The following is a 72,089-nucleotide window of genomic DNA, read 5'->3' as shown; positions in this document are numbered from 1 at the left end:
TGGATTCGGTTTATTTTCCCAGCTCTAAGATAAATAAAACATTATCACATTCATAACGTACTAAAGCCATCAAGAGAGAAAGAGAGAGAGATTTTTTAACCGTTTAAAGCTGATGGGCAGAGGCTTCTATTGCTCTGACATCGGCTTGTTTGATTTGTTTTTTGTTTCTTTGGTTTGCTTCACTTCCAGTCAGTTGGTTTGTTTTATTGCTAACTTGTTTCAAATCTAGCAAAGTTTTTTATTGTTCTTCTGTATGTTTCTTCCAATGGATTTGGTAAGACAAAACTTCGGTTTAATTGAACTGTTTAGAAAAGGTAATTGATAAATCTATTGCAGATGGTGGTGAAGGGTTTACCCGCTTCAATCGTTGATGGTTTTTCATTTAATGGTGATGGAGTTCTTGACGCAAACTATGGTTACTTTTAAAGGCAGCATGAAATTCTACGGAACGGTAATTTCTTTGACTATGTTATTATCAATATAGTAATATAAAGAGTTGTCTTGTCTCGGTGAATCCTACTGAAATATTAAAAAGAGAGTGGAAATCGTTCTCAATTCAATCTGAAGCGTGGTGTTTTAAGATTAATACGAAGATTATCTCATTTGAGATTCAACTATTCGAGAAGCAAATATGGAGTTTTTATATGAAAAATCTTTAGTCATCCATACGCAAAACAAATGTGTGTTAGTTTATTTTGGATCCCTATTGGTGTATCTTTTTCTAACCAACTAGGGGGCATCAGCGCTTCGCGCAGAATATTATTTTATTATGGTTAACTATGACGTGTTTTGGATGATGTAATTATTTGGTCGGTATTTATTTGTGAAGAGCATGATTTAGTATTTTATTGTGTTATGTAATATTAGGTTATAGGTTAATATATTATGTGTTCGTCTTTTCAATAATGTGTTGCGTATAGTAGTATTTGTTAGTGGTGAACTGAGCTTCTGATGTAAAGCATATTGAATTTCAATAACTTTGAATTTAATAATTTGTTGATTCTAACATTAATTGTTTCAGCGTTAAAATTGTATTTCATATTTACATATTTTTGAACATTATTCTTTTTTTTAACGACATTGAACATTATTCTCCTAAGATGTTTTTTCGTCTCCGCATATTTTGACTTGAGTCGTCACCATCTATGTATTTTGTTTACGTTTCCGGTATGCGGTATTTCTTACCATCACCAGAAAAACTCACCTTTGTTGCTCTTGTTTTTCATTGTCTTCTTCTCTTGTGAGATTTGATATTTGTTGTAGATCAGTTTTATGAGTTCCCAGTTGTGCGCTTGTTTCTCATGATGTTGTACGTTGTTCTGGTCAATATTTTTCCTTTTCTTCCTTAGATTTGGCTAATGTTAGGAACTACATCTCTTTGGGTTTGGTCAGAGTTAAGTTGTCTTCCTTGTAGTTGGCTTGCAGTTGATAGTCCCTGCTCGTCTTTGTTTCAAGATCTGGTTTTTGTAGATCTGACTTTTATGTTTTCTTCGTAGCTCGAGGATGGTTCCACAGTTTTCTGATTTTGTGTACTCTATTTTTCTTTCTTTGTTCTCTCATCTCGTTGCACTTTTCATAGCTGGTTGCGTCTCTGGTGGCTCTCCATTTCACCATGTTTGCCACTCAAGGTTTGGATAGTGTTTTCCTTCTTGTATGTTTTGTGGACTTGGAAGATTATTTCTTGTCTCAAACTTGAGCTCTGGTTTCTCCGTGGTTGGCTTCCACTCTCCTTCCCTTATGTTGCTTTTCTTCTTCCCCTGCTTCCCTTGGTATATGTGTGTGGAGTTAGTATCTTGGAGCTTTGATCTCTTCTATTCAGAGCTTTGTGTTTCTTCGTTGGCATGGGCTCCATGTATGTGGTTGTTTTGTTTGTGCGGTGATTCTTACCTCTTAGCTGGTGGTTGCGCTTTAGGCATGTGTTTTCCTGCTTCGTGATGACTTTGGTCTTCCCGTGATTATTCTTCCTATGATTCCTTTTTAGTGTTTTGGGTTGGTGCTTGATCGCGTTCATTTGTGTATTGGATACATATTAAGGACTGGGATCGGGTCTTGTACAATTTTTTTTTTGGAACTTTGAATTTTTAGGGTTTCCGGATATCCAGTTGGGTTTAGATTCTGTTCAGTAATACTCATAAATCGAAATACCGTAAAATAAGATCCATTCAATATTTATTTCTAGTTCAGATAGGTTAGAATTCATTTTTATCGGATCGGGTTCGGTTTAGATTTTTGGATTCGGTTTATTTTCCTAGCTCTAAGATAAATAAAACATTATCACATTCATAAACTCTCGTACTAGAGCCATCAAGAGAGAAAGAGAGAGATTTTTTCATAGTTTAAAGCCGATGGCCAGAGGCTTCTATTGCTCCGACATCGGCTTGTTTGATTTGTTGTTTTTTCTTTGGTTTGCTTCACTTCCGGTCACTTGGTTTGTTTTATTGCCAACTTGTTTTAAATCTGGCAAAGTTTTTTATTGTTCTTTTGTATGTTTCTTCCAATGGATTTGGTAAGACAAAAACTTCGGTTCAATTGAACCGTTTAGAAAAGGTAATTGATAAATCTATTGCAGATGGTGGTGAAGGGTCTTACCCGCTTCAATTGTTGATAGTTTTTCATTTAATGGTGATGGAATTCTTGATGCAAACTATGGTTACTTCGAAAAGCAGCATGAAATTCTACGGAACGGTAATCTCTTTGACTATGCTATTATCAATATAGTAATATAAAGAGTTGTCTTGTTTCGGGGACTCCTACTGAAATATTAAAAAGAGAGTGGAAATCGTTCTGAATTCAATCTGAAGCGTGGTGTTTTTGGATTAATACGAAGATTATCTCATTTGAGATTCAACTATTCGAGAAGCAAATATGGAGTTTTTAGATGCGGTGGGTGGAAGATAGGTGGAGGAAGAGGCACGTGAGGCGGTGGCCTTGGTGTCCGTGTCCGTGGAGAGTAGGAACGTGAAGGAGGGCGAGGACCAGGATGACCAGGAGAAGACATTTTGATTTTGAGCTTTGTTAATTATTGATACATATATGCTGTCTACTTATTTAGTTTATATAATATAAAGATTATATATGGTTGTTACCCACGAGTATTTGAAGTGTTAGAGAGTCCTACTGGTAATTAGTAAGATGTTTGGTACAATGGAATGGTAGTTATCTACCTAATCTTCATAATACACATGCTGTTTCTAATCTTTTCAAATTATGTTTTTAAAAATCTAGAGAGAGAGTTGTGCTAAAAAAAAAATCTAGAGAGATATGTAATGCTTGTGGGGTCTTTTGTGTGCTATAATAATTGTAGAGATATGTTGTTCAAAGCTACCTTAAAAAAAAATCTAGAGAGATATGTAAGACCATCATTAACCCAAATCTCTTAACTGGGGTTCTTAGCTTTTTTTAGAGTTTAACGAAGAAAAGTTAAGAACCGTCTTTTAAATAAGAGATATAAGGGTATGATTAACCCCGGTCTCTTAGCCGGGGTTCTTAAGTTATGATTTGACACTTTTTTTTACACTTTTCGGCTAAGAGACGGTTCTTATATCTCTTATTTAAGAGACGGTTCTTAGCTTTTCTTAGTTAAAATCTAAAAAAAACTAAGAACCGTCTCTTGGCAGAAGTTAAAGAACTTCAGTTAAGAGTATGGGGTTAATGATGGTCTAAGAGCCGTCTCTTAGCTGAAAAGTGTAAAAAAAGAAAAAAAAATGTCAAATCATAAGTAAAAACCCCGACTAAGAAACCGGGGTTAATCATACCCTTAAAGATGCAAAGAATACAAGTCAAAATGTGGCCATGGTACGAGAGTTTTTTTTAACGTTGAATTGTATTATAAAGCTTTCTAGAAAAATAGTTATAAACAATAAGAACTAGCAAAACAAATGTAGAAAAAGATACACCAATATGGATCCAAAGTAAACTAACACACATTTGTTTTGCATATGGATGACTAAAGATTTTTTTATATAAAAGCTCCATATTTGCTTCTCGAGTAGTTGAATCTCAAAGGAGATAATCTTCATATTAATCCAAAAACACCACGCTTCAAACTGAATTGAGAACGATTTCTACTCTTTTTAAAATATTTCAGTAGGAGTCACCGAGACAAGACAACTCTTTATATTGCTATACTGATAATAACATAGTCAAAGAGATTACCGTTCCGTAGAATTTCATGTTGCCTTTCGAAGTAACCATAGTTTGCATCAAGAACTCCATCACCATCAAATGAAAAACCATCAAACAATTGAAACGGGTAAGACCCTTCACCACCATCCACAATAGATTTGTCAATTACCTTTTCTAAACGGTTCAATTGAATCGAAGTTTTTATCTTACCAAATCTATTGGAAGAAACATATAGAAGAACAATAAAAAATTTTGCCAGATTTAAAATAAGTTGGCAATAAAACAAACCAAGTGACCGGAAGTAAATCAAACCAAAGAAAAAACAACAAATCAAACAAGCCGATGTCGGAGCAATAGAAACCTCCGGCCATTGGCTTTAAACGATTAAAAAATCTCTCTCTTTCTCTCTTGATGGCTCTAGTACGAGAGTTTATGAATGTAATAATATTTTATTTATCTTAGAGCTGGGAAAATAAACCGAATCCAAAAATTCGAACCAAACCCGATCCGACAAAAATGAATTCAAACATATCTGAACTCGAAATAAATATCGAATGGATCTTGTTTTATGGTATTTCGAGTTATGAGTATTACCGAACAGATTCTAAACCCAACTGAATATCCGAAAACCCTAAAAATTCAAAGTTCCAAAAAAGAATTGTACAAGACGCGATCCCAGTCCTTAATATGTATCCAAAACACAAATGAACGCGATCAAGCACCAACCCAAAACACTAAAAAAAGGGATCAGAGGAAGAATAATCACCGAAAGACCAAAGTCATCACGAAGCAGGAAAACACATGCCTAAAGCACAACCACCAACTAAGAGGTAAGAATCACCGCACAAACAAAAAACCACATACAAGGAGTACATGCCAACGAAGAAACACAAAGCTCTGAATAGAAGAGATCAAAACTCCAAGAGACTAACTCCACAAACCTATAACAAGGGAAATAGGGGAAGAAGAAAAGCAACATAAGGGAAGGAGAATGAAAGCCAACCACAGAGAAACCATAGCTCAAGTTTGAGACAAGAAATAATCTTCCAAGCCCACAAAACATACACGAAGGAAAACACTATCCAAACCTGGAGTGGCAAACATGGTGAAATGGAGAGTCACCAGAGACGCAACCAGCTATGAAAAGTGCAACGAGATGAGAGAACAAAGAAAGAAAAAGAGAGTACACAAAATCAGAACACTGTGGAACCATCCTCGAGCTATGAAGAAAACATAAAAGTCATATCATCAAAAACCAGATCTTGAAAACCAAGACAAGCAGGAACGATCAACTGCAAGCCAACTACGAGGAAGACAACTAAACTTTGACCCAACCCAAAGAGATGTAGTTCCTAACATTAGCCAAATCTAAGGAAGAAGAGGAAAAACATTGACCAGAACAACGTACAACATCATGAGAAACAACCACACAACTGGGAATGTAAGACCCGATCCCGGCTCTTAAGCCCAAACTGATCCGCGGCCTTAACATTCAATCTAAGTCCAAGTATTCTGGTTTTAAGTCTTATCATTTCTAAGTTCAATTCCATTCAGTTGAGGTTCAAGACAATCAATCTAACCAAAAGAACATAAGGGGCAAATCGATTGTATAAATATAAACTGAGATCCATACATCATCCTGAGGTTCGTCCTAATAAGTTATACATATTTAGTCTATCATAAGTTCACAAGTTGCACAATAGGTTATCAATACTTCACATCTATCTACAATGACCCATTCACCATACATCTTTCCATGGCCTGAGTCTTCACGGTGCCTTTCCTTTACCACGGTCCATGTCCGATCCTGAAACCACACAAGACATATTACATACTCATAAGGCCGATATCCTAAAATCAAGTCTAGATAAGCATGGTTCGGATACTTAGAATCTATGTTCTGTCCAAAACCAACATAATTAAATAAATTCCCAGAAACTAATTAAAATTCATGATAATCCCTGATAAATCCCAATTAAGAGATTCCCATAATCAGATTCCAATAAATCACTCTAGAGATGTCAGATCCGACCATGAACAGCCCAGCCAAAGGCCAAGGGCTTGGTTACTGAACCGGCCAAGGCCTTGGTTCAGTGTTCCCTGTCTAAACAAACTAATCCAACACCATAAACTGATAGAACAGGAAAATCGAGAGAGATAGAGAGAGTAGATGTGGGCGCATAGCAAACCGGCCACAAGCCCGATCTGATCATCAGCCGGCTAGGGCCGATGGCTTGCCGTCCACACCACTGACCTTAGGCATTCTCTCCCTAGGCGCCATCTCCTTCTCCTTGTCCTTCTCTCTGTCTCTTTGTCTAGTATCCATCTCTTTAGGCCTTGCCTCCCATGATCAAGTCTCTCCTGGAACAGCCAAGCCTCTTGCCGGTTCTCTCTTTTCTTTTAGGGTTTGTCTCTCACGATTTTGGCAGAGGTTCCCCTCAGAAATTCTCTGTGCAAATCTGATCCTAAGGCTCTGTATTTATAGAGAGAGGGAGTCGGAACTGCCATGGGGCTGAAGGGGTGGGAGTTGTAACCGAAAAGGTGTGTCTCTCTCCCTTGCAACCGTTCGACAATAACTGCCCCCAACCGGTCCCCAACTGCCTCCAACTGCTCCTGATCCTGTCGGTTCTCTATCCTGGTGCCAAGGCCAAGCCCTTTGACTGACCGTCCATGCCGTGGCCTCACCATCTAACCGGACCACCATAACCGCCCATGTAACCACCCCAACCGTCTCGGACATGAACACTTAGCCCAATTGAGTTGAGCTGATTGCTAGCTGGCCCCAGCTGAATGAGCTAGTCCTTCCAGATTCACCAGCTGATGCATACTGACTGAGCTCCCATTGAGGTTCCCTGAGCTGCTCGAGCTCGGCCATTGTCTCGTCCAGCTCCCACATTACTCTTCCAGCTCCATTAAACCCATCCCTTCTTCATTCTGGTTAAGTCTCAACACCTTGATGCCCTTAACCTTATACCTAAGCCATGGTACGCTTGTCTCTTGGTCTAATGATCTGACTGGTGGGTCTCCCCGCATCATGGATCGTCCCAAACGATCCTATCTCGGATCGGGGACATGACATGGAACTCATAAAACTGATCTACAACAAATATCAAATCTCACAAGAGATGAAGACAAGAAAAAACAAGAGCAACAAAGGTGAGTTTTTCTGGTGATGATAAGAAACACCGCATACCGGAAATGTAAACAAAATACATAGATGGTGACGACTCTAGTCAAAATATGCAGAGATGAAAAAAACATCTTAGATGTTCAATATAAGAAATACCGCATACCGGAAATGTAAACAAAATACATAGATGGTGACGACTCTAGTCAAAATATGCAGAGACGAAAAAACATCTTAGATGTTCAATTTGTTAAAAAAAGAATAATGTTCCAAAATATGAAAATATGAAATACAATTTTAACTCTGAAACCGTTAATGTTAGAATCAACAAATGCTTAAATTCAAAGTTATTGAAATTAAATATGCTTTACATTAGAAGCTCAGTTCACCTCTAACAAATACTACTATACACAACACATTATTGAAAACACGAACACATAATATATTAACCTATAACCTAATACTACATAACACAATAAAATACTAAATCATGCTCTTCACAAATAAATACTGACCAAATAATTACATCATCCAAAAACATCATACTTAACCATAATAAAATAATCGCGCGGATACCCCCTTAGTTGGTTAGAAAAAGATACACCAATAGGGCTCCAAAGTAAACTAATACAAATTTGTTTTGCGTATGGATGACTAAAGATTTTTCATATAAGTATGCGTGTAGAAAATATCTATTGTTGGTTTATGAGAGACGTCATCTTTACAGAGTTAGTCGTAGTTGTCGCAATAAGCTAGTATTGTATATAAGTAGTGCGATTTAGCTAGTCAAGAGTTTGTTTCAAGTTGTTAGAGTCCACCGAGAAAGTAGGAGGCAGTTGTTTTTATGTTAAAGGCTATTTAAGAACCAGCTAGCTAGTCAATAAGAATAGGCTATGCTTTTTGTTCTCATCATCTCATTCTTAGCTTTGTTAAACATATTTGACCTTGAAGATTATTTCATATGCGTGTAGAAATTATCTTTCCGTTTCTGTAACATTGCTACGGAGCCGGTCCTGGGCAAAGCCTAATAAAACATTTGTCTTGGGTCCCTAAACTTTTTGAAAATTTTTATACATAAATAGGCCCCCAAATTTTAAGAAAAAAATTTTATGCTCCCAAAATTTTCAAATCTTTACTAAATGGTCTAGGGCCCTCAAATTTTCAAGGCCGTAGCTATGCACAGGGGCGAAGGGCTAGTAGCTATCTGTATCACCAAGGGTGCAAGTGCACCCAGTAAAAAAAAATGCACCCAATATTTTCTTTAAAAAAATTGTTTTATAAAGAAATATATTTTGCCATAATTTAACCCAAAACATATGTGTGCACCCTCTGTTTTTTGTAATATGCCCCCTTAATTTCATAAATTGATAATTTTATCTATACTATGTGATATTTATGAAATTGTGCACCCACTAATATTATGTTCTACATTCGCCCCTGGCTATGCATGCGATATTTAATAAGAAGAAAACTCTAATAAGAATGATGAGTTTTTCTTTTGAAAGTATTACATAATAGATCACTTTTACACATTAGTTACACCATGAGACACTTTTAACTCCACACACATTTTTCTCTTCTTCCAACCCATTTTTCTCTTGAGTTTATAACATCACTTTTTGTGTTTTTGTTACACGGAAGAGCACTTAGTGCTACTAGCTCATTTTTTATGGTGAAAGTCAGGTTTGTCCTCCATAAAGTAAAATCAGCTAGGGGCATGTGGGTAAAAGACCAAATTCTTCTGGTTACTCTGGTTTGTGATTTTAAATTTTTTTAAAAAATAGTACATGATTGGTGGATTTTTTGGAAAAGTGTAGTTTGGTTAATAAACGAGTTTGGGCCCGTGAAAAGTTAAAACCGTAATCTTACACTTTCCCCCCATTGATAGACCTAATTTTCCAATCACCGACGGTGGACCCGATGGCGGAGGAGAGACGACGGTGATACTTGGCGAAGATGAAAGACAATGATGGCAAAGCGAAAGCAACCGGGAAAAGTTGTAGACGATGGTGAGTGAGGTTTTATGTTTTTTTTTCTGGTCGGTTTAGTTCGCTTCGAGAAGCGGGTGGTCGTGTTGCAGAGGCGGCGCCATGACCTTTACACGGTGGAGACTGACAAAAAACACCATGACATCGAGTAAGAAGCGAGCAGCAAAGGAGAATGCAAAAGGTGATTTCTTTTTTTCTTGGTTTCTCCATCTGTGTAGATTTAGGGCTTGGATTTAGGGAACAATTTAAACTTGTTTTCGATTTTTCTAAGTTTGTTGTTGTCTTACAGAGGCCGCGAAACCGGAGGAGGAAGCAGTTAATGAGAGGAAGGAGGATTTTGTGTCATTGGACGACATGTTAGATCCTGAGCATGATCCTCAGATTAGTAGGTGAACATGTGTACACATGATTTTAGGTTGTACACTTGAATATGTGGTATACATGTGTATAATGGTTAACGTAGTTGTACTTGTGGACGAGTTTCTGAAATGTAGGTATTTTTATAAATGAACACGAGCGTAAATGATGTTTGTGTTGTACTTGTGTACACAAACTCAGATGCTTATTGATTTTGCTTTTTGGTTGTGTATTTTAGGTAGAGATGAGTTTTAGATCTAGAGGTTGTTTGGAGACTAGGGATTTAATTTTATTTGTTTGGATCTGATTTACATGATAGGGGTATGTGAGTCACCCTTCTACTGCTTAGTGTGTCAATAATGAATCTCTGTGACTTTGGTTCTGGGTTTATTTAGATTGCACAGTCAGTAGAGTTTCTAAGTGGCATGACTTCAAAGGTGTGATCTAGCTTCTGTCTTAATGTCGCATAGTTATGGATACTGAGCATGTTGTCATATTTGAAGTCGTCCAGGTATGCTAGGGATCTCGTGGAGCATGTTTTGTGTGGAGACTATAGAATGGAGCATCGTAGATGTGGAGAATAAATCCATGTGTACACCATTGTAATGATATCTTTGTGTACACCATTGAAATAATATCTATGTGTACACCGATGTAATGATATTCATATGTACAAAGAAATGTAAACCTTCCGACATATAGCAGTACCGATCTACTCCTTTGCAAATTTATTTATTATTATTTTATTCAAATACTTTATACATTAAGAACCGTAGAAAGAGTGTGTACATATGGACAATATGAATATATATCATTGATGGGGTGGATGAATATTGTTTAAACCAACTATATATATAGTGAGTGAAATAAGTATACACAAGAGAATGTGTATATATAGACATTAGAGAGAGTGTGTACATATGGACAATAGCATTAAAATTGAGAATTTGTGTACATTTGGATACATCGTGTACACTTTGATGTAAATATCATGTACACTCGGATATTGTTCTCCACATGAAATTGTTTATGGTAGACTTATTTTAGAAATGTGGCTCTACAATGTAGAAAGCCTTTTTAAATTTCATTACATCTCAAAAAATCACAAATAGTTCAATAAAGAACATATCAACATGTACACTTGTTTATCAATATCCACATGTACACTTTACCATAGTGTAAATTTCAATTAGATATTTACAAATTTATAACATCCATTTACAACATTGTAGGATCAAAGTAAGCATCTTGTATGTAGTATGAATATAGATAAGTGCTTTAAGAACATAGGACATCAAGCCAAAAGCATAAATCTTACCTCTTTGTTGTAACATAGAAATCCACAAGTAATAGATGGACATGTATAGCATTAAAATCAAAAATTTGCTGAAGCAATGAGATGTGTAACAACTGCAAATTAAAAAAAAACTATAAAAATGAAGAAGATGAATCACAGTCATCATCTTTCCACACACAAACAGGGAAAAAAAACGTGAATAGAAATATTTGTTTCCAAGTCATCATCTTTCCACACACAAACAGGAAATAAAAGGTTGATCTAACGGTTGATGTGCAAAGTAAGGTAAGTGTCTTGTCTAGATCTATGATATTACATCTCAGCCTTTGACAATATAAGGAGATCGACGGCTAAGGATAAATCCCGCCAGAAGGGACATTGGGAAGAAGCTTTGTACTTCATATGTAACGAAAAGAGGGAAACATTAGTTAGGAAAGTAACTAGATCCAACACTAGTTGTTAGGTGTGGAAACCTCACTCACCGTCGTCTACAGCTTTTCCCGGTCGCTTTCGCTTCGTCATCATTGGCTTTCGTCTTCGCCAAGTATCACCGTCATCTCTCATCCGCCATCGGGTCCACCGTCAGTGATTGGGAAATTAGGTCTATCAATGGGGGAAAGTGAAAGATTACGGTTTTAACTTTTCACGGGCCAAAACTCGTTTATTAACCAAACCACACTTTTCTAAAAAAATCCATCAACCATGAACTAGTTTTTTTTTAATTTAAAATCACAAATTATAGTAACCAGAAGAATTTGGTTTTTTTACCCACATGCCCCCAGCTGATTTTACTTTATGGAGGACAAACCTGACTTTCACCATCAAAAAGTGTGCCAGTAACACTAAGTGCTCTTCCGTGTAATAAAAACACAAAAAGTACTTATTTATGTTATAAACTCTTTTTTTTTTTGGAATACCTAGTTTAACAGAGTACGCATGCACTTTATTTAGTTATGCACTTGCAAAATTGTAATGTTCTGTTGAGCAGATAAGTGGGGTTGTTTTTTAGCCTTTTCGTTTGTGAACTATGAATTTTGTTTACCTCACAAAATTAAATATATTTATTTTATAATGTTGAGCTTCAAACTTGTAGTGTATCAGATCCATTTCGTTGAAAAAGAATAAAATAAATGTATGTGAAATAGAAGTAAACAAAATGTTTGTGAAATAATGAGTGTGATTGGTTTTGGTTGTGAGTGCTCTACACAGCCATAATTTTCTCTAGAGCAATAAAATCAAGAGAAAATTGCCAAAACAAAACAAAAAACAACATAGTTGTTGTCCTTATGGTATAAATCAAACCTTCAGTTGTCCCTATAGTATATTTTTTCCATAATACCAAAAGTAACATTTGATTAATCCCATTAAACATAATTAATTGTATTTAAAAAAAAAATGAAAAAAGGTTGGTTTAATATACTTGCCAAAAGGGGAAATTTTTTTTTTTTAAAAAAGGGATCTAAACATTTAATTTCCCTAACTCCTGTAACCCTAACATCGATCTCTCCGCCTCTCTCTTTCACGGCGAACAAGATGGCGATTGTGTCTTCTCCGTTGTGTTTTCTCTGGTGAAATCAACGACGAGTGCAGCCACCAGTGGAACCTTTCTTTTCTCCTACATACCGAAGGTAAACACCAAAGTTCTCCATCCAATTTTAGTCATAAAGTTTGTTCATTTCTCCTTCTTGTTCTAATACTTTTCTCTGGATCTCTCTCTCTAGACAAACGCAAAGGAGATTTGAGAGCTTCTCTCTCCACCTCTCCGTCTCTCCGCTTCTCTCCGCCTCTCTGCTTCTCGCCGCCTCTCCCCTTCTCTCCGCCTCTCCGCCTCTCCGCTACTCTCTGCATCTCCGCATCTGTCCGCCTCTCCGCCTCTCCGCTTCTCTCCACCTCTCTGCCACTCTCTTTCTCTGAAATCGCGTTGAGCTAAGGTATTATGTCCGAACTTTATCTTTCTTCATTTCATGTTCCTCGCTCCAGTTATTGTTTGATGTGTGTATGTGTTTGTGAATTGATTTCGTTTGATATGGTTTGGTTAATTGATTTCGTTTCTAAACAAAAATATATATTGTCTTTGTGTTTTTGAATTTGGTTTTGTTCTTGTGTTTGTCTCTGTTTCACTGCAAAGTTTGTTTCTTTGACTTGAAACAATATGTTCTGTAAAACTGAAGGAGAAGAGCTTACCTGATTTGTGAATTGTCTTAGTTTGCTTAACTAATTATATGAACCGATTATGTTTTTGACTTATGGTTTTTGTTCATTTCATGATTCGTTTCACTAAAATCATTTTTTTTGTCTTTTGTAGATATGGAATTAGTGCTACCTAAGCGACTGTATGCAGAGGGTTTGGAACCTCAGGTCAAGAAGATCAACAATTGCTGCCGCATGGAACTTATCAGGGATCTGAAGAAAGCCATGTCTGCAGAGTACAATGATGTGAAGATAGATCCTGTTTTCAAACATTTTATGGCTATTGCGGATAACAAGCTCGGGTTTTCAGGGAAAATGGTGGATAGTTTCTTGTGCAAGCAGCTAATTACCTCGAAGATGCATGAGAAGTGGTTTGTCTTTGCGAGGACGCCTCTCCGGTTTTCGCTTCAGGAGTACCATGCTATGACAGGCCTCAAAGTTTCTCGGGAAAGCAGCAGTGACGTAGTAACATGGAAAATGACGGGGGGGATTCAGAGTAACCTACTAAGGACTGGTGATACAATCACCTTGAAGTTGATCCGAAAGGTGCATTTAAAATAAGTTGACAAGTGGACTCGGATTGATAGGATGAGGTTAATCTACATGTGTGTGATAATGGGTGTGGTGATGGGGAGAGATGAGAAGGTGAACATCCCTAATATGTACATCATGTTGGTGATGGATCTTGACAAGCTCCGGAAGTTCCATTGGGATCTTCATTCGTATGACTTCCTGCTAAGTTCCATTGAGAAGGCTAGGAAGAAGTTGGGTAAGAAGGACAACTAAATTTTTGAGCGTTTCTCATATGCTCTCCAGATTTGGATTATGGAAGCAATTCCTGATTTTGGAGAAATATGTGGGAGACAAGTCTCTGGTAGCTTCGTCGGTCCAAGGTATGGCAATTGGAAAGGAGTTGCAAACGTTTATTATGAAGACATCATTGAGCTTGAGGACTCCTTAACTAAGAAGGTAACTATCTCACATTGTTTTATTATATATATATATGGTTATTGTATATAATTTGTATAGCTTTTAATGTTTTAACTGTTTTATAGGGTGACTTGTTCTCGGTTATTTCAGTGACTGGTAATGGTGATATGTTTCTGCATGTTGAGAATACAAGGAAGGGTGAGATGGAAGATGAACGAGTGGACCTTCTTCTAAAATAGGATCAGACAGAAGTTTGATTGGAGTAACACAGAATGGCCAGTTTTTGAGCCTGGAGAGACTGAAATGGAGGAAGCCGACAGCCAGGATAGAAGGTCAGAAGCTGATAAGACTGTGGTTGATACTGATGTCTTAGCAGACGAGGAGACCTCTTCGGTCACAGTTGCAAGAAAAGGCAAGAGAAAGGTTCTTGATGAAGGAGCAGAGACAAGAAAGAAGAAGTTGTTGTGTAAACGATCTGCAGAAAACAAAATCTTACTTTTGGTCCTGAAACTAAAAGTTTCATTGAGTGTCTCATACAGACATCTGTCACTTCCTTGGGGGATATGCTCAGTACACAAATGGCTAATATGGAGAGGATGTTTAAAGAGAGGATGGGGAAGATGGAGATTGAGGTTTCACAGCTCAGGGACGCAATCAGTTTGACTGGTGAAGGAAGCTATCCTAGCAAATAAGCAGCTGAAGAAGCTCCACTAAACAGCAAAGCCATGCAAGCTCCACCTAAGGGGATATCCAATCAAGCTCCACCTAAGAGCAAAGCCAATCAAGATCCACCTAAGAGCAAAGGCGCTCAAGCTCCATCTAAGCGCAAAGGTGATCAACCTACACCAACAAAAAAGGTACTACCTAAGAGAAAGTGTAGAACTTGATGAACTTGGAACTAGGATGCTTGAGTTAGGGTGCTGGAGCTAGTCTTTTGGAGCTAGGTTGTACTTGGAACTTCATTTTCACTATGTAATATTATGTAACAATTTAGTACTTTGTAATATAGAATGAGAAACTTTGTGTAATAGGTTTCTAATGGGTAATATGTTTGAATGTTTGTGTATGAAACTCTATGAATGTACTGCTTTGTTTGTGTTATGAATGTAATGCTTTGTTTGTGTTATGAATAAATGTCTTCTTGTATGCATTGTTTTTGGTTTTAATGAATAGGATGGGAAAAAAATTGCTACAGAAACTAATGATTTTGATTTTGGATTGAGTACACAAGACTTGAGGGACCTGTCCCAAGATAAAGTTGAGACCTCAAGAAAATTGAATAGGACAGTTCTATTAGCAATCTCAGTGTTCTGTTCTTACAATCCACCTTTCTTATCGAAAAAACGAACGCACTTGTGCATCAGCTGCAGAAAAAACTCGGACATCAGCTATTGTCAAGCAAACTCAAACTCAAACTCAATTGACTTCGAAAGCATAGCTGAACAAAACATAACTAATACAGAACAAAAAAAACAGGGAGATAGAGAAGAGAGGGGAAAATAATGCCAATGTATAACAATAAAACTGAGAAAATAACCAAACGAAAATTATCCAAAGTATAACAATCAAAATGAAAACAAAGTTGATAGTTTTTAGAAGAAAAAACCATACGAGACAATGTAATACTGCACTTCAAACACCACAACTTGCATACTTCAACAGACCAACTTGTAACACAAAGAAACATACATGAAACACAATTAAATCGAGCTTGAAACACATTAAACGAACTGGCTATATAAGATGACCCTTACCATATGTGACTGGCTATATTGGTATTTTACAAGTTGCTATGTTGTGCCCACTAATACCACATCTACTACACTTGCGATGCTGCCTCTTTTGTGATGTTTGCGATGACTGAATTTTATCTTCAACAGTTCCGTATCTGCGTTTTCTATTCCTTCCAACTGATCTTCTTGTGTCTGGTGGTAGCACATTGACTTCGACAACATCTTCTGGTATGGACCAAGCATCCTCAGGAACATCAATAGGATTTATGCTTTCATGATAAGCTTATCGCCAAGCTTCTGTAGTGTACATCAAATCAGTCAATGTGTGTGGCTGTCTGCCAACATGAAAACCGGTTTTAATTGTGTGCCGACAAGGTATCTTCATCAGGTTGTATTTCCCACATGAGCAAGTCCGTCTATCCAAATCAACTAAGCAGTCAATTTTATCACCTCTAACAAGCAATCGACCATCGCTAACAGGGTAAACTACAAATGTTTTGCCTTTCTCGGTTCTCCTTTCAATCTTTTTCTCCACATCTTTGGGGAGAGGATGTTTACGCAGCAATATCTTTTTCTTACGGTTATAAAACCACCGAGTCAACATTTCCATGATACTATCCAACAAGGGAATGATTGGATACTCTCTCGGTGAATGCAAAGCAGAGTTGATGGATTCGGCAGGGTGGTTGTCCTTATATCATATCTATATCCAGAGAATTAACATCTAGCCCATTTTTGTACATCAGCATCCCTTTGGTATTTTCCAATTGTCAGACTGATATTACACACATTAGCAATGTCTTTTCAAACTCAGCAATTCTATAAACCTTGGACGCCTTTGCAACCATCCCAACAAGTCATTTCCCATGGTAATATGTTACCACATTATTCAACAAATGATGAATGAAAATACCATGTTTAGCTGTTTGATACACAGTCTCAAGCGCCTTAGCAATGGCCGCATTTATGTCTGAAATAAAAGCCAAATGATGATCATCAGCAATGACTTTCAACCCAAAACAATTATGTGTTTGTGTAAATGGGTGTTTTATTAATTGTTTATATTTTTAATAATTTTTTTGATTCCTAAACTATTTATTTCATTAATTTTAACATATGAAATGGTAAAAATGAGAAAATGGTAAAAAATGGATTATACCATAGGGACAACTATGTTGTTTTTTTGTTCTCTTTTGGCATTTTTTCCTAAAATCAAAGCAATCAAGCTTTATTAATAAAAACTAAAGCTAGAGACCAAAATCTTTGAAAATAAATATAATGGCTCTAGAAATCAATTTTTCTACAGCTTTAGGTTTAGTGCTTTTAAAACTTTGAAGTAAACCTACAACAATAAAATTTAAAGCTAAAGCCACAAAATCTACAGCTTAAATCTTAAAGCAAAAAATTCAAAGCTACAGCCTCTACCAATCAGCCCCAAAATACACAACTAGGTGGTGACATGCACTCTATGCGGAGTAAATAAACAAAAAAGATTATAAATTATAATCAATAAATATTAAAATTTAAAAGCTATAGTCACATATCATACATGTTATAGAATAAAAGATGTAAAGTTTGATAAAAATAATAGTGAAAAAACACAATTTGGTTTTAGAAATTTAGTGAAATATCTGGGGACCAACAATCTAGTTATGGACAACAAACAATAATAATCTTATTTATACATTTGATTTGTTATATTTTTATTAAATTTTAATTGTTTCCGAGATACGTCAAAATTGTAGACAAAACGAATATTCCATCACATAAAATTAGTCCTAATAGTCGCTATCTTTTAGTTTATAATTTAAAAAATTTGGAAAGTATTACAATTAAGGAATCAACAAATAGGACACAATATTAAATATGAGAATCAAATATTATATATTGAATAACAACTCCCTGTCACCATTTATATTGATTGTTTAAACACAAAGTCTTGGTGCTTAAGTTAAGGGATTGCGACAATATAATTAAATATCGTACAATCAGTCAAGAGATCGACCCTATTAGCTAATTAGACTTGGCTTTGAATTATAAGAAACATAAACTAACGGTTTAACAGTCAACATATGCAGTAGTGGATAGTAACAAAACTCTTCGTTAACAAATTTTTTTTATTGCATTCATCAAAAACTACTAATCGTCTCTTCAAAACAAAATGTTTGACTTACTATATAACAAAACCAACTTCAATTTTTTTTTTAAATAATAACAAAATACGAAGAAAATATATTTTTTTCAATACTGATTCATCAAAACCATTGAATTTTTTTTTGAAACAAATCAAATTAATTTCCAATAAACAATCCAATTCACCCTTACCGAGAACTCTCATATTAACCCGACTAGTTTGACTGGACAAATTAGTAAGACATATATTTTTAACCTTTCTGTTATTATTTTGTTTAAACGTCTGAACTCAATTAAGAAGGAATAACCAATGTTTGTACGGAAACAATGAGATAAGAGAAAACGGAAACAAGGCTAAAGCGCAAAAACCAACAGAATGATCTTAAGGGAAAGATTTAGCAAACGTTGGAGATGGCTTCTTCTTGAATCCTGTTGTGGAGCCAGGCTGGGCCTCCAAGGGGAAGGTAAGAGTGGAACCTTCCATCCTGAGTTACACTTCTTGCAATGTCTCGTGCAATGGAATTTGAAAATGTTGATTCCTGTTCAAAAGTCACCGACTCAAAAACAGAGCGCACATCCTTGATCTTGTCGAGTAAATGACGATATCTTGGCCATGTTATAGCGTTAGAGATCGATTTATGGGCATCATGGGAGTCGATTCCAAAAACCACGTCTCTAAAACCCATATCATGTATACTATGAAGCGCCCAGCTGATACATTTAAGCTCTGCAGATAATCTATTCCCAGAGGGAGTGAAAGCATCTCTTGAGTGGAACAGAACATTACCCTGGTGGTCTCTCAGAATCCATGCAGCGCCTATCATAGCAGTCGCATTCCTCCAACGTGCATTCACGGTGCATTTGATCAGATTGAAATTAGGAGGCTGCCAAGAATTCGAGGTCCTCAATGTTGATGTTACAGGCTCAGCTGATGGAGCTCTCTTGTTTACAGAGAACCGGAGCTTTGCTTCCTCTAACGCTTGGCTTCTCAATGTTTCAACCGTTGTTTGAATCTCTGCATATAAAATAGAGTTGTGATTCTTCCATATAATCCAGAGTAACCAGGGAATCGCATTTCTGCGACTTTCCTCCATATTCATATCTGATATCATCTGCATGATCACTGTAAAGTTTTCTGTCAGATTGCGAGGTGGCGTAGAATCAACTGGGAAGTGTACTGTCTGTAACATTTCTTGAGCAGGATGACACTGAAACAGTACGTGGTTGATAGAAAAAATATTTGATTTACTATATAATAAAACCATAGAAAATTTTCTTTTAAAACTAATCAAATTAATTTTCAATAAAGTCTGGTTCACCCTAACTGAGAAACAATTATATTAACTCAACCGGTTTGACTGGTCAAACCAATAAGTTATATATTATTTACCTTTCTATTATTTACATGTGAACTTGTAAATGACTCAGACTTCACTTTCATATATAACATGTATAATTATGACTGATTAATTTAGATATACATAGCAGAGCACATATATAGCTCATATATTATGTTGGTAATTAACGAAACATATATTTCCTATATATTAAAAGAGAAGCATTACAACATTAGAAGCATGATATGTGTCATCATGAGAATGATTTTCAAGAGTCTTTAGAAAAGTAGGTTGGTCCATCTAAATATAAACTATAGTTTTTATTAAACTCATCATAAAATAATTTATTAGTATTAAAAGTTATTTTTCATTTTTTCCTTAAATAAAAGCTACGGAATTATCTAATGTTATTAAAATATATATGTGTAATTAATGATTTCCAATAACAAAAATTTGCTAACAATTTGTAAACACTCAATCATTTTCGTTTAAATCTTTGTTATTAAAATAAATTACACAATTGCATTAACCATATAATCAAAAATTAGATTTTTTCGTATATGTTGTATTTTGAATTTTTAAAAACGAGTATAAATTACTAAATTGTTAAAAGTCTCAAACAAATTTTTTTTATCAATGGTTTAAATTTTTTATTATAATAAGATATAAATAGTTATAAACCACATACGTAAGAAGTCTTATTTAATAAGTGTTTATATTAATATATATATATATATATATATATATAATATATATATATATATCATTTAATTAAACTACATATCATATAAAATACGAACTATATATTGATATTTACATTTAGGCCTGGGCATTTCAGGTTTCGATTTGGTTCGGTTAGGGTATTTCGGGTAGGGGGTTAGATGATTCATTTATTACTTGACATATTTTTGGTTTGGTTCGGTTAGTCTCGAGTTCGGTTCGGATAGTAAAACTAGAAACCGGGAAATACCCGAAAAAAAATCGGTTCTCATTTGGTTTCGGTTCCAGTTCGGGTAGTTAAGGTAAAATATCGGTAATTTAGGGTAAAATATTTAAAAAAAATTAGGATGATTTAGATAAAAAAAAATTAGATATATCAGATTACTTTGGATATTTTGGATAATAGTATCTGGATAGTTTTGGATTTCGGATATTTTTGGGCAGTTGAGATACTTTATAATAATTTAGTTATTTTCAAATATTTTTTGCTACTTTTAATAAATTTTTAAATTATAAATATATATTTAACTATGTTATATGTATATATAACTATTAGTGTTATATACCCCGGTACCCGTTTGGTCCTCGGTTCGGTTCCGGTTTGGTTTGAATGTAGAAATATAGAAGCAGTTCGGATATTTGAGGGTCTCGGTCCGGTTTTTTAGGTAATTTTCTGTTTTTTGTCCAGACCTATTTGCATTGAACAAATATTGAGAACTTAACTAATATTTTAATTTTTAAATTTGCATTCAGTTAAAAATGATTAAAATTACTAAAACTATTAGAAATCTCAAATTAATTTTTTTATTAATGGTTTAAATTTTTGTTATAAGATAACAATAATCATAAAACCATATGATTAAAAATTTCATCTAATAAACAGCTTTACTAAAAATATATTGTATATCTATGTTTATCATTTAAATTTAATTATATAATATAAAATGGATAAAATTGATTACCATAAAATGACCGTTAATAAACAAGAGTGAATGTTTGATTTATATCCGCAAGCCAATTTAAATTATATGCGTAATATTACTGATTTCTCAATATTTCAATATATATTTATTATTTTATTATTTCATAATATGTAGAAAATATAAAATAAATAATACCATTATAAATATAGTTTGTATATAAAATATTTACTCGGCACAAGGCGCGGGTCTTAACCTAGTTAGAAGTTAAGTACCAAGATAGAAGTCATATATGACTTAATGATATACATATATATAATACGTAGAATATTCTATTATATAACCATACTAGGGCAAGTCCGCGCTTCGCGCGGGATTTTATATTTGTTAATTTAGTTGTGTTGATATTTTTTGTGTTAAAAATTTGGTTATACATTCTTTGTTACTCGTTATTTATGTGAAATATATGTTTATGTAAGATGTTAGAATATTAAATGTCAAATTTATTGTTAATTAACTTTCTATATAAATAGTTACGGTTGTATAAAAGGAGCAATGTAAATCATTGTTATTTAAGATATTAGGAGATTAAGTGCTAAAGTATACGATAGTTGTGATTATTTGAATGAAGCAATGTTATTTTGTTTCTTTTTTTTCCAAACTATTTTTTGAAAAATATTTGTTTTAACTATTTCCTAAAACGAAATCTGTGATTTACTCTTTTTCTCGGCATAATTTTTAGTTATATATTTTTATTAAATTATTATTTTTGACTAAATTTTCACTCTTCTTAATTTATATTCTATATTCCAACTAATAATGTATTGTTTACTATTTTTTTTTCAAACTGCTTTTTTAATTTTTAATTATTTATTAGTTTTTGGTTATATTTTTTTCAGATGAATTTTTTTTGATGAGATAATACTTTTTATTTTTATTTGCATAGGTTTGATAAAACATTAACGATAACATAGATCTTTTTTGTTCTTGTTAACTTGCTCTTTTTATTCCTACATTTTATGTGTTTTGGATTATTTTATGTATTGACATTAACCTTATTTGATAATTAAATTTTTAATTAAATTCAAGTTATTTCTCTTTATCCATCAGATAGAAAACTTGGTGGGCTATTCGGTTTCGGTCCGGATGATTCAGATTTTTGGATTTTCGGTGTTATGCTCATAAGTACCATTCAGTTTTTACTAATTATCGGATCAAGTTCGGTTCGGTTTTTTTCGGGTTTGGTTCGGATCGGATTTAACCAATGTTAAAATCATACAAAAATATATTTTAAAAAACCTCGAAAATTGACCAAAATTCTTTCAAAATATAGAAATTATTTACAATCTAATTAAAAATTAGTTAAGCTATCTAAATTAACTAAAAAAGTATTCAAAATAACAAATAAAACAATACTCTAAATTATCTAAATCACCTTAATATATATATAAATATTAACATATTTATTTAATTTTGGATATCTTCAGATCCTAATTCAGATTTCGGTTTTGTGGTTTAATTTTATTTTAAACACAATTTTTTTTTTCATTTGTTTCTATAGTAGCATATGACAGTTTTGTGTTTAAATTTTATTTTAAACACAATTCTATACTTTTTATTTAATCAACTCAAATCTAATCTAAATAAGTAGTAAAATTACAAACACAATTCCATAGAAAACATTTCTGAGAATTAAATTCTACTAACATCTTCATGGGAATAGGAAAACAATTTCTGGGAAAACAAAATGTTTATTTTCTTTCTATGTCCATTCTTCAAATCTTAATTTGTACTTTCTAATATCTTCATCATTACCAAAAAACTCCAAAATTTTCTTCACCTGGTAGCTGAAACTATCTCCTTGTACACCTCAGATTCCTTTGTCTCTTATACTCATATTAGATTCTCTGTCAGAGACCGTATATGTGTAAAAGCTAGCTTAACGTATACATACATTTGAAAAAGCGAGCTTAGCTAATACGTCCAAATCATCCTTTGCTCCTATTGTGAGAAGATTACTCATAAAAGAAAACTTTTTTTTTTTTAATTAAAATTTATGAATAGGACACGAAACGTAATGAATTTATCATTGGTGAAAAAGTTTGAAAGTCATGATTTGTTCAAAAATGCTTAGTAAATAGAAAGAAAAAAAAGAACAAATTAAATTGCAGATTTAAAGAACTCGGCTTCATAAGATGCTTAAGGACTTTACTCAGGATTAGCTCAGATCATACCAGTGTTGCCCGCTATATCAAGAAGGACTGTTTTGATTTCAAGCAATATCTCATGTCCTTGATATTGCTGATATTCACAAACAAAGAAAACATGTAACTACAAAATTCATGTAAGAATCTCAACTGTTTTAAGTGAAAGGTAAATGATGTTATTGTTCTCACCTCAGCGTGGAAAACACTCACGGCAACCCCGTTGAAACAGCTAATCACCGCTTAATGTTCACTGCAATTCCTTCCCTTAGTCTAACCTCAACCTGTGAATAACATAAACGCAGACTAAATGTCTTAACATAGAATCGAAAAATTTTCCATGAAGCTTTGTTTAAGACTTACTCTTGCTTGTTGGCCTTTAAAGCTTGGCAAAGATGAAGGACATAATTCTTCCTTTACACAGAAAGAAATAATATCAGGTGTAGGAGCTAATGGATGGAAGATTGGTGGAGTTGGAGGCAAAGATCCAGGTGGAGTTGACTCAAGTTTGTTGTTTACTTTGCTGATCTAAGCATATAAAGCCTATCATTTTGCTTCTTCCTCCTCCCCTTCACAGCCATCAGATTCTTAGCAGGCATTCCCTTCTTCTTACACTTTCCTCCTCCATTTTGAACACTCTTAGTCGCTTACTGCTCTCGTTCAACTCACCAGACTCATAATTCCACCCTGAAACCTAAATTCCAATCTCATCCATCTATCCATTATCGATCAGCTTCATCATTCATGAGCTCCCCGAGTACCCTATCTTGTTTTTTTTTAATCTACGATCTAAGTAATCAATATGAAGCAAGAAATATGATAATTCAATCCAATTTTCAAACAACTCACATTTCAAACAGAAAATTAATATGAAAATTCGGTAGAAACGTGTCAAGCTCAAGTATTTACCTAAGAAAGTTATCATTCCTGGCTTGTTCTCGTGGGAAACCCATCGGAATAAACTGCGCAAAGAATTACTGTAAGCAATTAAAATTAACACACTTAAGGACAACCTTAGGGAATTGTATATGAGCTTACCAGTTTATAGTGTTCAACAGCTTGCGGTGTAAAAGTTATTATCACAAATCGATGTATTTGTAAGCATTGGACAACCTCTCTTTCTAGTGTAACCGAGACCTTTGAACTGGATACTGGAAATCAAAACAGCTTCGTCAGTCTCAATAATCTAGACTCAAGAAGCAATAAACGAAACCAAAATAATCTTACACTAACAAACAAAACCAAAATTTAATAAACCAAACGAAAATCATCTAAACTCATGCTTTCTATTTAAAAAAAAAATAACCAAGATCATCTAAACTCAAACTTTATAAATAAATAAACAATACCCAAATCATCTTACATCAACAAACAAAAACCAAATCAATAAGCAAACCCAAAATCATTTAAACTCAAGCCCTTTTTTTTCTCAAGCTTCCTAAAGCTGATGATGTTCACGGGATGAAAGCTGAATTTTTTATAGTTAGAGATTCACCGTCGTGTAGAGAGTGAGATTGCATTGAATGAGGAATCATGGTTCTAGTGGTCGAAGATTTAAGACGGTCGTTAATGATGATAAATGCATTTCGTAACGATTCAGAAAAGAAGAAGACGAAACGGAACGAACCGAGCTTGATCAAGAGATTCGCCGTGAAGTCGTCGAGAGAAACCTATTTTAGAAATTCAACCTGTTGTAAATCCATCGTTGGTTTCAAATAATGTATAAGAACACCGGCGTCGTCAGAGATCAAAGAGGAGTATGAACCCTAAAATTGGGTGTGAAACTGACGAAGACAATATAAGTGTTTCTAGCTTCTGGCTCAAAAGTCTGAGTTAAACAGAAAGCCCATTTAAGTGTAGCCCACAAAATGTTAAACATATCTCGTAAATGAAAAGCATAGTTTTGCAGAGTGTGACACGTGTCAGCGTCATGTTTCTCGACATTCCAGGCTGGATCCGACGTGGACGACGCACAGGAGTTGAAGCAAACATCTTTATATATATATATATTGATAGATATATAAGATCTTCTATTATAATGCATAGAATATACATATCTACTATGTATTCTACAGTTATTCATATATAAAGTTATAAACCAAACTTCTATTATATTTATGTATGTATCGTCATGTTTATATATTCATATACAAAGGGCCTTTCATAGTATAAAGTAAAATACATATATAGTTTTAGTGAGCAATGGCATTACATCAATAGAGGGTTTTAAAAAAAAAAATATGTAAGAAGGGCTCTCATGATGAACCTAAGTAATAATATTTTGTTAATTACACATGAAGGTAAAGATTACTTATTACTTTATTAGTAAAAATGCTCCTCAAATAATAAAAAGAGATTTTTTTTGTATGGGAATGGGACTCTAATAAATCAAGCAAGAGCAATGTTTTTATAACGGGATGGTCTTAACCGTCAATGGGATTCTTACAATATGATTTAAGCTTCCGGTAAGAACAATTTCACCAAACGTAAACTGGTTTAGGACTTCTGTAACATTGAACTCAATGTCAACATCTTGGATTCTCTGTGCCCGTATCGTAAACCAAGATGGGCTTAATCGTACGATTGTACCATTGGGAGGTACAACTGAACCAAGATATCTCTCGGTTTTGTTGGAGACATTTTGGAAACTTCTTCTCACTACAAGTGGCCCTTTAAGAGCAGATATAGTCACTGATGGATGGTTAAGATTCGCAGGGTGGCTAAGCTTGGTGGTGCACCAGGCTCCGGTTGCGGATCGAACTGCGTCCGGGTTAATGTTTGGCAGTGAACACAAGAAACTGATGTAGTCTTCAAAACCTGGTCCAATATGCCGAACAGTATTATGAAAACTACCCCCAAGGTTTTAACTATCAATTTTCTCCGACATGATAAATAGAAATATTTACCTGTGGGTAAAACCAGCCCAGGATCTAAGGCTCTAGCGGGATTAACATGGCCAGCGCCATGATCAAAATGATTAGATGGAAACAGTTCACCGATTCCATAAGACTCCGCTGACATAACTTCGCCTGAACTGTCGTATCCTGTGGCCGTGGTGGAAATTGCCGAGGCAATCATGGCCGGGGTCCAAGAAGGATTAAGCTGCTTTATCAGTGCAGAGATCCCCGCTATATGAGGAGCCGCCATGCTCGTTCCGGACAATATTGCAAACCTCCGTCCTGCTCACGAAAAAAAATTAAGTGGTAAATTTGATAGGATACACAACACCAACATGAAGGGTGTAAAAGTAAAAACCTGTGAAATTAGGATCAAAGGCACTAGTAAGGCTCCAGGCTCCCCATATTTGATGACCAGGTGCAAGAATATCTGGCTTAAGGACGTCCAAAGGATTCTGATTTGCATCTATAAAAGCCGGGCCCCTCGACGAGAATCTGCTCACAACCGGTGCTTCTCCAGCGAACACCGAGTTCCGGCCTTCGTTGATCCTGGCTCGTGCCCCAAATTGTGTTACTACCCCTCCTCTGTCTCTGTAAGTTTTCTCTTCGTAGTACCTCATAATAAGCTAACATGAATAAAATCTTAATATTTGTAGTGAAACTTCATGGAAACATGTTCATGCCAAGTCAAATGGTCCCTATGTGATCACTGAATTTTATTTCTACAATGTTGTACCCGTTAACTGTTATATACTAAAAATACATTTATATACTAATATAATATATAGTCAGTCATCCACACAAAGATCACAAATGGATGTTATATATTTGCTAAACTATATACTCTGACAAGTCAGTTACCTAAACTTATGTGTAATCCGATTAATTGGCCGAGTTTAAAAACTATTTATGTCTACAATTTTTCATAGATATGTTACGCAGAGTTATTTTCCTATGGTAGCGCTCTGATCCAAATATATAACGAAATATTGTCATTTCTTCAGTTATTTGATGGAATTAGAGATAAAAGTTACCTGGGAATCTAATACTTTAGGGATTAGAATACCAGGTGAGGAAAATATCGTAGGTTCTGCAACATAGTCCCCGAAATTAGGGTTGGCCATGAGTATGAAACCCATGAAATCAAGGGTCGTGGCGGTTTGGGTGATGGCTCGAATTGTCGAGATTTGATTGAAGAAGCCCTCCGAAAATGTACAAATCACAATACTTCCAAGAACCTTCGCCGGATCAAAGTTATCCGGTCGCTGACATTCTTCCACGTCTCCGGTTATGGTTCGTGGAACGGAGCCGTTGGTTCTAACTGCGTCTCTGGCTAAGACTAGCCTGTGTCGAAGGAAAGGAGCTCCGAGAGTTGGGCCTTTAATTTCAAAATGAAAAAAAAAGTAATTATCCTTTTTGTTCCATCATAAAATATTAGAACTAGGTTAAACATAGATCCACTAGGTTCACTTAGTATTTTGTTATTTCATATTTCATATCTTAAAAAAATAACAAGTATTTGTCAAATTATATTATGTTTTAAATAAATAAAAATAATACTAGTTATAATTTTTTTTTTAATATTTATAACGCTGTCAGCAAAATATTAAACCTTAAATCCTAAATACTAAACTCTAAACCCTTGGATAAATCTTAAATCCTAAATCATAAACATTAAACACTAAATTTTAAAAATACTAAACCCTTAATCCTAAACCCTCGGGTAAACTATACCAACCCTTGGGTAAACCATAAAACCTTATGGTTTAGGGTTTATCCAAGGGTTTAGGATTTACCCAAAGGTTTAAGATTTACCCAAGAATTTAAGGTTTAACCAAGAGTTTAGTATTTAGGGTTTAAAGTTTAATGCTTTGCTGAAAGTGTTATAAATATTTTTAAAAATATTTTTTTTTGCAGCTACTACTATTTTTTATTTTTTTATTTTTAAAACCTAATATAATTAACTTGAAAAACTATTATTATTTTTTTTTTTTGAAAACAACATTTAGAACTATTGAACCAATTCAGCAAGCCAAACCGGTGGGATAGAATCAACATAAAGCATAGCTGAAGGAGAACTCCTCGCACCACGTGCAAGTTTGTCCGTCAATGTGTTTTGTGCAGCTATTATTTTATTTCATTTTTAAAAGATATAGAATATGAAATAACAATATATTATGGGTTGGTATATCTACAGGTTCACTCTATGGGGTGAAAAAAAAACTCTAGATCCAAAATGTTATGAGTATGTAAGAACATATGGATTAGAAATTCAATAAAAATATGGTTATATTATAATTAGGAATTAAATGTTGAAAATGACTTATCTCAGTAATGTTTTAGAAATCTTGCAAAAAATGGCATTTTACTATCAAATATATCAATTAATACCATAATGTATTTCTTATAAATTAAAAATGTATTCAAACAAAAAAAATATATATATATATATATATATATGCAAACAGATAATCTCAAAAGTAAATAAATGAACGTGTGGTGTCAATAGTTTTGATAAAACTAATTTGTTGTCTTTAGTGTTGCAACTTAAGCATTTAATCAGAAAAGAAATTAGCTGTGATGACCCAAATCCTAACCCAAAGAATTCAGGTCGAAGCCCAAATCCATTCCTAGAGGCCCAAGGTATTTTTTTTATAAAAACCCACATTTATCCACTTTAGTTCCTCACAAACTTTATGCAAAAGAAGAAGAAGAGTTAGAGAGAGAGTGAGCTAAGAGAAGAGGTGTGATCTTTTACAGTGAGTGGGTCGCCGGAGCTCGTCGCCGGAGCAACCGTGTGCCGTGATCACGTTCAGCTCGACACCACCGTTCGCAACCCTAGGTAACCACCGCAAAACCGCCATGCATTTAGTTCAGTTTCGGCCGTTTTAGTAAATCGCCCATAACTTCCTAACCACTGCGAATTTCGTGCATGCAAGACCACCATCGTGTTCCTCTCGTCGAGACGAAGCCGTAGACACCAACCACGCCGCAATCGGAGCCCGGACGAAACCGCTAGAGCCTCCCGAAGTTTCGCCTCTGCACGAGCGTGAAACGCACGCGCCATCGCCGTCCGCCGGAGCCACCGCGCATCCCGGCCACTCGCCGCCGTCTCCGACCAACGTTCGCCGGAGCCGCCGTGACCGGCCACCGTCCGTTCGCCGCCGAGAAGCTGCCGCCGCGTCGCCGTCTCGCCGCCGTCGCCGCCGTTGATTTTCCGGTAAGCCGCCGCCACCCTCCGCCGTCGCCGCCGGTGACTCGCCGACGACTCGCCAACTCGGCTGATTCGACCCGGTGAGTCAACTCGGTGACTCGGTTAACCGATTGGATTGACTGGTTTAAATTGATTTAGGGTTGGTTAGGTTAAACCGCCGGTTAAAATCAATTGGATTACGGTTAAGATAAACCGGTTAGATAGATTAATTAATTAATTAATCAATTGATGGTTAAGGTAAACCGGATGGTCCAATTGGAATCGATTTCGGGTGAGTTAAACCGGTTGGTTTAAATCAATTCCAATCTGGTCAAGGGTTGACCGGTTTGGGTCAGAGTTGACCGGGTTGACCTTTGACCAGCGTGTTGACTTTTCCGTAAACCTTGACTAAACCCGTTTTAAACCGTTCGAAAGCCGTTCCGACTCAGAATTTCGCCCTGATTTCAGATTTGGAATCTATTTGAGCAGCTGGAGTTCATAGATACCACGTCTTCTTGTTGCTAAGGTGAGGGCTTCTCCGTTTAAATCCCGAACTAGTTTAGTACTACCATTATGGAAAGTTTAGTTTCGAAACATGATCCGTCTTTGTGAATCGAGTCTGTTTGAGAGTCTTGCTTGTTCATTATTGATATTGATTGTTAAACCGGAAATAGGATAATAGAGGATTCAACGGTTGATTGAAATGATTGATGTTAAGAACTGTTAAATATATATATATTTATATATGCTAGTCCATGTGTTGAGATTGCGGGGTGCAGAGGTGATTGCACTAGGCCGCATGTTTGAGAGATCACGGGGTACGGAGATATCTGTACTAGGCCGTGTGTTTAGCGGGGTACAGAGACGTTTGTACTAGGCCGTTTTGTTTGAGAGATCGCGGGGTACGGAGATATCTGTACTAGGCCGTGTGTTTAGCGGGGTACAGAGACGTTTGTACTAGGCCGCTTTGTTTGTGGAGATTGCGGGGGTACAGAGTGGACTACTGTACTTACGACGCTTGTAGAGTCATATATAATTATATCCTTATAAGGAAATGCGGTATACTATTATCGCATTGGTTGTAGCATGTCTAGTCCACTAGACATATGTTGATTGTTTTGTGTGGTGTAATAGACGCCGTGTTTGTTTCATGCTAGAGCTAGGCCTACATTTTAGTAGTGCTATGAACTCAGTCAGTGGTTTGCGGTTTAGCATCCCCATACCTCACTGGGCGATTCCCCTGTCGCTCACCCCTCCTTCTTTCCCCTTTCAGGTGAGACCGATGAGCAGGAGTGATTATACCGGACCGGTGCTTTTGGGCTTTTACTACTATCGAGCTTTGGACTTCTATCCATTTTATCGTTTTATCGCTTTTGGGCCTTGGGCTCCTATCTATCGTTTATGTTATCTCGTATTTCGAACTTTCGGTTTATGTCATACTTTATATTTCGGATGTTATCGTTATTGGGCCTTTAAGCCTTGTGATACTATATTGACTTTTATATTTATAAATGGAGATTTCATAAACTATTATTTATCGAATTGTTTTTATTATTTCGAAAGTGACGGGTGTCACAGTTTTGGTATCAGAGCGGGGTTCCGTCCCGGCTCCGACCCGGGATGGCGATTTTGGAGACTTGGTTTTATTTGGTTTTATTCGATTTTAACGGTTTTAGACGATTTCAAAATATTTTCGGGGATTTGGGAATTTTGAAAACAAAAATAAATAGCACCTTTTCGTTCGGTATCTCTCCTCTTTAAATGTTGTATCAAGAATTCAACAGAAGCTTACTTTTTCGCTTTCCCTTTCAGATGCCGCCTAGGAAGAGAGTTGTTCGTACTCAGACCGTCAGAGACGCTAGAGAGGTTGAGGCTGAGGACGAGCATGTCCAGCCTGCAGTTCCGCAGCAGGCGGCTCCGCCTATTGATCAGGATGCTTTGAGACAGATGGTTCAGGATGCGGCTAGGCAGGCTGCACAGGAGGCAGTCCAGCAAGCTGCCCAGGAGGCTGCCCGAGTAGCTGCTCAGGAGGTTGCTAGACAGATGGCTGCAGTTCAGCAGGGTCAGCAGATTCCGCATGGTCCTCAGGTTCAGGTGCAGCAGGGTCCGCAGATTCACATGCAGCAGGCCCCACCTGTTCAGGTTCAGCATGATCATCAGGTTCCACATCAGCCGGCTCCAGCTCCGCAGTATCCTCAGGTTCCCGTTCAGCCTGTTCCAGGAGTTTTTCAGGTTCCACCGCCACCACCTGCTTTCCCAGTTCAGGTGCCCGAGGTTGATGAGACATTTATCAGGGTGTTGGGACAGATGAAGTATGTGAGTTTGGAGCATTTCAGTGGGACGACGGAACCTACAGTTGCTCACGATTGGAAGCACAGTTTGGATAAGTGTTTGAAGACCATCTCGTGCCCGCCAAGGCTCAAGCTTAACATCGCTGAGCTTTATTTGCGTGGAGATGCATCAATCTGGTGGGATGGAGTGAGATTGATGCACCGTGGTGAGCTGACATATGATGATTTTCTGTACGCGTTCAACAAGAAGTATTTTCCGAGAGAAGCTTTGCATGAGAAGAAGAATGACTTCGAGCATTTGAGGCAAGGAGCAAAGTCTGTGAGGGAGTATGAGCGGGAGTTTAACCAACTCCGCAGATTTGTGGGTAACACCATTGATGAGGAGGATCTGATCAGGAGGTTCTTAGATGGGATGCGAGTAGAGCTTCGTGGTAGATGCAGTGTGGTTACCTACACCAGTTTGGAGGATCTGGTAGAGAAGGCGGCTGTGCAAGAGAAATGCATGGTAGAGGAACAGAAGTTCTCCAAAGGAGTTCAGCCTAAGGCCGGAGGGACTTCGGGATCACAGAAGAGGACTTGGGAACAGACTGGAGTACCCCATTGTGGGCGTTGTCGTCGCCAGCATTTTGGGGAATGTCTCCAGTGCTTTAACTGTGGTCTGTTTGGGCATATCTCGAAGAATTGTAGGAAGCCGCCACGTACTCAGGTTGCAGTGCCAGCAGCGGCAGTAGCACCAGCAGTGGCAGCGAGGAACTGTTACGGATGCAACCAGCCTGGTCACATTTACAGAGATTGTCCGAGGAGGGGCAATGCAGCGCTTCCACCACCACCGAAGCGTCCAGCCATCGCTCCACGCGTGTTTGCGGTTGGAGATCCCCAGGGAGCTGAGCCGATAGCGGGTATGTGACTTTTCCATACTTATTGTCTTTGAATATTTTTGGTGTGTGGTTATCATGTGTAGTTAGTAAAAACCTCGTGTAGGATCGATTTCGGTTGGAGGAGAGTCAGCTTATACCTTATTCGACACGGGAGCATCTCATAGTTTTGTGAGTCCGCGCTTAGTCAAGTCTTGGTCTTTTCGGAGTGACTTCGAACCGAAGGCTAAGCAGATTCAGACTGCCGGCACGGAGAAGTTGGGAGCAGTTGGCATTCATCACAATGTACCAGTTATTCTGGGAGGAGTTGAGCTGCTCGGAGATTTGACGGAGTTGGAGATGAGCTTATACGATGTTATACTTGGGATGGATTGGTTGTCGCGACATCGAGTAGTCTTGGATTGTCCGAAGGCAAGAGTTAATATCCCTAAAGAAGAAGGAAAGATCATTTACGAGGGCATTCAGACACACCGGGAAATTCCTATCGTCTCCATGTTGCGTGCAGAAGAATTATTGGAGGGTGGAGCAGAGGGATTTTTGGCAACTATTTCGATGGTTAAGGAGGACGGTAAGCAGAAGCTGCATGATATTCCAGTGGTCGCCGAATACGAGGACGTTTTTGAGGCTTTAAAAGGGCCACCACCAGCTAGAGCGGACGTTCTTACGATAGAAGTAGAGCCAGGAGCAACGCCAGTTTCACGAGCTCCATACCGTCTCGCACCAACTGAGATGGCAGAGTTAAAAAAACAGTTGGAGGAGCTATCTGATAAGGGGTTTATCAGACCGAGTACTTCACCGTGGGGAGCACCAGTGTTGTTTGTGAAGAAGAAAGATGGGACTTTTAGACTCTGTATCGACTATAGAGGTCTGAACAAAGTAACCATCAAGAATAAGTACCCGCTCCCGCGTATCGACGAGTTGTTGGATCAGTTGCAGGGAGCTTCATGGTTTTCTAAAATTGACTTGGCTTCGGGATACCACCAGATTGCGATAGCTGAGGGAGATGTGCGGAAGACGGCATTCCGTACACGTTATGGACATTACGAGTTTGTGGTGATGCCATTTGGGTTGACGAACGCACCGGCAGCATTCATGAAGCTCATGAATGATGTGTTTCGAGAGCACTTGGATAAGTGTGTGATCGTCTTCATCGACGACATCTTGGTTTATTCTCGGAGTAGAGAAGAGCATGCTGAACATTTGCGGATTGTGTTGGGTAAGCTTCGGGAACATCAGTTGTTTGCCAAGCTGAGTAAGTGTAGCTTTTGGCAGAGGAAGATTGGATTTTTGGGTCACGTGGTTTCAGAAGCAGGAGTTGCCGTAGATCAGGAGAAGATTACCGCCATTTCAGAGTGGCCGACACCTAAGAGTGCAACGGAGATCCGGAGTTTTTCTTGGTTTGGCAGGATACTACAGAAAGTATGTCAACAGTTTTGCTAGCATTGCAAAGCCAATGACGCGGCTAACAGGAAAAGACGCCGAGTTTGATTGGACAGAGGAATGTTCGGGGAGTTTCAGTGAGTTGAAGCGACAGCTGACCCATGCGCCAGTTTTGGTACTCCCGAGGCCAGGGATACCATATGATGTTTACACTGATGCGTCAGGCACCGGATTAGGATGTGTACTGATGCAGGAGGGTCAGGTCATTGCCTATGCATCACGACAGTTGAGGCCTCACGAGGCCAATTATCCTACGCATGATTTGGAGTTGGCAGCAGTTGTATTTGCATTGAAGATCTGGAGGTCATACTTATATGGAGAGAAGGTGAAGATTTTCACGGATCACCAGAGTCTGAAGTACATATTTACGCAGGCGGACTTGAATTTGAGGCAGCGTAGATGGATGGAGTTGTTAGCAGACTACAACTTGGAGATCGCATATCATCCGGGAAAAGCCAATCATGTGGCGGATGCCTTGAGTAGGCGCAGAAGCGATGTATCGGGAACCAAAGAGGTTCAAGAGCTTGCTGGGACACTTGCTAGCCTCAGATTGTTTGCAGTTACCGTGGAGGGAGAGACAGTTGGCGTTGAGGCTGCGGAGCAGGCAGATTTACTGTGGAGGATACGCAAAGCCCAAGATAATGATGAAGCTTTGTGTAAGCAGATCGAGATGGAGAGTATTGGTTATCATACAGCCTCCAGCGGGATGTTCATGTATCGGAAGCGGGTTTGTGTGCCAGATAATGAGCCGATAAGGAAGGAGATCTTACGGCAAGCACACCACTCGAATTTTTCTATCCACCCAGGGAATACGAAGATGTACAGGGATTTGAAGCGATATTACCATTGGCCGGGTATGAAGAGGGATGTTGCTTCATTTGTATCACAGTGTCAAACATGTCAGATGGTTAAGGCCGAGCATCAGGTGCCTAGCGGGTTATTACAGAATCTGCCTTTGCCAGAGTGGAAATGGGACATGGTAACTATGGATTTTGTGACGGGTTTGCCGACCACGTCAGGAGGGAAAAATGCCATATGGGTGATCGTGGATAGACTTACCAAGTCAGCCCATTTCCTAGCGATTAAAAAGACAGACAGAGCTGATCAGTTGGCACAGATCTACATTAGCGAGATTGTGAGATTGCACGGAGTTCCCGTGAGCATTGTATCGGATCGGGATGTAAAGTTCACATCTGAGTTTTGGAGAGCCTTTCAGAAGGCACTTGGGACAAAAGTTCATATGAGTACCGCGTATCACCCGCAGACAGATGGTCAGTCAGAGAGGACTATTCAGACTTTGGAAGATATGCTCAGAGCTTGTGTCTTAGATTGGGAAGGTAGTTGGGTGAAGTACCTACCTCTAGCCGAGTTTGCCTACAACAACAGCTATCATTCGAGTATTGGGATGGCACCATATGAGGCTCTATATGGTAGACCTTGTCGCACACCACTTTGTTGGACAGAAGTGGGGGAGCGACGTGAGATAGAACCAGCCATGGTTCAAGAGACGGTAGAGCAAGTTGAGATGCTCAAGGTTCGACTTAAGGAAGCCCATGACCGTCAGAAGAGTTATGCAGATAAGCGGCGCAAGGATTTGGAGTTCCAGGTTGGCGACCTGGTATACCTGAAAATGAGGACATTTCAGGGAGGATCTAAGACTCGAAAGCTAAAGAAGCTTAAGCCGAGATATATGGGACCATATCCTATTTTGGAGCGGATTGGAGCAGTTGCCTACCGATTGGACTTATCAGAAGAGTTATCAGACTTCCATGACGTGTTTCATGTTTCGGTTTTGAGGAAAGTCGTGAGAGAACCGGAGCTCATTTTGCAGCAACCGCCCAGTGATCTTGATAGAAATTTGCATGCGCCGTGTCAGCCAGTAGAGATATTGGATCGCCAAGTGAAAGCAGATCATGGTATGATGACCATGTTGGTCAAAGTTCGTTGGGAAAGAGACGGTATTCAGGAGGAGACTTGGGAGTCAGAAGCCCAGATGAGGATTGATTATCCAGAGCTATTCTCGGACGTCGTTGGAGAACCAGTTCGTGATTCGAATTCGGGGTCGAATTCCTTATTAGTTGGGGAGAGTTGTGATGACCCAAATCCTAACCCAAAGAATTCAGGTCGAAGCCCAAATCCATTCCTAGAGGCCCAAGGTATTTTTTTTATAAAAACCCACATTTATCCACTTTAGTTCCTCACAAACTTTATGCAAAAGAAGAAGAAGAGTTAGAGAGAGAGTGAGCTAAGAGAAGAGGTGTGATCTTTTACAGTGAGTGGGTCGCCGGAGCTCGTCGCCGGAGCAACCGTGTGCCGTGATCACGTTCAGCTCGACACCACCGTTCGCAACCCTAGGTAACCACCGCAAAACCGCCATGCATTTAGTTCAGTTTCGGCCGTTTTAGTAAATCGCCCATAACTTCCTAACCACTGCGAATTTCGTGCATGCAAGACCACCATCGTGTTCCTCTCGTCGAGACGAAGCCGTAGACACCAACCACGCCGCAATCGGAGCCCGGACGAAACCGCTAGAGCCTCCCGAAGTTTCGCCTCTGCACGAGCGTGAAACGCACGCGCCATCGCCGTCCGCCGGAGCCACCGCGCATCCCGGCCACTCGCCGCCGTCTCCGACCAACGTTCGCCGGAGCCGCCGTGACCGGCCACCGTCCGTTCGCCGCCGAGAAGCTGCCGCCGCGTCGCCGTCTCGCCGCCGTCGCCGCCGTTGATTTTCCGGTAAGCCGCCGCCACCCTCCGCCGTCGCTGCCGGTGACTCGCCGACGACTCGCCAACTCGGCTGATTCGACCCGGTGAGTCAACTCGGTGACTCGGTTAACCGATTGGATTGACTGGTTTAAATTGATTTAGGGTTGGTTAGGTTAAACCGCCGGTTAAAATCAATTGGATTACGGTTAAGATAAACCGGTTAGATAGATTAATTAATTAATTAATCAATTGATGGTTAAGGTAAACCGGATGGTCCAATTGGAATCGATTTCGGGTGAGTTAAACCGGTTGGTTTAAATCAATTCCAATCTGGTCAAGGGTTGACCGGTTTGGGTCAGAGTTGACCGGGTTGACCTTTGACCAGCGTGTTGACTTTTCCGTAAACCTTGACTAAACCCGTTTTAAACCGTTCGAAAGCCGTTCCGACTCAGAATTTCGCCCTGATTTCAGATTTGGAATCTATTTGAGCAGCTGGAGTTCATAGATACCACGTCTTCTTGTTGCTAAGGTGAGGGCTTCTCCGTTTAAATCCCGAACTAGTTTAGTACTACCATTATGGAAAGTTTAGTTTCGAAACATGATCCGTCTTTGTGAATCGAGTCTGTTTGAGAGTCTTGCTTGTTCATTATTGATATTGATTGTTAAACCGGAAATAGGATAATAGAGGATTCAACGGTTGATTGAAATGATTGATGTTAAGAACTGTTAAATATATATATATTTATATATGCTAGTCCATGTGTTGAGATTGCGGGGTGCAGAGGTGATTGCACTAGGCCGCATGTTTGAGAGATCACGGGGTACGGAGATATCTGTACTAGGCCGTGTGTTTAGCGGGGTACAGAGACGTTTGTACTAGGCCGTTTTGTTTGAGAGATCGCGGGGTACGGAGATATCTGTACTAGGCCGTGTGTTTAGCGGGGTACAGAGACGTTTGTACTAGGCCGCTTTGTTTGTGGAGATTGCGGGGGTACAGAGTGGACTACTGTACTTACGACGCTTGTAGAGTCATATATAATTATATCCTTATAAGGAAATGCGGTATACTATTATCGCATTGGTTGTAGCATGTCTAGTCCACTAGACATATGTTGATTGTTTTGTGTGGTGTAATAGACGCCGTGTTTGTTTCATGCTAGAGCTAGGCCTACATTTTAGTAGTGCTATGAACTCAGTCAGTGGTTTGCGGTTTAGCATCCCCATACCTCACTGGGCGATTCCCCTGTCGCTCACCCCTCCTTCTTTCCCCTTTCAGGTGAGACCGATGAGCAGGAGTGATTATACCGGACCGGTGCTTTTGGGCTTTTACTACTATCGAGCTTTGGACTTCTATCCATTTTATCGTTTTATCGCTTTTGGGCCTTGGGCTCCTATCTATCGTTTATGTTATCTCGTATTTCGAACTTTCGGTTTATGTCATACTTTATATTTCGGATGTTATCGTTATTGGGCCTTTAAGCCTTGTGATACTATATTGACTTTTATATTTATAAATGGAGATTTCATAAACTATTATTTATCGAATTGTTTTTATTATTTCGAAAGTGACGGGTGTCACATTAGCTTTGCCAAATAATTTTTTTGAATGAAGTTTTTTTCCTTGGATTTTATATATATGGAATGCAAGTAATTTTTATTTGAAGAAGTTAGTTAGATATATACCTGAAAGTCCGACGCCCTGAACGGTCTGGCCACCGTCGAGGATGAGAGAGGCCGGATAAGACCGGTCCGTACTTCCTGCGGCGACGCCGACGACCCACGGACTATAAGACAGTACGGAAGACGGAAAGGGACCATGATTCCCTGCTGCCTGCACCACAATGACTCCTGCTTTTCTAGCCAATAGCATCGCCAGGTCAAAAATCCCGAGTACTGTAGGCTTATCTACCGGTGGTTTGTCCGGTCCTACGGACAGTGTCAGCACATCTACACCATCTATTATTGCCTGTGACAAATTAAGTTCGAAAGTAAAGAAATTTGTTTAATGCTTTTAAGTAAAAAAGAAACAGTATTGTGTATCTTTTACTTGGTCGATGGCAGCAATTACATCAACAAGAGTTCCAATTGATGGGTAAACTGCCTTGTAAACGGCTATTCTGTCACTCGGAATAATAATATCATTTGTAAATAATTTCAAAAAGAAGTATTATTCAGTCAATTCATAAAAACTAACAGTATTTATAATGGTTTTATGACTTACCGTGCTCTTGGAGCCATTCCGCTGGCTCGGCCGTAGGAGAATCCCTCGACGATCACCGGAACTCCTGAATTTCCGGCCGCGATGGAGGCTACGTGACTAAAACCAAACCGTCCAAGTTAAAATCTCATATACATAATTTATTCATCACTTAATAAACATGATTTATTCATCACACATATATGTATTATGTGTATTTCTTTTTGTCGGCAATACTAATGTATACATATTGTTTTCTTATAAATAATACTAATGTATATTGATAATCACATATTGCATATAGTTAAGAAAAACAGAATCATATATTTATAGTCGACCAAAGGGTAAGGACAAGACAATATTAGGAGAATAACAATAATAGAATCATGGTTATACCTTCCATGGCCGGACGCATCGAAAGGAGAGAGTATATCCAAGGAGCCGTTGAAAGCGACGGAAGCTCGAGCTCCAGCGGAAAAGAATCTTGCGGAGATGATTTTTCCATTACAAGAACCGGCGGGGAAGAGAGGACCGGTCTCACAGTCGCCGGAGAAATTTAAACGTGAGAGATTCGTTGAGTAAGGGTTGGTGAGATCGTGTGCGGCAAAGCTAGGGTGAGTAGGGTTAATTCCTGTATCCACGAAACCGATTACGATGTCTTCTCCGGCAAGTCTGTCACCTTGGTTGGATATCTTAGGCCAGACTTGTCGAGGAAGTTCCAAGAAATCGGGAGTGTAAGTTGTCATTAGTTTCACTCCTTTGTCTTCTTCCACTGCCTTCACTCCTTTTGCCTTCTTCAGTTTCTGGGCCTGCATGATTAGTGTTTCCGGTTTAGCAAACCAAATTAGCCAAATGTTACAAGATTTATGTTACTGATTTAGTTGAAAAGATTTTATGCAAAAGAGTTGTACAAAAAGAAAAAAATCAAACGTTGGTTCAAATTATTAGATATTAATGACGTTTTGTTTTCCATTTAAATTTGTAATACGTTCATAGTATATAAATAACATCATTGTTTGGCTCCCGAATTGCACTAAACCGGTCAACACTAAACCAAACCGGCAAAAGTAAATTTATTTCTTTCATTTTTGTGGGTAAGAGGAGGACCTGGGAAGGAGTAGTACGGACTGCGAGAGCATTGATGATATGTTTGAAGCTATAAAGTTTTGTATAACTTCCTTTTTCAAGTGTACTTCCAAGTATTTCTTCATGAGTCTCTTCTATCTTATTTGCTTCATATGCCATAGCTTTGCTGGTTTCCGTCATCAAATGTGATCAATCTCAACATATACAGTTATAAGATAATTCTCTCAAACTTCTTTTGGAAGAAACTAAATCGAATTTTGATTTTATTTATGTACTTTAGTTTGTAAATATGAATACTAAAGAACATGGAAGATGGGAAAATAGGTACTTATAGATGAATTAAACCAAGTAGATTCACAAATTGATCTGAACCTGTTGATGTTAGTTGCCGCATGAAAGGCCAATGGTTCACCTTCAACCAGAACAGAGTAAATCCTTGGTACATGATCATCATTGTTTCCGTCTTTTTCTTCTGCTCTGGATAATATTACACAAACAATTAATACAAGTACACATAATATGAGCCATATGAAACAATAGGCTCTTAGTTTTCTTGGATTGGTATCCATTAGATCTTTATTAAGATTCTCATTCTCCATTTGTGTAAGATGCATTTATATATTTTCGAGGGTAATGAGAGTCATGTTCTTGGACGATACACAATATCAACGTGAACATTTTATATTAGAGGCTGTGTGCGTTAAAATCATTATCACTACCACTTTCCTATTTGGTAAGGTGTGAATCTTGCTTATAAGGAAGTTTCTTTAAAATAGTTTTGACCAAAATAGAGGGAAAAGAAGCCTTTTTGTTTTTTTGTCAAGAAAATTAAACCTTTTCCTTTGCTTTTAGTTTTTCCTTGAATAAATTAAAATTAGGCTTTTCGCATTAATCCTTGAGGGGGGGGGGGGGGGGGGGGGGGTGGGGGGTCATGTTTTTTTGTTTTGTTTTGTAAAAGTGGGGGTGGTGAAGTCTGGGTGAAGTGGATGGTTTATGTTGACCCAATATTATGCTTCTTCATTAATGTTTATGACACCATGTCATATTTCGAGTTTTGGAAAATGCAACTTAGAATTTATTTTTTTAATACTGGTCAAATTAATTACTTGAGCATATCTCCTATATATTATTTGAGAAGCATTGCAACATTTTTTTTTGTAACCACCTGTCATCACTAGAATGATTCTTAGAATCCTTAGAGAAATATGTTGGTACGTCTAAATATATAATAGGTTTTTTTATTAAACCACAATAAATACATTATTAATGTGTTTCATTATTTCCTTAAATAAGATTACGGAATTGTCTAATGTGACTAAAATATATATGACAATTAATGATTTTGAATAATAAAAATTTGATAAAAATAAGTGTGTATTATAATTATATTTGTTTAATTTTAAGCTATTAAAATAAATTAAACAATCATAGTAACCATATAATAAAAATTAAAAAAATTATTCATATATTATATTTTGAATTTTTAAAAATGAGTATAAATTACTAAAACTGTTAAAAGTTTCACATTCAAATTTTGTGATCTATAATTTAAAATTTTTGTTATGACATGATACAAATAATTAAAAATAATAATATAAGTTGAAAGTTTCATTTAATAAGTATCAAAAATAAAAGATATATAAATATATGTATCATTTTAAATTAAACTATATGTCATATGAAAATACATAAATATCTTAATTTTGAAATTTACTTTAAACAATTTTTTGATAAAAAGTTTGAAAAAATATTGACAACTTCATTTTTTAAAATATTATATATTACTTAAACCATTAATCCCACAGTGAAAATTTTGGTATCACTAATTTAGACATTTTGCTATAACAGATACAAATGATAAAAAAAATATGAGCAAAAAGTATCATCTAATAAATATTAATATTAAAATATACCATATATATATGTTACTATCATTTAAATTTAATTATATATCATATCAAATAGAAAAAATATTTTTTCGATCTATAAAATTTATTTATATGTTCGCACTAATTTAATTATATAAGTAGTAGATAATGACTTTTTAATTATTCAATATATATATATATTATTTCATAATATGTTATAAACCTATAATATATAAAATAATTTATACTCCCTATTTATTAAAAGAGAAGTCACTTTAGTGAGGTTTGGTGACGTGTCGCTCATAGTTGAAGTTTCAAAAAAATTATTATAATTTGATTGGTCGATTGTTTTTAATTTTTATTTATTTAAATTATATCTAAAAATTTAAGGTAAGTCTAAAAACATTTAATATCACTTGCCATATAATCTAAATAATATTACAAATAACAATTTATGGCAACTAATTCTCGAAATTATAGAAAGATTAATAATGTTATATTTATTACTTTTAATATTTATAAACTATAAAATATAATGAAGTATTTTTAATTAAGATAATTATAATAGTTTTATACTCTACTTTATGAATTGTATTCGAATATAATTATATAATAAGTATTTTAAATATTACAAAATCCAAACATGTTTATTAATACGATTTTTAAATTATTTATCGTTGCTTATAGAATAAATTTATCAGAATTTTAAAATTAATTATATAGTGTTATAAATTATTTATAAAAATAGAAATCCGACCATATATTGATTGAAATGTCACATAAGTGACTTTTTATTACGTGTTGATCATAAATGAACTCTTCAAATTGTTATAATTTGATTGACCGATGATTTTTAATTTATTTATTATAATTATATCTAAAAGGAAAGGATAATTCAATTATCACTTTCCAAATAATCTACATAATATTAGAAATAATTATTTATGGTAACTAATTGTTGAAACTTTGAAAGAGTAATAATGCGATCATTTTTTTATATATTTATAAATTACATAAAATAATAAACAAAAGTGTTTATTTGAATTGATATAATGATTTTATATCGTAAAGAAAGAATTATATTTGTATATAAAGTATCATAATAACTATTAATGTCTAATAATTCAATGCATGTTTTATAAATCATTTATAAAATTATAAATACATATATAAAAATCATACGTTTTAAATTATTATAAGAGGTTCTAAGTCATTTATAGAAGCTTATACATTAATTTATAAAATGTATTTTGAAAATTTATCCTCCTATTACAATTTTTTGAATTTTTTTTCATTTTCAATGGTAAAATTCCTCAACTATGTTTACTTAGTGTAGAAATCCCTAAACTAAAGATTTACTGGTAGTAATAGTAATTATGACCTGTTAGAGTTTAATTCATCAAATAAAGTTAGTTTAGGGGGTTTTTCGTTAAATACTTAGTTTGGAGGTTTTTACCCAAAACAAACTTTTTGAGGGATTTTAACGTTAAAATTCCTTATTCTTTCATTATTATCTATTATTTAAATCCTTACAGTGGAATTTGTTTTATCAAAAACGAGTTGCAATCAACTAACGAGATATCTTCTTTCCTAATATCATGCATTTGATATTTAAATATATATATATAACAAAATTTGAGTTACCAAAATTATGTATATATTATAACCAGAATATCTTTAAAAATTTATTTGAAGATATTCTATCTCATGGCTGAATTAAAATTTATTAGAGGATATTCTATCTCATAACTTCTCTTGAAAACTGAGTCATTTAGAAACTTAAACTAATTTGCTATATAAATATCACGCCACCCCCATTAGTTTCACGCATCTATCTTTTAAGTTTTCATATGTTTTTGATCGTTCTAATTTAAATTCTACTTTTGTGATCTTGCGCAAGTGTATGATAATCAATAAGTAACTCATAAACGGAAACACAATTACTGGGAATTTTATAGGGGATTCTTCTTCTCCGTTTATTTTTATTCTCTTCCTCTCCATGTTGTATCTCTATCTATATTTTTGCATCAGTAGTGATTCAACTAACAAAAAGAAACGACTCTGTTTATCCAGGAACTCATCATCCCTTTCGAAAAAGGTAATTCTTTTTTTTCTATAAAGTTAAACCACTTATCAAGAATAGAATATAAGATGTGTATGCTAATCAAGTGCTATTTATTTATTGTGCGTGATCCTCTTCGGTACGTCTGAGAGCTAAAGGTAATCTCAAAGCTTTTTAAAAACTTTGAAACTCATTGACGTTGTCCTATCATTTATATAATTTGTTATCTTTTGGGGATTGTTTACATCTTTAAATATTTTTGTTAGAATTACATATTTTCTGACTCAAGGCTTAGAGAAGGAAACTGTAAATCATCTCTGCTGTTACAATGAAACCAATGATAATAAATCTCAGGTAATTCAAATCTCTCTTTTATATTTTATGGCTGATTTTTTTTATTGGGGTTATGCGTGAAATATTTGTTTTTTCTCAATTATATTTTTCTGATGTTTTAATATTAGTGTTAAATGTGATCGTTTTCTAAACGTTCTAATGTATTCTTTGTTCATATGAACATAGTATAAATATCAATATGTAACATCAAATCTTTCATATCAACCATATACATGTAACATAAGTATTATATAGTTGTAAATATGTAATTATCAATTTAATATTAATGTTAATGCCTTCACATACGTACGGGCGGTCCACCTTGTTTATTAGTAAAGGTCATAGATGCAGTTCTTTTTTCAAGGGTATTCTGTAACAAGCAATCAAGGTTTAATCTTTCCAGAAATGCGTCTAGATCTACCTAACATTTCTGGTTATCATCTGCAAAGCTTTAAAGCAGTGTAAGCAGGAGCAAATATAGTAGTAAGTTTCATAGTGTCTCTTCGAAGATTTGTGAATCTTTGAAAATTTGCAAGAATCACGGTCAGTGAACACACTTTTGAGTAGGGCTGGACATGATTACTTTGTACTTGGCTTATACTAGTTACTTGCATTGTACCCGTCTTGAAAAATCAAGTTTTTGGTGTTATCAAGCTAAATAATAAGTCAACAAATTTTATTACTTGTAATTCCGGGTCGAGAATCAATCATTTTTTTTCATACTTGCTTTGCTACTTGGCCCGTTACTCATTATTTGTTTTTAAAGATACTACTTGTTATCTACTAGATATACATATTACTCATTAAAATGCTCGTTACTCGTTAAAATAATGGTTACTCGTTAAAAAAACTTCTTTCTAGTTAAAAAGTCTTTGTTTCATGTATTTTTAATTCAAATACTTGCAAGTAATCAAGTATTTTATAGACAAGTATTTGATTTGACAAATAACAAGTCAAGTTAAGTAATTTCCATGTATTAATTTTTTCTTCGAGTACTTGATTCGAACAACCTAGTACAAATACTAAATCAAACTACTTGAATGAGCCAAGCCAAGTAGCAAATACCTGGAAATTAGTGAGTACTTAACTTGTGCCCATCCTTACTTTTGAGACTATCGATTGTGTGGGTGATGAAGTCATCAGAAGACTTAGGGGCGGCATTCGGATACACATTCATGTTTGATTCGGATCTATTCAGGTTTTGGGTTTTTGAAATTGATGATATAAGCTCCATTCATGTATTTATAAATCTGGTTCGGGTTTGTTTCAAATCTTTGCGGGTTTGGTTTGGGTTTTGATAACCCATTTAAATCATTTTTAAAACTTTAAAATTCAAATATACTTAAAATTTCTCAAAATTGAAACATTAAAATCATATACAACATATAAATTTGAATAATGTATTCCAAAATACCTAAAATTAAGATAAAATTTATTTTAATTGAAAATTTGGATGGATATTTATAAATATTTCAAGTATTTTTGGTGTTGTGAGTATTGTTTGGATATTTTAGATATTTACTTTTTACTATTTTTATATATCTCTACAATACTATTTGAGAAGTCAGTTTCTTACGTGTCACACTCACGTTAATTCTTACGACGGCTATTTACATAGGTAACCTTAATGAATTAAACTATTATTTCAAATTGCCATTATTAAAAATACTTAATAATCTATTCCATTTAGATTTTAGTTTCCTTTTTATATTTTGGTAAATAACATATATAATAAAAAGAAATATTCATATAATAAAAACGAAAATAATATTTACAAAAACGAAAATATTTTATTCCAATTTACTTTTAAATTTTATTTTTCTTTTTTATATTTTTCTAAATAACATTTATAATAAAAAGAAAATTTTCATATATCAAAAAAACGAAAATACTATTTAAAAAAGGAAAGAAAAGATATTTTATGAAAAAAATATTTATATAATATGATTTCATAAAAACTAAAATTCACAAAAAACAGTTTTGATGTTAAAAAGATAACCTCTCTTTAAAACATAATATTAAACAACATAATATATATTAATTAATAAAAATATTTTATTTTTGTCAGTCATTTTTTTAGATTTTTACAAAAGGTAATTTAAATAACATATAATAAAATATCATTGATGAACTAAAAATATTTTATAATTGATACGATGGAGATGTTTATTCAATTTTACATAATTTATGTTTGTTAAGCATTTAACTATGAGTTTTCAAAATTTTACAAATCTACAAATATTAAATTATACAAAAGAATTTACAGAATTATATATATATATATATATATATTTATATTTAGGATAAAAATCTGAACTAATGAAATAAATAAAATCAAATTTAGTTTGACTAGAATCAAAAGTAATTGTGCTTCGAATTGAAGAAATATGTGTAATTTAATATCATCCACAAATGAGTAATTTAAACAATCTATATTTTTAAGTCCAAGACCAAAGTCTAAATGTAAAAAATAAAACTTAATCAAAATATTAATCTATATTAGCACAAAAAATACTACGGTTAAATTTCAAGAATTAAATATAATTCAATATAGCAAAGTAATAATCACATCATCGACTATAGATATTATATATTCAAATGATATGTCTAATTAAAATAATATAATGTTATATAAAATAAATCATACATATAAATTAAAATTAGAATATTAATAATGATAATAAATTTATTTGTATATATTTCTATTCGTGCATGAGCGTGGAAAAATCACCTAGTTTTCAAGTATTTTGGACAACTTTAAAAGTTATTATATATTTTGGATATTCTGGAAATTAAATCTAAAAATAATTAATATATTTAAGTATATAAATCAGATTTGGATATATTTGGATACCCAAAATATTTTGATCTGAATCGGATTCGGTTCCGGTTCTCTAAATATAAAGGTTTAAAATATTTACAGATATTTTGCCAGTTTCAACTCAAGTTTGATACTACTTATTCAGATCAGATTCGGTTAAATTATTCATATTTGGATTTTGCCCAGTCCTGAGAATACTTGTGAAATTGCTATTCCAACCCAATTTAATAACACGTGACCTGCACATAATTTTATCAAATCGAGTGCATATATATATATATATATATATATATATATATATATATATATATATTTCATATAAATTTTTTAAACCTATATTAAAAAATAGAGTAATTGGCGTAGTTGCACCCAAAAACCAATATAATTTGCCATATAACCTTGTTTCTTTTTAATATTTTTAGTGACTATAATACCATTATCTCTATCTCTCTCTCTTCTCCCTTTTATGTGTTCTAATCTCTTTATCTCTCGTACAAATTCTTCAAATCATCTTCTAATTCAACACAAATCTTTATTTTTTTATTCTGATTCTTTTGACACCCATAATGTTAATCTTATTATCTCACCCCAATTCTAATGTTTCTAATTTCGAATCACAATCAACTTTTAGATAATATATACGTTAGTAGGTATTTTATTACTTACCTGCTATTATTTAGATTTTAATGGATTCTTAATCGATACATGAAGTGTTAGCTGTTTTTTTTTTTTTCAACAAAAAACACAACTATGCTAAGTAAATTCCTGAGCCGAGAACCATCTCGGAGGAACAGAGTCAACATAAACCATAGCAGAAGGCTGAGTCCTAGCACCTCGTGCTAGCTTATCCGCCATTGTATTTTGCGCCCTTGGAATATGCTGAATTGTGAAGGTGGGAAAGTATTCCTTACATCGTAGAAACTCCTCCATGTGAGTAGTGAACGCCGGCCATTCTGTTGGAGTAGACACCATCTTCATCAACTGTGAGCAGTCTGTCGCAAACACCACCTCTGAAATATGTAGGGTCTTCATGCACTCCATCGCCCATATCAAAGCTTCACATTCTGCATGTAAAGGTGATATGCTCCTGCGAATAGACATTGCACCCATCATCCTATCAGTGGATCTTTCGTCTCTGTAAAACCATCCTTGCCCTGTAAAAGGATCTTGGTCCTTCCATGCACCATCAATATAACATCGATTTCCCCCTTGCAAAATAGGACTCCCACCAAGTGAAGAACTCTTTTTTATACCCTCCTGTGTCTGAGCCTCAGCCCATAAGGTACCTTCTATCTCTGCAGTCCGGAGAAATTGAGGAGGACTTCCAACTTTATTATTAAAAATCTTAGCATTTCGATTTTTCCAAATATACCACAATATCCACGGAAAATAACTTAAATCTGGTTCTTTTGGTAACCGCCAAAATAAATAATCCATGTTGGTAAAAAGAGATTGTGTAGGGAAAACCCCTGGACGTGAAGGAATATTAGATAAGGCCCATGTTTGACGCGCAATAGGACATTCAAAAAGCACATGATTAATCGATTCTTCTTCTGCACCACAGATATGACATTGCAAGTCACACTTAATTCCCCGGGAATGGAGGTTCTTTGTAACTGGTAGACTACCAGAGATTATTTGCCACACGAAATGTTGTAATTTTGGCGAACATTGAAGTTTCCACGAGTGAGCTAACAAAGGTTTAATATTGGGGCCCATCTCATTGTGCTGAAATCCTAAATCAGGATGTAATTTTTCCGTACGATATCCCGATTTAACAGTATATCTACCATGATCCGTAAACAACCATCCATAAGAATCTGGTTTTGGATTTCGGCTAATAGCTAAACCCCGTATAATACTCACATCATCCTTGTGAACATATGCATTGAGTAAATCTAAATTCCAAGAGAGATCTACTGGATTAATTAAATCCTCCACTTTAAGTAACGGATTCAAATACTGATGTTGAAGTTTTTGTATTGCTGACCTCGGGCGTTGAGCGGGGATCCAGGGATCATTCCATACTGAAATGTTTGAACCTGTTCCCACTCTTTTAATTAGCCCTTTTTTAACCAGAGATCTAGCTGAAGTAATGCTTCTCCACCCATAAGATGGAGAATATGAATGTATAGGATCCATAGGATCTGATTTCCTATAATATCGCCCTTTAAAAACTTTTGCGAAAAGAGACTCAGGTTTATCAATTAGCCTCCATAACTGTTTTGCTAATAAAGCTGTATTGAAGTTCTGTATATCTTTGAAGCCAATGCCACCTTCCTTCTTATCTTTGCACATTTTGTCCCATGGAAACCAATGCATTCCTTTTTTATTTCCACTTCCACTCCACCAAAAGTGTGAAACCACACTCGTTAGTTTCTTTGTAACCGTTTTGGGTAGACGGAAACAAGACATCACATGAGTTGGCATAGATGATGCTACTGATTTAATTAAAACTTCCTTGCCCCCCTTGGTAATAAACCTGGTTGTCCAATTATTAACCTTTTTATTTACTCTTTCGTGCAGAAACCCAAAGATTTGTGTCTTTGACCCTCCCAGACTTTCAGGGATCCCGAGATACGTTCCCATACCTCCTATTGTAGTGATACCCAAAACCTGTTGGATCTCCAATCGTACTGAATCTGGAACCTTATGGCCGAACTGAAGCGATGATTTCTCAAAATTTATTTGTTGCCCCGACGCTCGTTCGTAATCTTTCAAAATTTGTAAAATAAGCCCACATTCCTGCCTATTGGCTTTGCAAAAGAAAAGACTATCATCCGCAAACAGTAAGTGAGAAATTGCCGGACTACCACGCGCAATTTTTAAACCTGTTAGTACCTTTTCTTCTTCCCTCTTTCTAATAATTGAAATTAGTGCCTCCGTACACAAAATAAATAAATAAGGTGATAACGGATCCCCTTGTCGTAATCCTCTGTTTGGGACAATGTGTCCTTTTGGCTGACCATTAATCAGAACCTTATATTGTACTGAAGAGACGCAAGCCATAATCCTAGATACCCAACGCTGTGCGAAGCCCAACTTTAGTAATATCGCCTCAATAAAGGGCCATTCCACCCGATCATAGGCCTTGCTCATATCTGTCTTTATGGCCACAAACTTTTCCTTACATGAATTGTTCGTTCTCAACCCATGAAACATCTCCTGAGCAATCAGAATATTATCCGAGATCAGTCGCCCAGATACAAAAGCTGATTGTGTTTCGGAGATTAAATTTGGTAATAATCCTTTCAGTCGTTGGCAAATCACCTTTGAAATAATTTTGTATCCCACATTACATAAACTAATAGGCCTTAGCTCCGACATTCGATTCGGCCTTGCCGTCTTTGGAATAAGACAGATATTAGTCATATTTAACCGCTCATCCAAGGATCCTGTCCTAAAAAATTCATTCACCATATCAGTAATATCTGTTTTAATAATTGACCATGATTGTTGAAAAAATAAAGCCGTCATTCCGTCCGGACCTGGAGCTTTCTCCGGATGCATTAAAAATAGAGCCGACCGTACCTCCTCTTCAGATGCCCAGGAAGTTAGGAGACGGTTCTGATCATCAGTAATCAGCATGGGTACCTCTTTTAAAAAATCTTCACAACCTGATGGCGAGGATGTTGAGAAAAGATCATTAAAATAATCTATCGCAACCCCTTCAACTTCTTCTTCTGATGTAACCCAATTACCAGCACTATCGTGTAAACCTACAATCTTATTTTGTATTCGTCTTTGCTTTGTCAGAGCATGATAGAATTTTGTATTACGATCCCCTTTTGCATGCCAGGTCGCCCTACATTTTTGTTCCCAGTAAACTTCCTCATCTCTATATGCTTCTTTTAACTTTCTAGAAACCTCTAGGACCTCTTCATAAGTTTTTGTATTATCACACTGAATCTCCTCCAAAGCTTTCTGGAGAGTGTTTATTTTCTCCTTTCCATATGAGGGATTATTTTTCCTCCAAACCGAGATCTCATGTCTGCAGGTACCAATCTTATCGACTACCCTTGAGTTATTCCGATGGTTCCTTGAATCCCATCCTTTTGAAATTGATTCCATAAGACCATCCATCCCAATCCGTCTCTTATCAAATCGAAATTGCCTTCGTGTCTTAATTTGTTTCTCATCTAAATTTGCAACAATGGGTCGATGATCCGAACCAACCATTCCCAGATATTCCACATATGAAGATGGAAACAAGTTATGCCATTCCATATTCCCTAGAGCTCGATCTAATCTACAACGAACCGTATAATCTTGCCTTTTACCACTCCAAGACATAGTATTTCCCAACGATGGAAACTCCAGAAGACCACAATTTTCAATCATATTATTAAATTGTACAAAAGTAGATGCATGTCTTAACGCTTCCCCTTCCTTTTCATGATTACCAGTAATCTCATTTAAATCCCCAATCACGAACCATGGTTCCGTTCTAATTATGCCAATTCGCGTAAGACGTTCCCAAACCTGATCCCTCAAACCTTGAACAGGATCCCCATATACAAAAGAGATATATATCGTTTTCCCTTTATAACTCGTTTCAATGTCTATAATTCTATTGCTCGAATATATTATAGTCACCGGGAAATCATAACTATGATAAAGAGCCAATCCTCCACTCCTCCCTAACGGGTCGACCGTATGTAAATATTTATATCCAAAATGGAATTGAAACCTCTGAACAAAATCAAACTGTTGCTTTGTTTCGGAAAGAAAGAGAAACGCCGGTTTATGTTTGTGCCAAATTTCTCTTAAATAACTAATTGTATACTTACTCCCCATACCCCTACAATTCCAACTTAATATCTTCATTCCTTAAAAAACCTTATTTAGATACTATCAACCCCATCCCATGACGATGTTTGAATTCCGTACAAACAATCGTATAACTCCACAAATTAAGGAAATAAGCCACTAATAACCCAAACTTGAAATACATGAAGTCTCTTATCCTAATCATATCGTAGAATAACCTTTTTGTGTTCCTGTATACCAATATCAAACAACTCGTAACTAGTATTCTGGTACTCAACCATACTCTTAGAAGCACACTACACCACTTACTGCCCAAATCCCATTTTATTAATACATAGAATCCAACACAAGAGGGAGCGACAGAAATTTCACTGCCCCTTTGATGATTCACCTGGAATAACACATACCCAAGATCTAACCTTTTTATATTACATTGTTCCATAATCAAACCATCATTTACCAACCTAACTAGTAACAAGGCCAATAGATCTCTATTAGTATTCATACCACCCTCCCCCACATTCCGGGGAACCAACATAATCAAATAAATCTCCACAAGTGGGCAAACCACCAAACTCTCCCCGGAAGTACCGTCAGCGACTAACGACCCTTCCTCAATTGTCTTAATACATTTATCCACCCTCCTAAACCACTCAGATAAAAACCTGATAAGAACACAAACCCAAAGACCAGAACAATAGGCAAAACGCCTCCTCAGCCAGAAACTTTCCACAAAAATTATAACGACCATACCTCCATTTGACGACTGTATTCCCATATCAAAAAAATCCAGCTGATCAAGCAAACAAAAATAAGTCGAAACACCCCTTCCGACTCCTATAAAAGGCCACCTCCGAATCCCTACAAAAGTCCATTGAAGACACCAGCAACACAGAAATTCTATAATACCTATACATGTATATACATACTCGTGAATAACGTAACTTCGAAACCAATAACGTAACCCAATCCGTGACCACCAAAACTCAGTAAAGCCTAACACATGCCACATTCTCACCCTCCCAATAAACTTAACTGAAGCCTCCATATCAATCAAACTATGTAGCTCAAACCCCCCTGGAGCTCCAAGCTGTTCGGAAAACCCGAAATACAACCAAAATTGGAGCAATACTACGAAACCGCTTCTCCAGCATATCCCATATTCATTTTTTGTATACAAAGTGTATGATTTCCAACATCTCAATCCCTCATTACCAAAACAAATATAAGTCTCAACATAACTATATACGCCAAATACATCTTCCTTAAAATATATAACAAAATTACCTATCCTAACACCTTCACAATCACACCAGGAGCCATTCCATCTCCCTAACCAAACAATCAACCACACCCACACATCATACATACCAAGACCCAAACTACAGATACCTAACAAACTCATGACCCAAGCAGTGATCACTACACAAGCATTAGAGAACACTACCATAACACCATAAATATAACTAGAACCAACTCTTTTATTCCAACACCCTGACATAATCAGAGGCAATTTAAACCACAAAGACTGAGCATAAAATAAATGAGACTTTTGATCACAAGTCCAACACTTATTCATAAATTCAAATAAAATAAAACTAACAGAAGCCTAGGCCTGCTCTGATTTTGGCCTCGCCGAAGCCTTCTTTGTAGGAGCTGGTCCCTTATCACCCCCCTTACTAACCTGCTTGGCCATTGCCTTCTTCCTTGGAGAGACCAGACCCTGCACCAGTCTCTTCTTTGCATTCCCACCCATCGCCGCCGCATTAATCCTACCCCCTTTCTTTTTGGGAGCCAGCTGTTCATTCCCACCTGCGGAAACAATACTCTCCTCCGTAGTAAAACCTCCAGTCTCCATCTCCACATCAACAGAGACCGTCTGGTCCTGTATATCTTGATCCAGCTCCACATCATCCTCACCATACTCCATCATCTCATACGCCAAGTCATCCTCTTCATCTTAGCTGTTACAAATAGATTTAGAGCTATTTAATAGATAACTAATTAATTGTTAATAGTTTTATTAACTGATATATGATTTGTTAGTCGATATGATTTGTTAGTCGATACATTTGTTTGATACATATATTGTTAGATGATACTGAAATTATTAGCGGATATGTTAGTTGGTATGTAGATTGTTACCTGCTATGTAAATATTTAGCTGATAGATCTAGAGTTACTTGTTTTCGACAAAGCATAAGGGCATTTTTGTCCGCACAGTGTCAAAAAGTTACTCATTTTTGGGTTATCCATAATTATAGGCATTCAGCAAATTTGGACTTTAATTGGGGATATTCTACACATTGTCTCTAAGAAATAAATATATTTAATGTCAAAATATATATCAATTCTCTATTATTTAAAACATGTTGTTTAATAAAAAAATAATTTCCTTTTCAAATCTCAAATTCATTAAAAATTTATAGTTTTTGTTTCCAAAATAATGTTGGTTAAATCAGTTATCATATGACAAGAAATATCTAATACCTCATTAATAAAATATATACAGTTTAGTATGAGAGAAATTACATGTTTACCACTTTTATGGTACCACTTTTCATTTTTACCACCACTAATGAGACATTTTCAAAAATACATTATTCACTAAGTGACAAAAGACTCTTATGTCGTTGTTATTTATATATATAATAAATTATTATTTAAAAAAAAAATAAAAAATAAATAATAAAAAATAAAAAATAAAAAATAAAAAATAAAAAATAAAAAATAAAAAATAAAAATAAAAAAAAAAAAATAAAAAAAAAAAATAAAAAAAAATAAAAAATAAAAAATAAAAAATAAAAAATAAAAAATAAAAAATAAAAAATAAAAAATAAAAAATAAAAAATAAAAAATAAAAAAAAAAAAAAAAATAAAAAATAAAAAATAAAAAATAAAAATAAAAAATAAAAATAAAAAATAAAAATAAAAAATAAAAAATAAAAAATAAAAAATAAAAAATAAAAAAAAAAAATAAAAAAAAAAAATAAAAAATAAAAAATAAAAATAAAAAATAAAAAATAAAAAATAAAAAATAAAAAATAAAAATAAAAAAAAAAAAAAAAAAAAAAATGTTTTATTTTTTGAAATATACTTTTTCAAATTCGATTTTTTTTATAATACTTTTTTTTTTGAATTTATTTTTTGAATTTTTTTTATTTTTTTTTTCAAATTTCTTTTTGAAATACGAAAATTATGTTTGAAACTATTTTTTTAAATTTTTTATATATTTTTTAAGTATTTATATATTTATTAGAATCATAAATTTTACATTTCAAAAACCATACCCCACCCCTCAACTCTAAACCCTAAGTCTAGATTAGTTAACCCTAAGGGTATAATTTTATTTTACCCTTCATTAAAAGTGAGGGTAAAAGTGGTTAGTGTAAACATGAAAAGTGGTACTATGAATGTGGTATTTGTGGCAATTTCCCTTTAGTATGAAATATCTTGTTTTACAATATTTTTCCCTTATTTAGAAATTTGCTTACGTGTGTTAAAAACAACTTGTTATAGGATATTTTGATGAAAAAAAAATTATTATTTACAAATGTTCATGGTAGTTAGAAATATCTTAATTACTATTTTATTTTATTTTAAATCAACCTTTAATCTCTTAATCAATAATATTGTTTTTAATTAAAAATTCTTAATCCTAATAATATAGGGGAAATTACATGTTTACCACTTTTATGGTACCATTTTTCATTTTTACCACCACTAATGAGACATTTTCAAAATTACCTTCTTCATTAAGTGACAAAAGACTCTTATGCCCTTGTTATTTATATATATAATAAATTATTATTTAAATACTTTTTCAAATTCGATTCGATCTTTTTTATAATTTTTTTATGAATTTTTTTTTTCGAATTTTTTTATTTTTTTTTTCAAATTTATTTTTGAAGAACGAAAATTATGTTTGAAACTATTTTTTTTAAATTTATATATATTTTATAAGTATTTATATATTTATTAGAATCATAAATTTCACATTCCAAAAACCCTACCCCACCCCTCAACTCTAAACCCTAAGTCTAGATTTATTATATAATTATATTTTACCCTTCATTAAAAATGAGGGTAAAAGTGGTTAGTGTAAATGTAACAGCCCGATTCCCTGGCGTCCCACCGGAGTTATCGAAAGGGCGTTATGGACACGTGTCTACTCATTTAGACAACCCTACGTGTCCTGTTACTGGCTCCAAGAGTCAACGGACGCATAACCTTCTTTGAAATACCGTCACACCCACATCCATATACTTCTACTTATAGTCCTGCGCACAGGGAAATGGAAATGAATGAGTGAGCAACAAATTACTCAGTGAAGTGACTCTAGACCAGCCTGCCCGCATGACACTCTATACTACTCTATGCGGGAACTAGGACTGACTAGCCACTACAATCAGTTAATGCATCTTATCATTTCATATCGTCATCATTAATTTCAAACATTCAATTCCATACATTTCTAGCAACCTAGTGATCAATCAATACAATGATCTCACTCATTGCCACACACGCCAAACCCTAGACTTAATTGACTCATCTTACCAGACCGACTCAATCCTATGACACCTTTAACACCCCGTTACCCGACCATGAACTAAGGACTCTACAATGCACGTTTTTATATCCCGCCTCTCGCGGTTGGCACTTCGTTTCTTTTCATTGTGGGTAGCTCCCGCTAGGCTTCTATCCCATATTCTTGTGGATTCGCCACATCTCCTATGGGTGCGTCTATATTCTTGTGGATTCGCCACATCTCCTATGGATATCTAGCGTGGAACTACTGCCACACATACTTTCCTTAGACTCTATATGATTTCCCGACTCATGCTTAACCTTGACATTATTCTCTTATACATTCACTTATCCTTTCACATCCTTATCACTTTCACTTATCCCTTCTCATTCTCATTCACTTTCCTTTTTCACTTAGTCTTGGACTTGAACTCATTCACTAGACGCCACCCGTTATCGGTGTCACACATAATACACATCGCACTCAAGTTCTACTCAATAACCTTAACATTCATTTCTCATCTATCAACCTAGCATTCACTTCTTTCTACCATCATAGCTTTAATCGCAAACCACTCAAGGGACTACACATCCAAACATACAAGCATCAATCACCAATCAATCATCACTACCACAACTCCATTTCAGTTCATTAAGTCCTATTTAAGTATGAGGGTTCTTATGCATCATGATCCATTCATCTATCATCCTAGTAATATCCATGTTCTATCATCGTAGTAATATCCATGTTCTATCATCCTAGCTCTCAAACAGGGTCTAATCAAACCTAACTCCAACATAAAGGAGTATACAGAATATGAGAACAAGATGGGTTCAAGACACTCCACCTTAGCCTAGATCTGGATCTGATCTGGAAACAAGGAGGAGGAGATCTGAACAGATCTGGAACAAGTAAACAAGAGAGAGACGAGATCTGGTCACCACCACCACAGCTGCAACCACCACCACCACCACCACACGGCACCGACGAGGAGGAGGGAGAGAGGAGAGAGATCACGGAGGGAGAGAGAGAGAGAGAGAGAGAGAAAGAGAGGCGTGAGAGAAGAAGAGAGAAAAGGAAAAGAGAAGCTTGACGGCTAGGGTTTCCTAGTCTCTCTAAATCTCTGCAGAGCTTCGCTCAAGTTTCAGAAATGAGAAAAAAGAAGGGGCTGAGTCTCTTTTTATACGAAAGGGTGAAGGAAACCCTAGGTTTTTGTCAAATGGGCCGTAGAGAAGCCCTTCTTTTATGAAAAATTTTGGGCTAGGAACCGGGCCGTTACAATTCTCCCCCACTTGAATAGAATTCGTCCCCGAATTCCGTATGTCGATACCTCAACTCTAACATCCCTAACCCAAATGGGTAAACAACTCGTCCTTTGAAATCTAATGGTTCATGCAACAGACCAGGTTCCATATTCCTCACGGAGATCCAACGTCCTCTTAAATCCCAAATCGATTCTCCAACAACGTTCTCATCTATAGATTGCTTTCATCTCATATGCATTTCCATATCACCACAACTCTTGTCGACGAAATTCTATGATGGTCATGTACCTCTTCTATCCTTTCATAAAGCAGCTCATCATCAACAATTATATCTGCTAAGCAGTTTTCTGGATCATCTCAGGCTCGAGATTCTGATCTCCCCCACTTTGGTCCAACATAAGAAATTCAACATGGTTGTTCATACAATTCTCATAGGGGATATCTATTTGCTCGAGTCGTAGCTAATGTCTTGCATGGATTCCACTATTATCAGATCCATTAACCAACTTCCTCTCTAAGCTCAACACACATGTACACCACATAGGTTGATTGCCATGTCCTTGGGGACCCAACAACAAAAATATATTGTTACCATATTCCATTTCCATTTTGACATACAATTCTTGCATCAATCATATACGGCCTCACACCCCACTGTTCTCAACTAACAAGTCTCAACTGCAAAGCTCCATTAAAACCCTCTTTATCCTTACCCTTGGCAGTTCTTCTTCGAATTCTGATAAATCTGTTTCCTGCCCACTATAATGCCCATTACGACCAATAAACTTGTCCCATGATCTCTTCTTTTACCGTTGCGTGGTACCCAACCATATCTCCGTTGATTAACTTAGCGAGCACTTCATCTCACGAAACTTAACAAGCTACTCCCAAGTACCATCACACTCCTCTGGTGGAATAGAATATTGTGTCTTCGATCATCACTACCGTGTGCTTATCTTAATACGTTTGCGGCATCGTACATCCACTTCACAGGAACATGTTGCGCATCAGTTGATCCAAGGACACACTTCTACAACTGATAATGTCCATTACCAACTTGTAATGTTGTCCCCTGGATATTTTTCTTTGATATCAGAATCTGAAAATACCGTAATGTCAAATCGCTCTTAGTGAACTCCAAAGCTACTTGCTGTAGGTTCCAATAACTCAACGAACTATATGGTGCTAACCGATATGGTTCCTTTGACTAGACGATGTTCTGTATTTCCGCTCTAAGGTGTATGCACTATCTCAGTTCCATGGGTCCTTAAAAATGCTCAAAAGCGCCTGCATACCCAGCTACTGCAGCAGTGGTACCCAATACTTAGAGCTTTCACTTCCAATTACAAATCATTCTCCTTTCCACTTAACTCTTCAGCTTTCAACATCAAGATAGCTTATATCCATATCATAATCCTTATTCCATTAAGGACTACTCTCCTCTCCTATCGAAGATTATGAGTACATGCCAATACAATACATTAACTCCATGTGCTTGGTCCCGGTCTACTTTCCTAGATCTCTTCCTATTCATTAATCTCTGACCTCCGTATAGATTCTCGCTAAGCCCCGATGCTATCCCTAACACACTCCAACATCCCCCGAACACTGGTACACCTCTAAATACGCATCCCAAAATTCTGTCACTTCATATCATTCCAAACTCCAACCCCAGCAGGTCTCCATGCAGGTTCACCCGTCGAGAGATATTAACACTACCACATACACTCCCATGGTCATCATTCTCTATACTCCCTCGGTCCTAACCCTGGTAGCCCAAATTGAAGTTGCCCTTGCCCGGACCGGTAGTTAGGATAGCACTTCAACCGCAGATTCTACTAGTTGAGTCCAGCAGCCCCAACTTGGTGTTTAGCTGCTCCGCACCAAACATATCCTCGTCCTCTGAGTCCTTTGGTCTGATCATGTTTTCCTTGATGAACGAACCTCCTATCATAGCCCTACTGGTTGTACTGGTAGTATCCTCCCATCCATTATATCCTAGTGTGGTTCTTCTCGCACTTCCACTCTTGTCACAACGAAACCGCCTTGTGGTAATGGCGAAGTCGTAAGTTCCCCTTGGGCTCTGAGTATGTGATGCTTGGTTAGCCTATGATCTTCTTACAACCAAAACTATAACTCTGCACCCTTCTAGATTAGCTCATGATCCCATTAATCTTGCACGTCACAACTATTCCTCCGATCGGTTCTCATTTCCTTCAGGAAGTGGTGAATCAGTTCTCGCCTCCTTAGAGGCTGCCCGACAAATCTCCTCAGGGGGTTACATCCTTATTGTACTCCCTTACATTCATGTCTCTCTGGCGGATATCCTAGAACCAGCCCTCCATTAGGTATATGTCCTTCCTCGGGAAATACGTTCATTGACTTATGACCTCAACTTGTTTCACTGCACCTCTATTGTTCCTCCAGACCCATGATATCCGCCACAACCTTTACGCTCTCGGTAGTTACATTAGTCGGGTTTCCATCTCTGGCTTTCCTTCAACCACTCCAACTCATGTGTCTGGCAATGAAACTTCGTCAATCGGCGTCACCGATGGGGTACCACCTTTTCCTTTATGGTGCGCTGAGTCCGAGTGTAGATTGGGTTCCACCATGCAGGTCCACGATACCCGTAATTGTCACTCTGGTCGTTACTGATTGTCGAAGACATCCTTCAAGTAGACATCCGATCAGAACCATAATAGAAGTATAGATATAGTGGGTGGTTTTGAAATCGTTCACAACTTTCAGAAAAATCAAAACTTTCACACATTCTTTTCTTTTAGTTAAAACAATTCTTTTTTTTTTTTTTTGAAAACATCGGAAATGCCGATCCCTTAGGACAGAACTAAGGGATCTTAACCCGCTCTGATACCAATTGTAACAGCCCGATCCCCCGGCGTCCCACCGGAGTTATCGAAAGGGCGTTATGGACACGTGTCTACTCAATTAGACAACCCTACGTGTCCCGTTACTGGCCCCAAGAGTCAACGGACGCATAACCTTCTTTGAAATACCGTCACACCCACATCCATATACTTCTACTTATAGTCCTGCGCACAGGGAAATGGAAATGGAGGAATGAGCAACAAGTTACTCAGTGAAGGGACTCTAGACCAGCCTGCCCGCATGACACTCTATACTACTCTATGCGGGAACTAGGACTGACTAGCCACTACAATCAGTTAATGCATCTTATCATTTCATATCGTCATCATTAATTCCAAACATTCAATTCCATACATTTCTAGCAACCTAGTGATCAATCAATACAATGATCTCACTCATTGCCACACACGTCAAACCCTAGACTTAATTGACTCATCTTACCAGACCGACTCAATCCTATGACACCTTTAACACCCCGTTACCCGACCATGAACTAAGGACTCTACAATGTACGTTTTTATATCCCGCCTCTCGCGGTTGGCACTTCGTTTCTTTTCATTGTGGGTAGCTCCCGCTAGGCTTCTACCCCATATTCTTGTGGATTGGCCACATCTCCTATGGGTGCGTCCATATTCTTGTGGATTCGCCACATCTCCTATGTATACCTAGCGTGGAACTACTGCCACACATACTTTCCTTAGACTCTATATGATTTCCCGACTCATGATTAACCTTGACATTATTCTCTTATACATTCACTTATCCTTTCACATCCTTATCACTTTCACTTATCCCTTCTCATTCTCATTCAATTTCCTTTTTCACTTAGTCTTGGACTTGAACTCATTCACTGGACGCCACCCGTTATCGGTGTCACACATAATACACATCGCACTCAAGTTCTACTCAATAACCTTAACATTCATTTCTCATCTATCAACCTAATATTCACTTTTTTCTACCATCCTAGCTTTAATCGCAAACCACTCAAGGGACTGCACATCCAAACATACAAGCATCAATCACCAATCAATCATCACTACCACAACTCCATTTCAGTTCATTAAGTCCCATTTAAGTATGAGGGTTCTTATGCATCATGATCCATTCATCTATCATCCTAGTAATATCCATGTTCTATCATCCTAGCTCTTAAACAGGGTCTAATCAAACCTAACTCCAACATAAAGGAGTATACAGAACATGAGAACAAGATGGGTTCAAGACACTCCACCTTAGCCTAGATCTGGATCTGATCTGGAAACAAGGATGAGGAGATCTGAACAGATCTGGAACAAGTAAACAAGAGAGAGACGAGATCTGGTCACCACCACCACAGCTGCAACCACCACCACCACCACACGGCACCGGCGAGGAGGAGGGAGAGAGGAGAGAGGAGAGAGATCACAGAGGGAGAGAGAGAGAGAGAGAGAGAGAGAGAGAGAGAGAGAGAGAGAGAGAGAGAGAGAGAGAGAGAGAGGCGTTTGACGGCTAGGGTTTCCTAGTCTCTCTAAATCTCTGCAGAGCTTCGCTCAAGTTTCAGAAATGAGAAAAAAAAGGGGTTGCGTCTCTTTTTATACGAAAGGGTGAAGGGAACCCTAGGTTTTTGTCAAATGGGCCGTAGAGAAGCCCATTCTTTTATGAAAAAATTTGGGCTAGGAACCGGGCCGTTACAGTAAACATGAAAAGTGGTACTATGAATGTGGTATTTGTGGCATTTTCCCTTTCAAATTCGAACTTTTTTAGAAAAAAAAAATTTGTATTTTTTTTTTCGAATTTTTTTTTATTTTTTTTTTCAAATTTCTTTTTGAAAAACGAAAATTATGTTTGAAACTATTTTTAAAATTTTTTATATATTTTTTAAGTATTTAAATATTTATTAGAATCATAAATTTCACATTCCAAAAACCCTACCCCACCCCTCAACTCTAAATCTTAAGTCTAGATTAGTTAACCCTAAGGGTATAATTGTATTTTACCCTTCATTAAAAGTGACGGTAAAAGTGGTTAGTGTAAACATGAAAAGTGGTACTTTGAATGTGGTATTTGTGGCAATTTCTCTATAATATACTAGGATCTAATTGAATGATGTTGTAGTCTTGACCTCTATGATTTCGTTTTTTCTAAAATTTATCAATATGAAATATTTACTAAAAATTTGAAATATACGGATATTTAAACATTTTTTTGAAATATACCTATTCCTACATATCTAATATTTAAGGTTTATAAAATAGTACTTAATATTATATTAATTTTATATTTTTATGGTTCAGAAAATTTGAATTCTTTTAACAAAAATATTAGCATGATAGAAAATATGATTTCCTGATTTAAGTGTAATCTTTTGAAAACATTTTTAGGAATATAAATATTAAAATGTTTAATAAAGCTATATCTAAACATAAAAATAAGATTGTGTTGTATATATTTGTAATATTATTATAAAGATAAAATTATGTATATAGAGATTACCATCTAAAGAAAATTTAGGATAGTTATTAATAATTTTTTTGTCATCAAATTTAGGATAGTTAAAGTCTAAATAATTTGTTAATTTTTGATATTGGATTTTCTGAGATATTTGAATTCATATCGTTTAGATTTGTTTAATTTCGAAAATATATAACTAAAATTTATTTAAATATATTATAACAGTTAAGTTTCAAAACATATAATATACTATTGTATCAAATAATTTTAATTTATTGTTGAAAATAACAATTAGACGTATTAATATTATTTTTACAGTATACCTAAATATATTGCAATGTAACACATCATATATTATTGTATTAAATAATTTCATGTATCTATACTATTATTTATGAAGTGAATTTGCTGATTTGTCATCGTATCCATAATTTTCCTTATTTATCATGTTTTTATTAGGTTTTAGCTAAATCATTGATTTATTATTAGCTTTTAGTTGAGTTACTAATTTATTAATTTAAAAAATACCCTTATTGAATCTTATATATAATTTAAACAAATTTTATTTTAATAATATTAATTTATATGTTATATCAAATATTTAGTTAATTTTTCTTATTTTTCATATTTTTGTTAGGTTTTATACTTTTAGTTGGGTTATTGATTTAAAGTTTCTAACTTATTCACTAATTTATTAATTTAAACAATACCCTTAGTGAGTTTTATATATAATTAAAAACGATTTTTTAATAATATTAAATTTAATAATAATATATTTTATATTAAATATTTTATCATAAAATAATATAATATAATTATCAAAAATATATATTAAAAATAATATAAATTATATATATATATATATATATATATATTGTGTTGCTATGTGGAAACAATATTTTTATTATAACTGTTAAAAAAATTAAGATACCAAATAATTTATAATTAAATACAATATTAGTCAAGAAAAAACAGTTATATAAAGATATTTTCTAAACTATTTCTATGATATGAGTATTTTTAACACATATTTTTATGTTTGATCTATGAAAAAATATTTAGCATATATCAATATTTTGATGTTTGATTTAACTATTTGAAAACATAAATAAAAAAATTATTATGTTGGTTTTAGATTAGTAAGACAAAAACTAATAAGAAGATTATGCCTACATGTGCGGAAAAAACACCTAGTTAATATTATATATCACAGTATCATTTGATTTGATTTAAATACGATAAATTCTATGCATGTATGAGATTGATAATTATATGGTGTTATTTATATGGTAAAATTTTGTTTAATTTTATTTTACAAAAATGTCACTAATGAATAATTAAAATTAATAGTAAACATTAGTAACATATCATGTAATAAACACATCATCTAAAGATTTCTCTTAAAACAAATTATATTTTAATATATTATATTAATATTATTATAATAAATATATTTTAAATAGGTCCAAAAAGTAAAATATAACACAGTAGATAAACTTTAGATCCAAAATAGAATTATAAATTAATAGACAAGATGAATATCTATATTTCTTTATAAATAAACAATTAACTCTTTTGAGTTTAAACCATCAACACAATTTGTTTTTCTGTTTTATGTAATGGAAGAAGTTTTCAGATAACTATGTTGTCTACATATGTTATAGCGGCAACAATTATAATATGTAACTAGATGATAATCTGTGCACATGCACGGAGTAAGTTTTTTATACTTATCTTTGTCTATTAAATATTTTTAACATTTTGCAACATTACAATTTTTATCAATTGTAAAATAACGAACACAAATGTTAGTCTCTAAAATATATCATCGTTATTGAAGAATTAACGTATTACAACTTATTTTAATTAATTTTAAGACTTCATATGCACAAAAGGAAATTAAGTTTCGTGGCTGACACAAATCAGCAAAACCAGATATACAATATCGATTGTAAAATGTCGAAAGGGGATTAGGTTTTTTTTCTCTCGATTTGTTTATTATTGACTCTCCGTAAGGGATTTCATTTTCTACGTCTATAGAATTATGTTTTCATTCTCGCTTTTTTTCATTGATATGAGTTTTTTCTTAACTTCTTCTATGAATTCGATGAAATACATAAGTGTCAATTTAAAAAGATGGACATCTATAAAAATTAGTTCCACTACAGATACATATCTAAGAATCAAAATTTTGAAAAAAATCACTGGCAAACTCTATTCATAGATTAGTGTTTAAATCTAATATGTCAAACTGTTATATAATATAAGTGTAGACTCAAAATATAAATGTCCGTCTAGTATATATTCACCCGTTCGGTCTAAAAATTATATAATTCTAGAACAACAAAACAAATTACTTATTTCATTAACCTACTATTTTTAGGTTTAGTTACTTAGAGTACTCTGATTAAAAAATATATATAATACTTTACCATTCTAGTATATATAAATTATGTATAAACTAAAAACTGTTTGATTTAATAAATGATAAACCAGAAAACTTAAAATAAATTGCTCAAATCTCCCATTTTTACAATTATAATAGCTAGATAGAGTATTAGGTAGAAACAAATATTAGACGAATTATCAAATCTCTCATTTAGAGTATTATAGAGAAACAAATATTAGAAAAATTATCAAATCTCTCATTCTTCGAACGAACTCAAAAGGAGGTGATTGAAATCTTGCCATGATATTTCATTAAAAGCTTTTTAGGAATAAAAATCAAGACTAAATTATTTAATCTGAATGATATATATATATATAGTGCTTCCAATATTTAAAATTACTTCGATTTGAAGAAGTGTATTTCTGATATTGTCAAGATCAAATAACATATTAGAAACCACCTATTTACGAAATAATTTGTATACATAAAAATATATACATTTGAGTAAGCACATAAATAAAAACCAATACTTTTTTGTTAATTTACAATCATGTTTTTGGTAAATAAATTAAAAAATAATTTTATTTACTTTATATGGTATATAATTAAAATTTAATGATATTGACATAGATATATATATATATATACATATATATATAGTATATGTTAATAGTTTTTTTTGTCATCGATATTACAGACTCATACTGACTCTGCAAACCAAACCGGGTGAGCTGCATCCATATGAACGACAAAGGAAAATTGCTTTCTAACACTGCGTGCTAAAGTATCCGCCTTTGAATTTTGCGTCCGTATTACATAGATAATCTCTGCTCGTATGAACCTCTCCTTCAGGATCTTGATATCTTCTAAATAATTTGCAAAAGCTTGTCACTCCTCTTGTTCCGAATCCATCTTCACCAATTGAGAACGATCTGTTGCAAATGTAACCTAAAATTGACGTTAGTTCCTCATGCATTCCATTTCCCAGAGTAGCGTTTCCATCTCTGCATGAAGAGGCGAAAGACAAGCCATAAAATTCCTCGCCCCCAACAATATCAATAACAAATATTTTAATATAAATACTTATTATTGATATTTTCTACTCATATGATTTTATTAACATTTGTACATTTGCTGTAACATAATTTAAACCGTTAATCACAAAACTTTTAATGTGAGATTTTTCAATAGAAATTTTAAAATTGAAACATTAAGATCTCAATAACTTTTCACTGTAAATTTTGAAATTACTTATATATATATATATATAGATAGTATATATATATATATATATATATATATTTTTTTTTTTTGTCAGCAACAAATAGAGACTCATGTAGAATCTGCAAACTAAACTGGTAGCTCCGCATCCATATGGACAACAAACGACGTTGCTTTCGTGCACTGCGTGCAAGGCTGTCCGCCCTTCTGTTCTGCATTCGTGGTATATGAATGAACTATGAGCTATGGAAACTGCTCTTCAAGATCTTGATATTTTGCAAATAACTTGCAAATGCCGGCCATTCTTCTGGTTCTGAAACTATCTTCACCAACTGAGAACAATCCGTTGCAAATGTAAATAGTAAACTGTCTTAGGTTCTTCATGCATTCCATTGCCCAAATGAGTGCTTCCATCTCCGAATGAAGTGGTGAATAACTCGCACGTGTATTCCTTCCAATGTGCTATACCGCCCTTGTCCTGAAAAATTATCCTGATCTTTCCATGATCCGTCTGTAAAGCACCATCTACTTGGATTTGTCGGTGTTGTCGTTGCCACTCACGAGCGAGTTTGGTCGAATCCCTGACGAAGAGAATCACGTGCCTCAGCCCAAAGTAATGACTCTGTTTCTGCCAATTTGAGGGTGTCTCTCGGAATCATTATCGAGATTACTAAAATTTTTATTATCTCTTCCTTTCCATATATACCATAGTATACATGCAAAATAATGATCTTCCATCACTGGATAAATCCTCCAAAATAAATAATACATATTTGTAAATAGTGATTGGGAGGGGAATAGTTGTGGGTTTGAGGGGATTCTTGACAATGCCCAAACTTGTACTGCCGGTGGACACTAAAAAATACATGGTTGATGGACTTCTCAGATGCTCCACATCTTGCACAAATTGTATCCTTTTGCATACCTCGTGCTTTTAAATTTTTCTTTACCGCTATACATCCTTATAATAGTTGCCATAGAAAATGTTTCATCTTAGGTGGGCAACATACCTTCCAGCAGAAAGCTTTTAATAGAGAGACTGATGGACCATATTCCGGTAACATTCATTCTCTATATGGGTAAACTCATTCTACTTGATATCCTGATTTGACCTTGTATCTTCCATTGATTGAAAAATGATATCCATCCCGATCATTTGTCGGTAAACGACTCAGAGGTAAACTTTCGATAGTTTTCACGTCCTGAGGATCCACCAGAGTACGAATAACCTATAAGTTCCATGTTCTCTATGTTTCATTGATCAGGGAATCCACCGTAAGATCTGAGTATAAATTGTGTTGATTTTTATTTGCTGGTCTCGGACGAGTGGATGGAAGCCAAGGATCATTCCATACTGAGATAGATGAACCTGTTCCCACCCTTTTGATTAGTCTTTTGCTAACCAGAGATCTAGCATAGACAATACTACGCCAGCCGTGTAACACCCCCGATCCGGAATAAATAAAAGTTAGTTAGTTTGCCATGCACCAATCAAACAAGAACATGCACGACGAACTAAAGAACTCTAACCAGATCGAAGATACTACTACCACGTGCCCGAACATTTGATCCGAGGTTTCCAGATCAGATCCGAAATCCTAAGATCATATGTCTAAGAATGGTTTTCCTAGCGATTCCAAGTTAAGGCTTTGCAACCCGAGTTTGAAACCGTTAGTTACTTCGTCCCGGACTAGGACTAGTATCATATGGATTAATCCAAGCATTTCACAAACCCCTTTTTTATACATATATACTTTAAGTTCAACCACAGCAAAATTTATACATGCTCGGCCGATGTTCAAAACCATATCTTACATATTACAAAACGTACATGTTTGCAAAAGGTAGCAAATCTACACCAACAGCTTTGTGCTCCTCCGATCCCAAATGGAACCTACTACTATGGGTTACCTGCAAAACAAAGAGTCTAATGAGCAACTATTTTGCTCAGTGAGTCGGGTTTCCTAACAATTATTTATCCCCCCATTATGCATCAAACATTAAGCAACAAGGATCAATTATATTAAGAAATATGCAATGCAAAAATAAAGCAATCATGTAAACAAGCATCCACTCTTCACGAGTGGTTAGATCATTATTGATCATCGAGGACTGCCTCTCGCCATTGGTTCCTATCTCGATACGAAGTCCATAACACATCCCTTCTTGCGCCCATTGACTCTAAACACAAAGTCTAAAAAGCCGATGGCCCGGATAACACACTTGCCGCATCGTCATGCAGCTATACATTCGAGGGTAGCTAGCCCTATCACACGTGTCTTCGCGTCCTGCCCGGAACTAATTTTGGTAAGGCCCCGGACAAGGCATGGGCCTCGAGTGGACACCAATGACTCTCACGACGCTCCACCCGAGTGTCGGACTCTCACGGATCAAGTCCGTGGATTTACGGGTTTCCCCGTTAAGATATGATCAAACATGTTATAATATCTGAGCCGAGGCCCAAACAATATAATGCAATGACATAAGTATATGCAACACAACATCAATGTATCACAATCATGTTATACCCCTCGAGCCGAAGCCCGACGATATAACTCAATATCTTTCACAAACATCAATCATTATCATATCATTATATATCTAAACGCGCAACCTAGCAATGCATCAACCAATACTCTTGTTTTGCAGGCGCTAGTCGCACACACAACAATCATAACCTATAACCGAGACTCACCTCAACACTTAGATGAAAGTTTTGGACTGGAAACGCTTCTATCTCGCGGTCGGCTTCACTTTAAACTTTTATCGGAAAACTCTAGAGCTTTAGAAATCTAAATACAGGAAGGGTAGGTTAAGAAAGGCTATCCAAGTTCTAACTAAGAAAATAAAAAAAAATAAAAACAAAATTTAAATAAAAAGAAAGCTAAAGACAAAAACAATATACCTTAGGGTTTTGATTTTTTTTTCGAGCTGCTATGGTTAGGGTTCTAAGCAGGAGAAATAACCAAGGGGGGAGGGGGGTGGTCTGCTATTTATAGGCTGGAGAATGAGCTCATGGGAGGGTTTTGGTCTTGCATAGCAAGCAGGAGGTGTCCTGGGTGCCCCATGCAACCAATTGGAGAGAGATTGGTGTGCAGCCACAAATCTGTCCAATTAAACCAAGTTTTGTGGCCAGCCACCAATTCAACCAATAGGACATAAGCAAGAGCTGCTTGGAGTATTCTCCAGTAAAGGAGTAACACATGTCTAGCTGCTTAAGGAGGTAGACAAGCAACTGCATCCTCCAGAAGCTTCCGGATATGCTTAACACATCGTAGATGGGCCCGAATGGGCCGTATTTAAATCCCGAACGTGTTATAAGCTTATCCGAGCTGGCGGAAATGTTTTTCCTTGACAAAAACCTAAATTTCTTAGACCTAAACATTTCTAAAATAACTCTAAAGTCATTCCTATCTTAAGGCATTATAATAAATTTTCGATTAATTTTCTCGTCCGACTAGGACGTTCTAGGCCGAACCGCGAGCATTTTCAATCCACTAAACTTCCTGAAGAATTTATTTCTTCAGATGGAAAACTATTCTAAGACTTTCTAAATTTTTCTTATGTACCTTGGGATCCACAACATCCACGGGAAAAGATCAATCCGACTTCCACTTACTTGAGTAATTTTCTCGGCTGTTACAAGATTTTTCCTTGTCTGTGTTTTACTCTTTAAAGAGGGTTATTGCATTCTCCCCCTCTTAATAGAGTTCGTCCCGAATTCTTAGTGGTTTGATGCTCCACCCATCTGATCTTCATCATCTTCCAAAAACAGTTCAGGATGAGTTGCTCTACACCTCTCTTCATCTTCCCATGTCTCAATTACTCGACGCTGTTTTCCCCGAAATACTTGCACTTGAGGAATCTCTCGATTCTTCAGTTTTCTTATTCGTCTTTCTCCGATTCGAAGTGGTCCTTCAGGGTAAGTGAGGTTGGAACGAAGGTTTTCAACTCGTTGCGGCTCTACTTCGGTAGGATTTCGTATATGCCTTCTTAACATTGAGACATGGAAAACTGGGTGAAGTGCCATATCTGATGGTAACTCTAATTGATAGGCTACTTCTCCAATCCGTTGCATCACTCGGTATGGTCCTATATATCGAGTGGCTAACTTTCCCACTTTTCCGAATCTATCTCTCCCTTTCTGTGCGGCCACCTTCAAATATACCCAATCACCAACTTGAAATATTACTTCACGTCTATTCTGATCGGCATACTTCTTCTGCCTGTCTTGAGCTTTCTTCATATTCTCTCGGACAATCTTTATCTTTTCTGTTGTTTCATCTACTACATCTGGTCCTAACATATGTCTTTCTCCAACTTCAGCCCAACACAGTGGTGTGCGGCAAGGTCGTCCATATAATGCCTCATATGGGGACATTCCAATACTTGCATGGTAACTGTTGTTATAAGAGAACTCTACCAAAGGTAAGTATTGTTCCCATGTACCTGACCAGTCTAAAACACACATCCTTAGCAAATCTTCCAAGGTTCTGATTGTTCGCTCCGTCTGCCCGTCAGTTTCAGGGTGAAACGCCGTACTCATATGACGATTAGTCCCCAAAACTTGCTGGAAAGCTCTCCAGAATTGAGCCGTAAATCTTGGATCACGATCAGATACTATGTTTGCAGGAACTCCGTGTAATCTTACTATCTCCTTTAAGTAAACTTCTGCCAGTACTTCTACCTTGTCAACAATTCTAATGGTTAGAAAATGAACAGTCTTAGTTAGTCGCTCTACCACCACCCATATAGTATCATTCCCTCTTCCTGGAGCTCGAGATAGTCCTGTTACAAAATCCATAGCCACTAACTCCCACTTCCATTCTGGGATTGGCAGGCTTTGCAATAATCCTCCCGACACTTGATGGTCAGCCATAATTTGTTGGCAGGTCTGGCACTGGGCTACCCACTTAGCAACTGATCGTTTGATTCCTGGCCAGTGATAGTATCGACGTATATCCTGATACATCTTGGTGCTTCCAGGATGAATACTTAATATTGAGTGGTGTGCGATTCTCAAGATCTCTTCTCGTAACTCCTTTCCTACAGGTACGGTTATTCTTCCGTTCAGTAGGAGGGTTCTGTCATCAGCCAAATGATAACCACTATCATTTCTTCCGCCTGATTCTTCAAGTTCTTTTATAATCTTCTTTAGCTTGACATCTTCCTTCTGCTCTTCTCGAATTCTTTGCAGGAGGTTTGCTTGATTCACTGCTCGCAATCCCAATGGCTCGCTGCCCTCGCCTTCTATGGCTCGCTGCCCTCGCCTTCTATGGCTGAAAGACTAATCATCTTGAATTCTGCGTTTAAGGCTACCACATTCGCCTTTCCTGGGTGATATTGGATTTGTAAGTCATAATCCGTGATAAACTCCATCCACCTCCTTTGTCTCAAATTCAAATCTGACTGAGTAAAGAGATACTTGAGACTCTTGTGATCAGTAAAGATTTGAATCGTCTCGCCATAAGGATAGGATCTCCATATTTTTAAAGCAAATACCACTGCGGCCATCTCTAGATCGTGGGTGGGGTAATTCTCCTCGTGCTTCCTTAACTGTCTTAAACCATAGGCGATGACCTTTTCATCCTGCATCAGTACACAACCCAGTCCTACTCGAGAAGCATCAGTGTATACTGTGTAAGGTCTTCCTGGAGTAGGTGATGCGAGAATAGGTGCTGTCATTAAAGTTTTCTTTAATTGTGTAAAAGCCTTTTCCTCTTTCTTATCCCATTCAAATAATATCTCTTTCCCAGTCAGCCTCGTC

At 35.8% G+C, this 72,089-nt stretch overlaps 1 protein-coding gene and 1 pseudogene across 1 annotated transcript; one reads left to right on the top strand and one right to left on the bottom strand.

Moving 5' to 3' along the window:
- Nucleotides 1-25,404: 25,404 nt before the first annotated feature.
- On the bottom strand, nt 25,405-40,343 carry LOC103848181 (subtilisin-like protease SBT2.4). Its single transcript, XM_009125141.3, has 10 exons — nt 40,116-40,343; nt 39,765-39,909; nt 39,054-39,466; nt 38,682-38,777; nt 38,508-38,577; nt 38,144-38,426; nt 26,993-27,336; nt 26,317-26,584; nt 25,968-26,240; nt 25,405-25,878 (listed from the first exon to the last, which is right to left on the bottom strand). Exons 1-10 carry the CDS (start codon nt 40,340-40,342, stop codon nt 25,469-25,471), a joined length of 2,529 nt encoding a protein of 842 aa, XP_009123389.1. The 5' UTR covers nt 40,343; the 3' UTR covers nt 25,405-25,468.
- LOC117132748 lies at nt 28,608-38,014 on the top strand (annotated as a pseudogene).
- Nucleotides 40,344-72,089: the final 31,746 nt, after the last annotated feature.

Source organism: Brassica rapa, chromosome A03 (genome assembly GCF_000309985.2).
Source record: "Brassica rapa cultivar Chiifu-401-42 chromosome A03, CAAS_Brap_v3.01, whole genome shotgun sequence".
Lineage (NCBI taxonomy): Eukaryota > Viridiplantae > Streptophyta > Magnoliopsida > Brassicales > Brassicaceae > Brassica > Brassica rapa.
The sequence above is the reverse complement of the archived record's forward strand: the minus strand, read 5'-3'. Positions and strand labels throughout refer to the sequence as shown.

Coding starts and splice junctions, on each gene's coding strand:
- LOC103848181 (XM_009125141.3), bottom strand. CDS start 40,342: ATGGAGAATGAGAATCTTAATAAAGATCTAATGGATACCAATCCAAGA. Junction 38,778..39,053: donor GATGCGTCCGGCCATGGAAG/GTATAACCATGA, acceptor GTTTGGTTTTAG/TCACGTAGCCTCCATCGCGG. Junction 25,879..25,967: donor TGGGCTGGTTTTACCCACAG/GTAAATATTTCT, acceptor ATATTGGACCAG/GTTTTGAAGACTACATCAGT.